Source organism: Pleurodeles waltl, unplaced genomic scaffold, assembly GCF_031143425.1.
Source record: "Pleurodeles waltl isolate 20211129_DDA unplaced genomic scaffold, aPleWal1.hap1.20221129 scaffold_37, whole genome shotgun sequence".
NCBI classification, from domain to species: domain Eukaryota; kingdom Metazoa; phylum Chordata; class Amphibia; order Caudata; family Salamandridae; genus Pleurodeles; species Pleurodeles waltl.
The window spans coordinates 7,009,615-7,080,750 of NW_027150076.1; the positions used below are offsets into that span (position 1 = coordinate 7,009,615).

The following is a 71,136-nucleotide window of genomic DNA, read 5'->3' on the forward strand; positions in this document are numbered from 1 at the left end:
TATTAGAGATTTTACTACTATGTAAAGACCTCGATGTGAATGAAAGTCACGAAAGAAACATTTTTGTTTGGAAAGGATGAATGAAGAGGATATTTTCTCCAATCTGTGAATAAACAGAATAATGCTTGTTTAATATGCATCACATTTTAAATTATGTTTTAGTTATATTGGTTAAAAAATTATTTCTTTATCTTAAAAATAATGATAAGTCAGATCATCTTGACGTACATGTCTCTCTGCAACTCCTGCAGCATCCGGTCCTGGAGGTGGCAAATGAAGGGGCATTTCTTCATTCTCCTCTTCTGAATCATCACTTCCTGCCTCTATGGGTCGACTCCTGTGCACAGCTAAATTGTGTAGGAAATGTCAGTCATTGTTTCCTGCCTCCAGGGTAGACTCCTGCACAAAGGCGAAGTTATGTAGCATCCATAAGTTATCACTTCTTGCCTCCATGTGTCGACTCCTACGCACAGCTAAGTTGTGTAGCATTGCATATTGAAGGAGGCTGGCACCATAGGAATCAATGGAGGATCTCCTTTAAAAATACATTTAAAATCATACAGTTGAATTACCAAGTTCTTCTTTTGCAGGTTTGACGAGATCATCAGTGGTCATACTGTGCCAGCTGGAGAAGTTTGGGCGGCTCCCGGCTCCGACAGGAGCAGCCGGAGAAAGTCTGAAGAGCTGATGCAGGGCCACTGCGAATGACCTCTTGGAAAAGCAATGTACTGGTAAGTTTAAAGATGGATACTTGGGGTCCCCTTGGAGTGTTGAGGTCGCAAGATGGTGGGGGCCCTTAGGGCACAGCAGATTCTTTGGTGCAGGGCACAGGGTGGGCAGGTGGGGAGTGAATCCATGAGCCAGGAACTGTGCACAAGGATGTTTTCAGGAACAGGAGGTAATTTGGTTCAAGGGCCGTTTGCAGGACAACATGGGCACTCTGGTGAGAGGTCCAGGATGTTCCTGAGGATCCTCGACTGAGGCTTCTTCCTGGGCCTTTTCCAGCCCGGGGGTTGTTTTTCTGGATGTCCAATGTTGTCTGACCGATACCAAGGGTATTGGCACGGTTTGGCTGCGGGAGGTCCCAGTGCCACCACACTGGCAGGGCTTGTTCATGCAGTTGTCAGGATGCAGATTGGTCCAGCCACAGAATCCGGTTTGGGAGTTAGCAGCTGGTCAATGAAATGACCCTCACTGCCTTGCGGGTTTCTTTGGGTTGTAGTAGAGGGAGTTCTCATGCAATTGGCAAAGCCTGGAGATCGTTCTGGGGTTTTTGTAGAGTTGTTCAGTTGTCTAGCAGCTCCTCAGCGAAATTGTCGAGTCCTGGGTGCAACAGGCAGGGTTTGGCACCTTTTCTTTGGTGCAGCAGGTCCACAGTCCTTGTGCTTTGGTTCTTCTTGGTGCTGGCCTTCTTTTTGTCTGTCAAATCTGAGTTCCTGGTCTAGGGATGCCCACTAAATCCTAAATTTAGGGGGCATTTTAGGGGGACCCCGGAAGTAAATGGGTCCTCTACCTTAGGATGGCTACACCCACTAAGTGACCACTTCCGGTGGGCAGAGGTCACATCCCTATACCTGGTTGGCTATTTTCTTTCCATCCAAGATGGAGGAAAATGAAATGGAGTGTCCACCTCGCACGCAATACCTTAGGGGTGATGCATGCTAGGTGGGGCCACTCTTCCTAGCCTTTGTGTATTTTCCCACCGTTGCTCCCGCCAAAAGTGGGGGTTTGCAACGGGGGTGGCCATCCGCCAGGTCAGTGCACATTCCTGAGGAAGGGGTGTTAGCACCTCCACCAGGAAGGGCATTTGTTTGCGCCGGATTTGCGTCGTTTTTTTTTACTCAAATCCGACGCAAAACGAACTCCATATTTATACTCTGGTGTTAGACGCGTCTAGCGTCAAAGTTCATGGAGTTTGCGTCATTTTTTTGCGTGGACACCTTCCTTGCGTTAATGATATGCAAGGTAGGCGTTCCCTACTAAAAAATGACTCCGAGGCATGTGCGTCGTATTTATACTCCCGGGCAAGAATGACGCCTGGGAGTGGGCGGGTCAAAAAAAATGACGTCCAGCCGCGTTTGCGTCATTTTTTAACGCCTGCTCAGGGCAGGCGTTAAGGGACCTGTGGGCTCGGAAGGAGCCCAGAGGTGCCCTCCCATGCCCCCAGGGACACCCCCTGCCACCCTTGCCCACCCCAGGAGGACACCCAAGGATGGAGGGACCCATCCCAGGGAACTTAAGGTAAGTTCAGGTAAGTATTTAAAAAAAAAAAAAAATTGTGGCATAGGGGGGCCTGATTTGTGCCCCCCTACATGCCACTATGCCCAATGACCATGCCCAGGGGACATAAGTCGCCTGGGCATGGCCATTGGGCAAGGGGGCATGACTCCTGTCTTTGCTAAGACAGGAGTCATTTCAATGGGGGTTGGGAGTCAACAAAAACGGCGCAATTCGGGTTGAGGCGAAAATTTTGCCTCAGCCTGACTTGCCCCATTTTTTGACGCCCAAGCTCCATATTCCCCTACGCCGACGCTGCCTGGTGTAAGTCATTCTTTTTGACGCACACCAGGCAACTCTGCCGGCTAACGCCGGCTAACGTCATTGAATAAATACGGCACCCGCATGGCGCTTCAGAATGGCGTTAGCCAGCGTTACATTTTTTGACGCATAACTGCGTTGGCGCAGTTCTGCGTCGAAAAGTATAAATATGGCCCTGGATGTCTGGTGGTGGCAGGCTGGATAGAACCAGTCAGCAACTATGCCAGGGTGGTTAGCCTTTGCAGGGGGCACCGGTAGGGTGACCCCTGGGTACATTTTATAATAAATCCACCACTAGCACCACTGGGGATTTATCATGCTGAGCTGTTTGATACCAAACAACCCAGGGTTCAGAGTGGCCATCATGTAGCTGTGAAACTCGTACTGACCAGTGCCCAGCATATGCATTTAAAATGGCTGCTCTTTTCACCGACTATGTCCCAGGTTTGGCTAGGACACAGTGGGGGCATATTGCTCAAGCAGCTATGCTCTCACATGCCAAAGGAAGCATATAAACATTAAAGAGGGTGGGGCTTAAAGAAGATCCCTGAGGAACCCCACAATTTAGAGGCAGGGTATCTGATCTGTGGTCACCCTCAAATACATGGAAGGTTAAATTGCTGAAGGATGACTGTAGCCACAGCAGTGCTTGGCCAATCACACCAGTCTATCCAAAATGACCTCATGTTTGACCGTGTCAAAAGACGCACTGAGGTCAAGGAGGATGATGACCACATGATGGCTTCACTGAAAATTCGGTTGTACTAATACATGCACCCAGAGGGCAGCTTAGAGGTGCCCCCTGAAAAACTTACTGTTTGCCTGTGTGCTAGCTGACTAGTTTCAACTAGTCTGCCACCAAAAGACAGGTTTCTGACCCCAAAGGGTGAGAGTCTCTGCTGTCGGGTGGTCAAGCACAAAGCCTTCCCTCAGAAGGAAAATCCAACACCATCGCCCGACCCCAACTATCACCACTTACCCCTGAGGTGAGGTGTCTCATGTGGACACAAAATTTCAAAGTCTGCCATACTTGGAGATAGCAGAACTTTGGGACAGGGTTATGCCCAGTCCCCACAGGAAGTAGTCATATAGGGGGTGTAGTGACCCCAGGGGTATGTGGCCCATTGGCTCCTATCCTACACTACCCTAAACACTACTGAATTCAGTATTTAGGGGAGCCCTTGGCACCAGGAAATCAGATCCTGCTGACCTGAAGAAGAAGGACACTCCAGAGATGCAAAAGACAAGAAATGAAGACCAATGACTGACTCGGCCCAGCCCTGTCAGCCTACATGCTGACTTTGACATTTGCGAGAAAGACGCCTTGTCCTCCAGCAGCTGAAGCCTTCAAAAGCCAGAAGGACTGCAAACCTTCACCCCAGCACAAGGAACTCCTGTGGAGAAGCAGAGCTCAGGACACCTCTCCACCCATCTGCCCCAGACTGAGGGGAAGAGGACCAAGGGTGTCTCCACGTTTCCGAGCTTTGTGAGACTTGAGCCTACTTGTTGGCTTGATTGGACTGGACCCCTAGTACATGGCTGCAGCCTTTTTCTGCAGGCCCCATCTACACGACTGCTTCAGGGACAGAAACCTGATGTCTAAGAACACCCCGCACCTGGCAGTCCCGGCCCGAGGAGAAAAGGACCAAAGGTGTCCCCACGTCCCCAGACACCTCAAGATTTTAACCCTCTCGTTGGTTCACTTGGACTGGACCCCTAGTCCCTGCTTGAAGTGCCTTTCTGACCGGACCGATCCCCATGGTCTTCAACGGGGCACCCAAAGCTGAACTATACCTCTGAACACGGCTGCCCCAGTGCTGCATAAGATGACCTTCAGCCCAGGACCCTGCCCCATACACACGCTAAGTCTGGAAGATTGGTCCTGTCAGTCACAGCTGAGTCCCTGTTTGCCATATTTGTTTTTCCTCCATAGGATAACATTGCAGCTTCAGAAAATTACAGTGCCAACTTTTCAAAACTGTAATAACATTTACTGCAAAATGTACTTACCAGATTATATTGATTCTGGTGCCTAGGCATATATAAAGATACTTTTTAGTTTGGTAAATTGGTGTGGATCTCGTTATTGAGTTGTGTGTCATTTATTGACTGTCTGCCTACTGCACATGGCTAACACTCCTCCTGCCCAAAAACAGATATGATAAATATGCACTTTGATAAACTAAGCAAACGCTGCAATTTTAACTAAAAAAGATGTACCTTTAGCATCTGCAGCAGTAACATGAGACCTGCAAAACTCCTAGTCTGTATCCAAAGTTCAACAACTCCTGCATACTCAGTCCCAGACACATGCTGCTGATCTATTGCATACTATATTTCATGCTTCAGAAACAAAATGTATTGTCCATGTTTTTAAAACTGCTGGACCTGGTCTGCTGACTTGGTTTAAAACTATTTTTGGATTAATTCCCTCTTTCTCAGTTCTTTACTTTTCAGTCTGTTTGGTAAAATATCAGTTACACTTTTGTAGTTGAATGTGAAATTCTTATTTTTTACCTAATGAAGAAATAAAATTAACATAAATGATCAACATAAATGATCTGCAAAACTTGTGTTCTGGTACAAAAATTGCTTTAAATAGGTTTTATTGACTTTACTCTGGAAGAACCAGCTAAATTGCCCTATCGATGTCTGGAAAGTAATTCCACCAATAAGTGTGCATCAGGCAGCCAGTAGTGCAATGCAATTACCCATCATTAAAGATGTGATGTACTATTCCAGACTTGTGCTGCCACACGTGGTGACACTAACTAGCATAACACCACCAACAGTTTCACCATACTCAGATGCAATCAGCATTGATCTGCAACTATTCCAGCAAGTACCGTTACATCTTTGGTCCCATCTTTGCCATCTTGTTCATACATTGCCTTCAAATCTTGTTTTTTTATTAGATCATGGCTGCATCATTATCAACAGAACAAGCAAATCTCTATTCTCCTATTACTTTCAAACGTTTGTCAGTTTGAAAAGCTTCCATATGTTCTCATGATGGTACAAATTTATTTGTTGGGTCAAATTATGTTTTTTGATGTTTGCACTGAGCTGCATAGTCTACTTATGAAAAAAATGTTTTCATGGTTTTTATCATTGGAAAAAGTTTTATATAAATGATTGTCCTGAGCACAAAATGATTAATAAATAGAGTATTTAAGTTTAGGACACAAAAAAGTATGGAACACTGCCTTCATTCACCTATTAAGGTACGTGGGTGAGAGGAAGTCCACCCAAGAAACTCAAATAAGGTCTTGGGGGTGCTAGGTCTAGCTTAGATGGATGAATCGAGGGGTTCGTTCATAAATGGAGATTTACTATTGCCACTGGTCTGTTTATTTTTATAGTTACAACAATACACATTTTATGCATTAGAATCGAACTTTGATTTTAATAAAAGGGTAAAAGTATATTTACATTGTGTATACTCTTGAGTGTGTTTATTCTTGATGAAAAGTTTGGGAACTCATTAATAATAACAAATACTCCTGTGAGTTTCACAGGACTGATCATTGCCCAGGACACGCCATCCTTATAATGTGTGTGTGGGTTCATGTGTTGTAGCCCACCTGGTTGTCTATTATCATGTTGCTATGTTTACTCAGTCTGGTTGCCAGAGGGTCTGGAGACCTGCACAGCCTACAGCTCAGGGCCAATTCTGGATAAATCCAGAAAATGTATCATTGGTACATTGCACATGGGGCCAGATCTTTCAGTAATCCTGGATAACACAAACAAAATGTTTTACCAATTCTTGCTAATAACATACAAGGCCATAGCAGTATTTGTTTCTTCCCTCAGTTCAGACAAGAGATCCTTCACTGCTGCGGGCTGGCCAGTCAGTTGAATAGTAAAACGTATTCCCTACTTCGGTGCCAGTGAAGTTGAATCTGATTTTGAATTAGTTATATAATGGCACAACATATCACATAAGCGGTAAACTTTAGGGCACCAGTAACACAACTCCTTATGGAAAGGGGCCACAGGAGGGGAGGTAATGTTTGCTGTAAGTGCTGCTTTTCATTTTGAAATATGTTTTTCATGTCTACACTTCGATACTGTAGATCCGAACACTGCAAATGTTTGTACATACGGAGCGCTGCTTTCCCGCCTAATTAGGAATCTTGTTGCGACTTAAAAATCCCATTGGTTTAACAAGGGCGCCAAGCATGATTTTGTGAACAACTACTTCATGTATTACAGAAAATGAGAATGGCAACCTTAAGTAAATAAAGGGGCTTTCTGGTTTACTGTTCACATGGTCTCTCTTCTAATGTCAGTATGTTGCCTTGGTCTGTGTTGCCAGATAGTCTTGAGAATCTATAGCTCGGAATGTATTGTATCTAAATCTAGAAAACGTATCAATATGAAGGAGGCGTCATATATTAAGTGATCAGTCTGTAGCTTGGTTATATTAGCTCTGGGATGGAGGTGTCACCCTTTCCCTGCTGCTTTAAAAGGATAATGTAAAGGCAACATAAACTGTATGTGACTCCCCCCATCCTTTAGCCCTGAGGGAAGACCTCCCTCTCCCTCCTTCCCTTCATCTCACTCTGTATCATGACCACTACGGTGTTTTCCAGATAGGTTTCTGCGATACAATTTCAGCTCAAATAGATGCACTCACATATCAGTCCTATGTCTATGGTGCTCCAGGTGCGCAGCCAGTACACTTCTCGATTTCAGTAAAGTTTTCCACTGTACTACTACATTGTTTCTATGGACTGGAACTGAAGACTCCTGACAATACCCAACCCAGGAAACCGGCGAAATGTCCAAGGCTACGGTCTCTGTGCTACACACAGGAAGCACTTGCCCCTCCCCTGCTTTTTGTTTCTTGTGCTTCACACACGGGGCTGCTGCCCCGCATTTTACATGGTTTTCCTGTTCATTTTGCCTCTTTCTTCTTTTCCCACAGGGAATATGTTACACTGCATAATTTTCCATGTTAAAGGTTATGTATGGGGAAAATGCAGTGCAATTCCAAACATTCTGCCCTTGGAAGACCCGGGCTAGCGTGCTCTGATCACTGGGTGCCACTCAGGGCAGCTGTTTATGCTCTAACATTTTCCTTTAGCAGCCACTACTCAATCAACCAACACCATGGAGTCAATGTCACTTCCACTGCGCCAGCCTGCAGAAGTGCACGCAACGAGCTCTCTGCACATTCACAAACAAGGCAACTAGCCGCACTCCACAAACTACTCTTGTGCAAGGCCGGTCTTTTGCACGTGTGCACAACCTTATATACTGGTGACCCCTTGGCACTGGAATAGCAGAATCACACCTTCCACTTACACTACTATCCTGTCCCTCCAGGATGTGGCTGGAGTCAGATACAAGGAGACGCTACATGAGATAGTTTACTCTGTACCACAATGACCTAAAGGATTCACTGCATCCTCAACAAACGTTTATGAGAACCAATTGGCTTTGTATGAGAGTCTGAAATGTTCTAAAATGACAAATTAAAACCAGTGAGCAATATTCTTAATACTTCAAATCAAACACAGCAAACACAGCTACCGTTTACAATGTAACAATTAAATGACGAAACAACAAATGAAAATAACACATCTAACCATAGTGGTTCACAATACATTAGGCAATACAACAATGGAAATGTAAAATGTGGACATGGACATAATCCCTGACACAATCTGCAACAAAATCCTCACTTGCATTAGTACAGTAAAGAAAATACTTGAAGTGGCCACTGATCCCTATATGCAACAAAATCTATACTGTGTAAACAGGATACGCTCTAAATGTGCCAATGCAGCAGGAACAATCGTGCCGCCCGCTGACTTGCTGTTGACTATAATACAGTATCATAGCTTCAGTTGAGGACCCTAATTTCTGGCAGCTTTCACTTAGTGCCCTACGTGTCTCTGCATTGCCCACACCTGTGCTACCATTACTACATAGTTCATTCTTGGAGATCAACGTGTCACTGCAGATCCGGGGCTAGCTACGAGCCACAGCAAGCTCCCCACACGTGCCCAATGTGGGTGGTGACTTTGGCACTGGAGTCTGAGTGCCACCAGAGCAGCCTCGCACAAAGCCTCACACCAGGTATGTGTATGTCCCTTGTTTCATGATCATCGATGAGTACGGGTGGACCTTGTGTGTGGGCAGGTGCGGGGATGAAGGAGAAACACAACATTCACATTATGCTCCATGACTGCATGCACAGTGCAGCTGCTTCCATCTAATGGTTTGGAGACAAGCCTCGCTCACTGATGCCACAGGGTCCAGAGTATTCAGCCTATATTGGGCAACCAATAAACTCAGTGAAGGGAAAGGTCCCAGGGACACAGGTGTTAAACTTCATAAGTGGTCTCTGGAAACATTAACAGTGCAAATTATACTTGTAACGCTTGCAAAACTCTAAAATCACAGTGGTAGTGCTCACTACACACTAGAATGCCTCACATCTGAGCGACTGGTGGTGGAAGAGCTTCAGAGTAGCATAAGTTTCTCCCCATCCCTTCCCGGGATAGAGAAAACAGGCACTCTGAACGTACTGATGGGTTTTAAGTATATTCAGTCTTTTCACCACATGAAAGCGGCAGGCAAACTGGTTTACTAGCAAAGGTAGAGTGTATAAAATAAGATTCTTGGGGACAGCTCCCTGCAGGAGTGTCCTTAGTCTAATTGTCAATCTCACTCCTCAAACAAGAACAGGACCACGACTGATCTCACAAAACACATCACAGGATGCAATGAAATAAGCTTTGTAGTGTCTTTAGCTGACAGTCTGCTCTGTTTTGTAATATATTGTAATGCTTTTCTCAACAGAATAAACCTTCTCAAAGCTGCATGAATAGCGTAACATTTTAAGCAGTTGAAATTTCAGAATAATTAGGTTCATGCCACCTTTGTATGTTGTTAGAATCTGCACAGCCATGTATTCTGTTCTGATCTATCAGCCTGGAAGAATTGTACAGACGTTTTGCACAACTGGTTTGAAGATGCTGATTGGAAGCAGATGTCCCTATTTTTAGTGATGAATCGAGTTTTTATTTTTCATCCTCAGGTGTTTTTTGATTCTTATTTCTTCTACAAGTTTATTTTTTTCAATTGTCCAGGTTTTCAGTACTTTTGTTGTTGAGTCCTAGAAGTCATGTCCCTCAAGATATTTTGGTCCACACTTGGCAACATGTCGTCACCACTGGATACATTTCATGTTCGTCTAAAAAGTTAAATTTGCAGTGAAGCAATACTTCGTGAAATTCAATGCTTAGTGAAGTGAAGCTGAAGGGCCCACATTCTGTTTGGAGATGCTGCAAATTTGGGAGTTTGCCCTTAAATTTAAAGCTCTTCAGACATTCAGGGGAAAGTGAGGACCTCAGCCTTGATGTTCTCTTAGATGTTGCAGATCTCATTTCAGCTGTAGAATCTTAGATGCCTTTTGGCAGTGCTTTGAGAAGGCTTTTGTGTGTTTTACTTGATGTTGCTGTTACTTGATGTTGCTGAGGAGTCACTTTTTCTATAGAGCTCTCTTCATATCCTGTACACAGTCATTGCGTTCTCATGTGTGTATTTTTTGGGGCTGTACAAGAATTGACTTTCCACTAAAGCACTCGCTGCCAACAGTGCAGTGATTAAGGTCTCTCTTCTGTGTGTCTGGTTTGATGGCGTACAAGGGTTCCCTTAAGAGTAAAGGTCTTGCCACACACACTGCAGCTATAAGGCCTCTCTCCTGTGTGTATGAGTTGATGGAGTATTAGGGTTGCTTTACGAGTAAAGCTCTTGGTACACACATTACAGCTATAAGGATTCTCTCCTGCGTGTAGTCTTTGGTGCTCTATAAGAGTTCTCTTTCGATTGAAGCTCTTCTCACACACAGTACAGCTATACGGCTTCTCTCCTGTGTGTATTCTTTGGTGGTCTACAAGATTTCTCTTTCGATTAAAGCTTTTCTCACACACAGTACAGCTATAAGGCTTCTCTCCTGTGTGTATTCGTTCGTGGTCTACAAGAATTCTCTTTCGATTGAAGCTCTTCTCACACACAGTACAGCTATAAGGCTTCTCGCCTGTGTGTATTCTTTCGTGGTCCATAAGAATTCTCTTTCGATTGAAGCTCTTCTCACACACAGCACAGCTATAAGGCCTCTCTCCTGTGTGCATGCTTTGGTGGTCTACTAGATTTCCCTTTCGATTGAAGCTCTTCTCACACACAGTACAGCTATAAGGCTTCTCTCCTGTGTGCATTCTTTGATGCTGTACCAAGTGTGATTTTCCAGGAAAGCTCTTCACACACTCCTTGCAGTGATACAGTCTCCCTCTAGTGTGTATTCTTTGATGGTTTTGAAGATCTACCTTGTGCATAAAGCTTTTCTCAAAGATATTACAAGGAGTTTTTTCTTGACATATAAGAGTCTCCTTGTCAGCAAACCACGTTTCATGCTCAGTGCAGGGATATTGTCTTAATCCTGTGTGTGTTTCTTCATGCGGTAAAAGGTGCGTCTTTCCAGCAAATGTCGTCTGACATTCAGCAAAGGGACACGCTCCTAGGCCGGTGTGTATCCTATGGTGTTTTCTTTCGTTAATTTTGTGAGCAAAATTCTTCCTTCCTTCAGACACTTTATGTTTCTCTTTACTATTCATACTTTCTGTCTGCGGCTTCTGTGCTGAGGAATGAAAAGAACACAAATTACACATGGGAAATATTTCTTGAAAAAAATGTGTTGTTATAATATGTGAAAGGTGGACAGTTATATCTAGGGAAGTAGGAAAATGTGACTACGTGTAACCAATAGTTTGCTGCTATTGGTATTGTAGACCACATGTGGTGCACTATCCCCATGTCACGTTTTGGGTTATAAATAATAGAACATGTTTAGTTCAAAGACTGAGCTTCGATTTGGAGAACAATGCATAATCCCATAGCTGAAATGCATAACACATTAGCACGCAGACTCCAACTTAAATTATTGCTTTTTTCTCCATCAGAGTAGGTTTGTCTGCTTATATGTATGTGTAAAATAATAAATAAACTGCTTAATTAAACTGAGAAAACTATACACTAACATGGATGTAGTGGCTTAAAAGACAGACACGTTACTCTTGATTAGACAATATTAAAATCTCAACTGGACACAATGGGTGCTCTAGTTATATATGTAGTAATATGTTATTTTTATAGTACAAACGTAGCCTAAAAGCTGCAGACCGCTGTACAGGGACAAAGACAAAGACAAGAATACATTTTTAAAGAGGTGAGCCCTCAACTCTTTTTTAAACTGGGACAGTGTTGGGGCAGCCTTGATGACTATGGGGATGCTGTTCTAGACGAAGGGCCAATACTGTAGATGGAAAAGGCCTGCTAACTTGTTTTTAATTAGTTTGCAATCTAAGGGTGTTCTCTAACCTCGCATTCATAATACTCAAAACTATGAGCTGATATTAAGGAGAATAAGAATGACGAATAACTTCATTGAAGGAATGACTGATAGACTGACCAAACATGAGGAATAGATAAAGGCTAAAAGAGGAGGAAATTCCTAATGGTAAAGTAAGACTACGGCACTGGAAGAGTCTTAACCTTTGGAATACGATATGGTGAAGTAAGGAGAGAGGTTAAAATAATATCAACACAAAGACAACAGGAACTTCTGACAGTGGAGTCAAGCTCAGAACGAGAATCAAACTAAGATGACTTCTCTGGCACCTCCGATAAAAAAAAAAAAAATACCTAGGACTTCTTTTTAGCCGTGTACAGGTTACTGAAAAAAGGATGGACAATGGAAAATCAGAAAAGAGGAAAAACAAGAGCAAGGCAACAAATGTACCGAATCTCCTGAAACATGGCTTATATTTCTCCTCCAGTGGGGACTTCAGTTACAGTCCCTGTGGAATTTACTTACTTCTGTTTCTAAGGAAATTAAAGCTATCTACGGCCCATTGTAGGAAGTTGGCTCTGTATGTACTATTTCAAAGTAAGAAATAGCATGCACAGAGTCCAAGGGTTCCCCTTAGAGGTAAGATAATGGCAAAAAGAGATAATTCTAATGCTCTATTTTGTGGTAGTGTGGTCGAGCAGTAGGCTTATCAGAGGGTAGTGTTAAGCATTTGTTGCACACACACAGGCAATAAAGGGGGAACACACACTGAAAGACAATTCCAGGCCAATAGTTTTTATATAGAAAAATATATTTTCTTAGTTTATTTTAAGAACCACAGGTTCAAGATTTACAAACAATACTTTCAATGAAAGGTATTTCACTTAGGAACTTTGAATTAGCAAAATAGCATATACAGTTTTCACACAAATGGCAATAAGCTACTTTAAAACTAGACAGTGCAATTTTCAACAGTTCCTGGGGGAGGTAAGTGTTTGTTAGTTTTACAGGTAAGTAAACCACCTACAGGGTTCAAAGTTGGGTCCAAGGTAGCCCAGCTTTGGCAACCCCAAAGTTACCACACCAGCAGCTCAGGGCCGGTCGGGTTCAGAGGTCAAAGTGGTGCCCAAAACACATAGGCTTCAATGGAGAAGGGGGTGCCCCGGTTCCAGTCTGCCAGCAGGTAAGTACCCGCGTCTTCGGAGGGCAGACCAGGGGGGTTTTGTAGGGCACCGGGGGGGACACAAGTCAGCACAAAAAGTACACCCTCAGCGGCACGGGGGCGGCCGGGTGCAGTGTGCAAACAGGCGTCGGGTTTGCAATGGAGTTCAATGGGAGACCAAGGGGTCTCTTCAGCGATGCAGGCAGGCAAGGGGGGCTCCTCGGGGTAGCCACCACCTGGGCAAGGGAGAGGGCCACCTGGGGGTCGCTCCTGCACTGGAGGTCGGATCCTTCAGGCCCTGGGGGCTGCGGGTGCAGTGTCCTTACCAGGCGTCGGGTCTTTGAACCAGGCAGTCGCGGTCAGGGGGGGCCTCTGGATTCTCTCTGCAGGAGTCGCTGTGGGGGGTCAGGGGGGCCAACTCTGGCTACTCACGGGCTCGCAGTTGCCGGGGAGTCCTCCCTGTAGTGTTTGTTCTCCACAAGTCGAGCCGGGGGCGTTGGGTGCAGAGTGCAAAGTCTCACGCTTCCGGCGGGAAACGTGTGTTGTTTCAAAGTTGCTTCTTTGGTGCAAAGATGCTTCTTTCTTGGAGCAGAACTGCTGTCGGGAGTTGTTGGTCCTTGTAGATGCAGGGTACGCTGGACCCTGTGGAACGCGTCGCTGGAGCAGTTCTTTTGAAGTAGGAAGACAGGCCGGTAGAGCTGGGGCCAAAGCAGTTGGTGTCTCCGTCTTCTCTGCAGGTTTTTCAGCTCAGCAGTCCTTCTTTGTCTTAGGTTGCAGGAATCTATCTTGCTGGGTTCTGGGAGCCTCTAAATACTTGATTTAGGGGTGTGTTTAGGTCTGGGGGGTTAGTAGCCAATGGCTACTAGCCCTGAGGGTGGCTACACCCTGTTTGTGCCTCCTCCCTGATGGGAGGGGGGCACATCCCTAATCCTATTGGGGGAATCCTCCATCTGCAAGATGGAGGATTTCTAAAAGTCAGAGTCACCTCAGCTTAAGACACCTTAGGGGCTGTCCTGACTGGCCAGTGACTCCTCCTTGTTTTTCTCATTATCTCCTCCGGCCTTGCCACCAAAAGTGGGGCCGTGGCCGGAGGGGGCAGGCAACTCCACTAGCTGGAGTGCCCTGGGGTGCTGTAACAAAGGGGGTGAGCCTTTGAGGCTCACCGCCAGGTGTTACAGTTCCTGCAGGGGGAGATGAGAAGCACCTCCACCCAGTACAGGCTTTGTTACTAGCCAAAGAGTGACAAAGGCACTCTCCCCATGTGGCCAGCAGCATGTCTGGTGTGTGGCAGGCTGCTAAAACTAGTCAGCCCACACTGGTAGTCGGTTAAGGTTTCAGGGGGCATCTCTAAAATGCCCTCTGGGGTGTATGTTACAATAAAATGTACACTGGCATCACTGTGCATTTATTGTGCTGAGAAGTTTGATACCAAACTTCAGTTTTCACTGTAGCCATTATGGTGCTGTGGAGTTCGTGCATGACAGACTCCCAGACCATATACTCTTATGGCTACCCTGCACTTACAATGTCTAAGGTTTTGCTTAGACACTGTAGGGACATAGTGTTCATGCACATATGCCCTCACCTATGGTATAGTGCACCCTGCCTTAGGGCTGTAAGGCCTGCTAGAGGGGTGACTTATCTATACCTATAGGCAGTGTGAGTTTGGCATGGCACCCTGAGGGGAGTGCCATGTCGACTTAGTCATTTTATCCCCACTAGCACACACAAGCTGGCAAGCAGTATGTCTGTGCTGAGTGAGGGGTCCCCAGGGTGGCATAAGATATGCTGCAGCCCTTAGACACCTTCCCTGGCATCAGGGCCCTTGGTACCAGGAGTACCAGTTACAAGGGACTTACCTGGATGCCAGGGTGTGCCAATTGCGGAAACAAAAGTACAGGTTAGGGAAAGAACACTGGTGCTGGGGCCTGGTTAGCAGGCCTCAGCACGCTTTCAAATCATAACTTGGCATCAGCAAAGGCAAAAAGTCAGGGGGTAACCATGCCAAGGAGGCATTTCCTTACACCCATATAATCAGACCTAAGCCAGTGAAGATGGGAACAGGTGAGTCCAATCCCAAAAAACATAAAACGTGCTTAAGTGACATTGATAACATAATAACATTGATTGGTCTAGATATGGAAAACGTATGTGCAACGGATGCGCGGGAAGCCTTGCTAGAACTGTGGCTACAGATCGATCAGGCAAGTCTCAGTGGCTTCAAAAAGAAATCTACATATAATTCCTCACTGCCTCAGGACAACTGGGACGTCTTGAGTGACTTGGTCACCAAATACTTGTTCAAATTCCTCACAGTAAAGGAAAGAAGGGACAAATCAGATCTAACTTGAGTAAGGAATGAAGGGAGGCCATTAACACATTACACTATGACAACATCATTATTGTAAAGCTGTCCAATAAGGGGGGAAATGCAGTTTTAATGATTTAATGATTGATTGCAATTATGATCAAGAGGCTTTTCGACAATTGTTTAATAACGATTGCTATAAAGTGTGTGATGTTGACAAATGTTAACCTGATCAGACAATACCATGACTATCTGTGGAAGTGGCAAAATCAAGGTTTGATCAATTATGATGGATTTTTATTTCTGGAAAACACTTCCTCTCTACTGTACCATGTTTTACCCTCTACTGAAAATATATAAGAGCCCTACTAGACCGCCAGGGAGGCCAATAGTGTACTCCAACAACAGCTTACTGTTACTTCGTTCTGATTCTTGTGGGGTGCTCCCATTGTATCGTAGAGATAGTAGAGATTTTTCTTTGTACTATATCCAATACACACACAAGATTTAAGAGCATGCAAACACGCTTTCGGCCTGATTTCCAATGCCTTTGGTATGTTCCTGTTTGTAATTAGTTTTAGGGAGAATTTTACATGCCTACAACACCTTTCGTTTGTCAAAATTGTTTTGATATATGGAATATATGTTTCCATATTTATTATAAAGTAGCATAAAATACCAAGATAAAAAAATAGAGATCTAGCAATGATATCTTTATTTAGAAAATACTTTATCATTTGTCAACAGTGATCTACAATATCCAGGATATTCACTTAATTTTCAAATACACACAATATGATGCCAAATACTCATTTTTTATAAATATTGTGTCAATATACTTTTGTTCCCAATCCAGTTGAGGAATAGAATCAGGAAAAGTAGGTAATAAAAAAGCAAGTAAGCATGTCACTTATTGTCTAATCATACCTCAAGGAAGGCGATTATACAATGGCGTCTTAATTCCAGGTTCATAACTAACGACTTTACAATTACTTAAACTGAGCTCAAACAATTTGAAACTCTGAAACTTAATAAAGAATTAGTAAAAGCCTCAAGAAAGCCCCAGACTTGCGTGCAAAAGCAGGGGGTGAAGCATGTGTTGGTTACACCTTGCTTAAAAGCTGACAATATTCTGAATAATAATTATCACATTTCAGGATACTAGAACTGGATTGGAAACAAATGTACATTATATCAGGATATGTCACAAAATGAATATTTAGCATCAAATTGTCTGTATTTGAAAACAAAGTGGATACTCTGAATATTTGAAATCACTGTCAACGGATAATAAAATATTTTCTAAACAAAGATATCATTGGTGGATCTCTGTACATTTTTTATCTAGTTTGTCACTGTACACTTTTTGCAATAGACCAACATGACTATACACTTATGATTATGACCATGATATGCGTTTGCCTAAACAACAATATTTTCATATTTAGAGATAAATATTGCAGATAAACCTCAGGAACAGCAATGGGCACCTGCTTCCCTCCAGCTATGCACATTTATTCATGGTCTGGTGGGAGGAGCATGTGGTCTGGACATCACAAAATGAAGACATGACAAACGATGTACCAATTGTGATCAGGTATATAGATAATCTTTTTGTGCTGTGGGATGGAAGTAGGGAAATGGTTGAAAGATTCATCCAGAGATTGACAAAAAAGATCTCAACCTAAAATTCTCTTGTGAGATCAGTAATAAATCTATAAATTACTTAGATATCCCCACTGAAGGAGAGAAGGGCACATTGGTCCCAAGCCTACAAAGAAAGAAAGAAAACTAAGGGGAAGTGCATCCTCAGAAACTGATAGACAGTATGCCCTCTAGTGAAATGTGAAGGGCCCGTAAAAACTGTGATACCCGAGAAGCATATGAGAAGGAATTAAAAAACATGATTCAAACATTTAGAGAAGAGCATACTCCAATAAAGCCCTACAAAACCAAAAACCAAAAACAGGGATAAACTAGAGTTTAAATCAAACGCAGCCAAGGAGGGACCTGACAATACAATAATGTTCATCACTATATACAATATGAGTTCCACAGAAGCAAAAAACAATTGGAGAATGTTAAAAGCTGATCAGATGGTTGGGCACGATATTACTTTGCATCCCTCCATCACTTATCATAAAGTACCATCCCTCGAAAAACCAACAAGTCCATAGCTATATGGGCAAGTCCAGTGAGAGAAAGTGGCCATTTAACATAAAGGGTTTCAGAAAGTGTGGAAAATGTTAGGCTTGCAAATCAACTGTCAACACATAAGGGGCCATTCAGCCTAATGGGAAGGAAAAGCTTATTATCAATCAATTCACAACCTGTAGCAAAAACTTCTGTCTATATGTGTTAGGATGTACATCTGCAAGTGATGGAGCACATGACAGCCATCAAACACCCTGGACCAAAATTTCTCGGTGGCTAGACATTTTGAGGAATGCTATGATAGGAATGTGGACTCACTTAGGCCCATATTTATACTTTTTGATGCAAACCAGCGCCGGCGCCATTCCTACGTGCCATGCGGGGAAAATGCTGGGAAAATGAGGGTTGTGCGTCAAAAAATGGTGCAAGTCAGGTTTGAGGCAAAAATCAGGCCTCAAACCGGACTTGTGCCATTTTTTGACACGCAACCCCCACTGAAATGACTCCTGTCTTAGCAAAGACAGGAGTCATGCCCCGTTGCCCAGTGGCCATGCCCAGGGGACATAATGTCCCCTGGGCATGGTCATTGGGCACAGTGGCATGTAGGGGGGCCCAAATTAGGCCCCCCTATGCCACTTTAAAATTTTTTTTAAAAATACTTACCTCAACTTACCTGTACTTACCTAGGATGGGTCCCCCCATCCATGGGTGTCCTCCAGGGGTGGGCGAGGGTGGCAGGGGGTGACCACAGGTCCCTTAACGCCTGCCCTGACCCAGGCGTTAAAAAACAGCACACATCAGGCTGTGCGCCGTTTTTTTAAGGCCCGCCCTCTCCTTTATACTCCAAACAGTGTATAAATATGCCCCTTAGTTTCTTTGGCCTTGACAGGATACAACCTGATATCAGAGAAGGTGACTGAGAGAATAAATTAAGGCAATTTGAATCAAGATATATTTTAGAGCTGGGTACCAATGAACCCATGGGCCCGAATAAAGATGAGGAATTACACATACATATATGATGGATACTGATGTTGAAAGTACACTTGTGTGTAAATGAGCAGGGATCTGCATACTTTCCCACCACTGATACACTCTAGTACACATGTTAAAAAACAGCTTTCCCTTACAAGTTTAATAATATATATATTTTTACATATCTCATTTTGCTTAAAGTAAGAAGGGGGATGGATACCTGCACAAAGCAGGATTGATAATTGTCAACATGAAAGCACTAGCGATTTGTCTTAAAATCAGTGATGTTGGATTTTTTAAATAGGGCCCACTGGGGCAGTATACATTTATACGATTGAGGAATAGAGCACACTATGGCCTTGAAACCGAATATACCAGAGTATATGACTTAGTATAAATATTATCTATACAAGGGACAGTACAGTATTGACAGAAACCATATGCCCACTGGTGCAGTCTCTCTGATATTACAGTATTCCAGCTTGCATTGTATTATTATACCCACACTGTCAAGTTCCAAGAGATATATTCATAGATGGGGTTCTACTCTTAATCATAGGAACAGAGAATTGAGTAATATAATATGAAACTTACCTGGCATTGTCCTCAATCTAATGGCAATGCAGAAAGAAGAACATTCAAATCGGCCCTAAGAGGCTAACCACCAAATGACCTAGAGCACCAACTGCACCACTCTGGTAGACCGCATTGATGCCCTCATCAACAGAAGCAAATAAATTGTTGCCATTGTGAAAGATTTCACCTCACCATCTGCCGCCTCCATCACCCTCTTGCAGGACATCCGCAACAATCTCTCTCAATTCATCAGTAACACAATCACCACCATTTGAAGCAACTTCAACCCACAACCGAAATCAACACACCTCGCCAACTTCTCCCGATCTTATCCAAAGAACCAATGTTAACCACATGACCCATCATTACCAAAGAAGAAACTGCTGACAGAAATCCATCCACTCATAGGCCCCGTCGGACCCCTACTCCCGCCACGCCTACTCTAGAGGACTGCAGCCTATCAGTGCTATAGTCACACCCATTCAGAATGCCTCCACTTCTTCCCAGATGCTTGGAAACACGAAACTGTCCTCCCATTGCTGTAAAAAACACTAAGCTGACCCTTCAACGTTCGCCAACTACAGACCGATGTCCTTGCTACCAATTCTGGCCACGATTTTTCAGAAAATCCACAAAAGACACCTCACTAAATACCTCAACAACCATTAATTGCTTGACACCACTCAGTTTGGTTTAAGACCCAACCACAGCATGGAAACTGCCCTCATCCCTGCCATGGATGACATTCACATGGCACTTGTAAGACCCGTGGTTAGTCTCCATTTCAGATTTCTGTTTTAACTTGACTTCTTTTTCTGACGCAGATTTTTACATGTTTTCCATTTACACGAGTATGTGCTGCATACACATTTATTCTTGCTAGCCATTGTCTCCCTGTAGTCTGCACATTTATTGCAGGGACATACAATCAGAATGTGATGTCCTTGTTTCTTTCTGTGTTCATTAGGAGACACCTGGTTTACACTAGACAAACCTGCTCTGAGAGGAACACTTCCTGATGGGATTATCATGGAACCACTCATAGCTGTGAATGAGTTACAGTCAGGCCTTCACCCTACAAAGGAAGATAGCCTGCACACTAATTGGGTTCCTGACACCTAGAGATCAAGGTGTGGGGGTGAGACTATCCCCATAGATCTTGAAGAGGTTACTCCCGCTATGCTCGCATTAGTAACAGATAAGAGTTTTTTCTTTTGTTTGTTTAAGATACAGTGGTCCTGTGAACCACTGCCTTCTCCTAAACAACATTTTTGTTACATTCACAAATGTTACCATTTATGAATGCTTTACCACTACACTTCAGTAGTGGGTAAATTATGTTTTGTGACTGGAATTCAGTCGCAAAATGTTATTGCATACCATTCCAATTTGGTATTTGGAAGGTACACCCATTCCAAATACCGAATCAGTATTTGGTTGCAAACGAAAACTGCGATTTGGTAACATGCTAAGGAACTGCAGTTTGATACATACCAAAATGCTTTTTTGCTGTTGCGAATAAGAAGATTTTGTTTGCAACTAGAAAAAATCTTGATACATGTGGCCCCAACAGCTGTCTAAAGTTGAGTGCAGACGACATTGAAATTGTGATGTCTGGTCAACATAGCTAGGATTGACACCTACCACCCATGCCAAGTACCTCGGGACCATTATCGACAGCAAACTTGACATGAGTGCCCAAGTTAATGCTATCCATGCCTCTTCCTTCCATTCCATGAAGATGCTGAGGAAAATTATCAAATGATGCCCAATCAGCACCCAGAAAACTGTCATGCATGCGCTGGTCACAAGCAAGTTGGCCTATGAAAACACCCTCTATGCCGTGGTCAACAAAAAACTCACCAAAAGGCTGCAAAAATTCAGACCCCGGCAGCCAGAATCACTCTCGATGTCCCATCCCACATTCACATCACACCACCCCTGAAAGAGCTCCACTGGTTCCCCATTCACAAACAAGCACGATTCAAAGTCCTCACCCACACTTTCAAAGAATTTACAAAGAGAACAAGGCTAAGGCACAGGAATACCGCACTCACCACATTAGTGGGTTATTGTTACTCTAAATATTGTGGTGCTCGAGTCTTGAGGACCAGACTTCTTTGTCTTAAGACCCGGAGAAAACCCCATAAATTTAAACCAATATGATCCAGCACCCAAATCTAATTGGTAATTTACACTAGATACACAAATATCATTCAAAAATCAAAATCAAAATGCACAGACTCCCAAAGTTTTCATCATACAGATCATTTCTTGGTTTATAATTTTTCATTTAAAATCTTTATTTTCTTCTTTGACTTTACTATTGCCTACGAATTTCGTCCATGAGGACTTCTTCAGGGCTACAAAACACATCATATAAACACATTTCAAAATCATATACATGAAAAAATATATACATCCAAATAAAAAATCCTTATCCAAGAGACACATAAAGTGACAACAGAGCTACATACATATGCACTTAACAATTGTATAATAACATCTAATATCACCTTCTTTCTAGATGAAAAATAATTTCATCAGATCACAAATAATAACCTTCGCCCATGAATATACTTTAAGCTTCAATTCACTGTACAAAATATATACTATCAAATAACATTGTGAGGCATAGTTGTATGAAACGCTCCAAATGGGTCGCACATAATTCTATATGTCCCATCAGAACTAACAGGGATTTTGAATTTAATCATTAAAGCAGTTCTAGTCACTTTCATATAGGAGGGGATGCAAGGATCAGCTATCAATCAATCAATCAATCAATCAATCAATCAATCAGGTACTTGAAAAGCGCGGCTTATCACCCATGGGGTCTGAAGGCGCTGTTGTGGGAGTGCTGATCACTTGAAGAGTAAGGTCTCGAGATCCTTCCTGAATTGCTTCAGCGATGCTGCCTGTCTGAGGTTGAGAGGGAGTGTGTTCCATGTCCGGGCTGGGAGGTAAGAGAAGGATTTGCCTCCGGCTGTGCTCTTCCTGATTCTGGGGATGGTGGCGAAGGCAAGTTGGGAGGAACAGAGTTGCCTGGCGGGGGTGTAGAAGGTCAGGCAGTGGTTGAGGTAGTCTGGCCCGATGTTGTGAAGTGTCTTGTAGGTGTGTGTCAGTAGCTTGAAAGTGATGTGTTTGTTAACCGGAGTCCCTGAGGTGGGCAGAGATGTGGCTGTGGCGGGGGATATCCAGGATGAGTCTGTCTGCTGCGCACTGGATTCTCTGTAGTCTTGCTTGTAGTGTCTTTGTGATGATGGCGTAGAGTGCGTTGGCGTAATCCAGACTGCTGCTGACAAAGGCGTGAGCGACCATCCTTCTTATCTCAGTGGGTAGCCACTTGAAAATCTTCCGAAGGAGAGAAAGAGTGAGGAAGCATGACGATGAGACAGAGTTGACTTGTTTGGTCATGGAAAGTGTGGAGTACAGGATGATGCCCAGGTTGAATGCGTGGTCGTGGGGGTAGGGTTGTTTCCTAGGGTGATAGGCCACCAGGAGTCATCCCAGGCAGAGGGGGTCGGGCCAAGTACGAGGATCTCTGTCTTGTCCGTATTGAGTTTGAGGCCGCTGGTTTCCATCCAGACGGCGATTGCTCTTATTCCTTTGTGGAAATTTCTCTTGGCTGCTGATGGGTCGTCAGTCAAGCAGAGGATCAGTTGGGTATCGTCAGCGTAGGAGACAATGTTTAGCGCGGGCTGTCTAACAATGAGTGGAGTCATGTAGATGTTGAAGAAGGTCGGGCTTAGTGAGGATCCATGGGGTACTCCACAGCAAGTTTCTTTGGGTGCCGAGGTGAACGATGGGAGTCTGACGCTCTGGGTTCTTCCAAAAGGAAGGATCAAATCCATTCCAGTGCTTTGCCGCGGATGTTGGCATCATGGAGTCTGGTGCAAAGGGTGGGGAGGGAGACTGTGTCGAATGTGGCGGAGAGGTTGAGGAGGATGAGGGCGCTGTGTCTCTGTGGTCCAGTATGGCACAGATGTCATCGGTGGCTGCAAGGATGGCTGTTTCGGTTGTGATCAGGTATATAGATAATCTTTTTGTGCTGTGGGATGGAAGTAGGGAAATGGTTGAAAGATTCATCCAGAGATTGACAAAAAAGATCTCAACCTAAAATTCTCTTGTGAGATCAGTAATAAATCTATAAATTACTTAGATATCCCCACTGAAGGAGAGAAGGGCACATTGGTCCCAAGCCTACAAAGAAAGAAAGAAAACTAAGGGGAAGTGCATCCTCAGAAACTGATAGACAGTATGCCCTCTAGTGAAATGTGAAGGGCCCGTAAAAACTGTGATACCCGAGAAGCATATGAGAAGGAATTAAAAAACATGATTCAAACATTTAGAGAAGAGCATACTCCAATAAAGCCCTACAAAACCAAAAACCAAAAACAGGGATAAACTAGAGTTTAAATCAAACGCAGCCAAGGAGGGACCTGACAATACAATAATGTTCATCACTATATACAATATGAGTTCCACAGAAGCAAAAAACAATTGGAGAATGTTAAAAGCTGATCAGATGGTTGGGCACGATATTACTTTGCATCCCTCCATCACTTATCATAAAGTACCATCCCTCGAAAAACCAACAAGTCCATAGCTATATGGGCAAGTCCAGTGAGAGAAAGTGGCCATTTAACATAAAGGGTTTCAGAAAGTGTGGAAAATGTTAGGCTTGCAAATCAACTGTCAACACATAAGGGGCCATTCAGCCTAATGGGAAGGAAAAGCTTATTATCAATCAATTCACAACCTGTAGCAAAAACTTCTGTCTATATGTGTTAGGATGTACATCTGCAAGTGATGGAGCACATGACAGCCATCAAACACCCTGGACCAAAATTTCTCGGTGGCTAGACATTTTGAGGAATGCTATGATAGGAATGTGGACTCACTTAGGCCCATATTTATACTTTTTGATGCAAACCAGCGCCGGCGCCATTCCTACGTGCCATGCGGGGAAAATGCTGGGAAAATGGGGGTTGTGCGTCAAAAAATGGTGCAAGTCAGGTTTGAGGCAAAAATCAGGCCTCAAACCGGACTTGTGCCATTTTTTGACACGCAACCCCCACTGAAATGACTCCTGTCTTAGCAAAGACAGGAGTCATGCCCCGTTGCCCAGTGGCCATGCCCAGGGGACATAATGTCCCCTGGGCATGGTCATTGGGCACAGTGGCATGTAGGGGGGCCCAAATTAGGCCCCCCTATGCCACTTTAAAAATTTTTTTAAAAATACTTACCTCAACTTACCTGTACTTACCTAGGATGGGTCCCCCCATCCATGGGTGTCCTCCAGGGGTGGGCGAGGGTGGCAGGGGGTGACCACAGGTCCCTTAACGCCTGCCCTGACCCAGGCGTTAAAAAACAGCACACATCAGGCTGTGCGCCGTTTTTTTAAGGCCCGCCCTCTCCTTTATACTCCAAACAGTGTATAAATATGCCCCTTAGTTTCTTTGGCCTTGACAGGATACAACCTGATATCAGAGAAGGTGACTGAGAGAATAAATTAAGGCAATTTGAATCAAGATATATTTTAGAGCTGGGTACCAATGAACCCATGGGCCCGAATAAAGATGAGGAATTACACATACATATATGATGGATACTGATGTTGAAAGTACACTTGTGTGTAAATGAGCAGGGATCTGCATACTTTCCCACCACTGATACACTCTAGTACACATGTTAAAAAACAGCTTTCCCTTACAAGTTTAATAATATATATATTTTTACATATCTCATTTTGCTTAAAGTAAGAAGGGGGATGGATACCTGCACAAAGCAGGATTGATAATTGTCAACATGAAAGCACTAGCGATTTGTCTTAAAATCAGTGATGTTGGATTTTTTAAATAGGGCCCACTGGGGCAGTATACATTTATACGATTGAGGAATAGAGCACACTATGGCCTTGAAACCGAATATACCAGAGTATATGACTTAGTATAAATATTATCTATACAAGGGACAGTACAGTATTGACAGAAACCATATGCCCACTGGTGCAGTCTCTCTGATATTACAGTATTCCAGCTTGCATTGTATTATTATACCCACACTGTCAAGTTCCAAGAGATATATTCATAGATGGGGTTCTACTCTTAATCATAGGAACAGAGAATTGAGTAATATAATATGAAACTTACCTGGCATTGTCCTCAATCTAATGGCAATGCAGAAAGAAGAACATTCAAATCGGCCCTAAGAGGCTAACCACCAAATGACCTAGAGCACCAACTGCACCACTCTGGTAGACCGCATTGATGCCCTCATCAACAGAAGCAAATAAATTGTTGCCATTGTGAAAGATTTCACCTCACCATCTGCCGCCTCCATCACCCTCTTGCAGGACATCCGCAACAATCTCTCTCAATTCATCAGTAACACAATCACCACCATTTGAAGCAACTTCAACCCACAACCGAAATCAACACACCTCGCCAACTTCTCCCGATCTTATCCAAAGAACCAATGTTAACCACATGACCCATCATTACCAAAGAAGAAACTGCTGACAGAAATCCATCCACTCATAGGCCCCGTCGGACCCCTACTCCCGCCACGCCTACTCTAGAGGACTGCAGCCTATCAGTGCTATAGTCACACCCATTCAGAATGCCTCCACTTCTTCCCAGATGCTTGGAAACACGAAACTGTCCTCCCATTGCTGTAAAAAACACTAAGCTGACCCTTCAACGTTCGCCAACTACAGACCGATGTCCTTGCTACCAATTCTGGCCACGATTTTTCAGAAAATCCACAAAAGACACCTCACTAAATACCTCAACAACCATTAATTGCTTGACACCACTCAGTTTGGTTTAAGACCCAACCACAGCATGGAAACTGCCCTCATCCCTGCCATGGATGACATTCACATGGCACTTGTAAGACCCGTGGTTAGTCTCCATTTCAGATTTCTGTTTTAACTTGACTTCTTTTTCTGACGCAGATTTTTACATGTTTTCCATTTACACGAGTATGTGCTGCATACACATTTATTCTTGCTAGCCATTGTCTCCCTGTAGTCTGCACATTTATTGCAGGGACATACAATCAGAATGTGATGTCCTTGTTTCTTTCTGTGTTCATTAGGAGACACCTGGTTTACACTAGACAAACCTGCTCTGAGAGGAACACTTCCTGATGGGATTATCATGGAACCACTCATAGCTGTGAATGAGTTACAGTCAGGCCTTCACCCTACAAAGGAAGATAGCCTGCACACTAATTGGGTTCCTGACACCTAGAGATCAAGGTGTGGGGGTGAGACTATCCCCATAGATCTTGAAGAGGTTACTCCCGCTATGCTCGCATTAGTAACAGATAAGAGTTTTTTCTTTTGTTTGTTTAAGATACAGTGGTCCTGTGAACCACTGCCTTCTCCTAAACAACATTTTTGTTACATTCACAAATGTTACCATTTATGAATGCTTTACCACTACACTTCAGTAGTGGGTAAATTATGTTTTGTGACTGGAATTCAGTCGCAAAATGTTATTGCATACCATTCCAATTTGGTATTTGGAAGGTACACCCATTCCAAATACCGAATCAGTATTTGGTTGCAAACGAAAACTGCGATTTGGTAACATGCTAAGGAACTGCAGTTTGATACATACCAAAATGCTTTTTTGCTGTTGCGAATAAGAAGATTTTGTTTGCAACTAGAAAAAATCTTGATACATGTGGCCCCAACAGCTGTCTAAAGTTGAGTGCAGACGACATTGAAATTGTGATGTCTGGTCAACATAGCTAGGATTGACACCTACCACCCATGCCAAGTACCTCGGGACCATTATCGACAGCAAACTTGACATGAGTGCCCAAGTTAATGCTATCCATGCCTCTTCCTTCCATTCCATGAAGATGCTGAGGAAAATTATCAAATGATGCCCAATCAGCACCCAGAAAACTGTCATGCATGCGCTGGTCACAAGCAAGTTGGCCTATGAAAACACCCTCTATGCCGTGGTCAACAAAAAACTCACCAAAAGGCTGCAAAAATTCAGACCCCGGCAGCCAGAATCACTCTCGATGTCCCATCCCACATTCACATCACACCACCCCTGAAAGAGCTCCACTGGTTCCCCATTCACAAACAAGCACGATTCAAAGTCCTCACCCACACTTTCAAAGAATTTACAAAGAGAACAAGGCTAAGGCACAGGAATACCGCACTCACCACATTAGTGGGTTATTGTTACTCTAAATATTGTGGTGCTCGAGTCTTGAGGACCAGACTTCTTTGTCTTAAGACCCGGAGAAAACCCCATAAATTTAAACCAATATGATCCAGCACCCAAATCTAATTGGTAATTTACACTAGATACACAAATATCATTCAAAAATCAAAATCAAAATGCACAGACTCCCAAAGTTTTCATCATACAGATCATTTCTTGGTTTATAATTTTTCATTTAAAATCTTTATTTTCTTCTTTGACTTTACTATTGCCTACGAATTTCGTCCATGAGGACTTCTTCAGGGCTACAAAACACATCATATAAACACATTTCAAAATCATATACATGAAAAAATATATACATCCAAATAAAAAATCCTTATCCAAGAGACACATAAAGTGACAACAGAGCTACATACATATGCACTTAACAATTGTATAATAACATCTAATATCACCTTCTTTCTAGATGAAAAATAATTTCATCAGATCACAAATAATAACCTTCGCCCATGAATATACTTTAAGCTTCAATTCACTGTACAAAATATATACTATCAAATAACATTGTGAGGCATAGTTGTATGAAACGCTCCAAATGGGTCGCACATAATTCTATATGTCCCATCAGAACTAACAGGGATTTTGAATTTAATCATTAAAGCAGTTCTAGTCACTTTCATATAGGAGGGGATGCAAGGATCAGCTATCAATCAATCAATCAATCAATCAATCAATCAATCAGGTACTTGAAAAGCGCGGCTTATCACCCATGGGGTCTGAAGGCGCTGTTGTGGGAGTGCTGATCACTTGAAGAGTAAGGTCTCGAGATCCTTCCTGAATTGCTTCAGCGATGCTGCCTGTCTGAGGTTGAGAGGGAGTGTGTTCCATGTCCGGGCTGGGAGGTAAGAGAAGGATTTGCCTCCGGCTGTGCTCTTCCTGATTCTGGGGATGGTGGCGAAGGCAAGTTGGGAGGAACAGAGTTGCCTGGCGGGGGTGTAGAAGGTCAGGCAGTGGTTGAGGTAGTCTGGCCCGATGTTGTGAAGTGTCTTGTAGGTGTGTGTCAGTAGCTTGAAAGTGATGTGTTTGTTAACCGGAGTCCCTGAGGTGGGCAGAGATGTGGCTGTGGCGGGGGATATCCAGGATGAGTCTGTCTGCTGCGCACTGGATTCTCTGTAGTCTTGCTTGTAGTGTCTTTGTGATGATGGCGTAGAGTGCGTTGGCGTAATCCAGACTGCTGCTGACAAAGGCGTGAGCGACCATCCTTCTTATCTCAGTGGGTAGCCACTTGAAAATCTTCCGAAGGAGAGAAAGAGTGAGGAAGCATGACGATGAGACAGAGTTGACTTGTTTGGTCATGGAAAGTGTGGAGTACAGGATGATGCCCAGGTTGAATGCGTGGTCGTGGGGGTAGGGTTGTTTCCTAGGGTGATAGGCCACCAGGAGTCATCCCAGGCAGAGGGGGTCGGGCCAAGTACGAGGATCTCTGTCTTGTCCGTATTGAGTTTGAGGCCGCTGGTTTCCATCCAGACGGCGATTGCTCTTATTCCTTTGTGGAAATTTCTCTTGGCTGCTGATGGGTCGTCAGTCAAGCAGAGGATCAGTTGGGTATCGTCAGCGTAGGAGACAATGTTTAGCGCGGGCTGTCTAACAATGAGTGGAGTCATGTAGATGTTGAAGAAGGTCGGGCTTAGTGAGGATCCATGGGGTACTCCACAGCAAGTTTCTTTGGGTGCCGAGGTGAACGATGGGAGTCTGACGCTCTGGGTTCTTCCAAAAGGAAGGATCAAATCCATTCCAGTGCTTTGCCGCGGATGTTGGCATCATGGAGTCTGGTGCAAAGGGTGGGGAGGGAGACTGTGTCGAATGTGGCGGAGAGGTTGAGGAGGATGAGGGCGCTGTGTCTCTGTGGTCCAGTATGGCACAGATGTCATCGGTGGCTGCAAGGATGGCTGTTTCGGTGCTGCGATTGCTCCTGAATCTGGACTGGGAGGGGTCTGGGATATGATTCGACTCGAGGAACTCTGAGAGTTGTATGCTGATGGCCTTTTCTGTTACCTTGGCTGGGAAGGGGAGCAGAGAGATGGGTGTGTAACTCTTCATCTCCTTTGGGTCGGTGGAGGGTTTCTTTAGGAGCGGGTTTATCTCTGCATGCTTCCAGTCGGATGGGAAGGTGGTGGTTTTGATGGAACGGTTTATAGTTCAGCAGAGCTCTGGTGCGATGGTGGCACTGGCCAAATTGAAGATGTGATGTGGGCACGGGTCAGAGGGTGCTCATGAATGGATGGAGTTTGTGAGTTTCTGGGTGTTTTCTGTGGAAATAGGGGTCCAATGGTTCAGGGTCTGGTGCGGCTTGGGGGCCATGGTGATGCTGGTGGGTGGTGGTGGCGGGTTTTGGTTCCAAAATACTGTATGTCCTGGATTTTCCAGTGGAAAAATAAGGCAAGGTTTTTTAAGAGGTCTTGAAAGAGGGTTTGGGGGGGTCTGTTACGGGGTTCATGAATTGCTTGACTATGGTGAATAGCTCCTTGCTGTTGTGTGCGTTCTTGAATGGCAGCTTTCTTGGAGGCTAGTCATTCATAAAGTTAATTCTTGGCCTGAATACGGCTGAAGAAGTTTACAAGCTGTGTTAATATGAAATCAGTGAGCGCACAGTAAGCACTATTAGCACCTAAAAAAAGAAGTAAATCAAAGTGGTGCACAAAACAAAATTACAATGTACTGAACACAGCTAATTGTATATATCTAAAGGCAATGTCCTCGCAGTGAGTCCTACAAGTCATATTTATATGAAATCAGTGGGCACGCTAACAAACACAAATACGACCCTGTGCAAATCTGGACATTACGAAAACTCGCCCAAGATCAAGGCTGTCACAGTTAAGCACAAATGAAGTGTCTAAGAGTTGCAATACACTTCACTTGTATCCCTAGTTACCCAAATGGCAGGTGCCCCCTGCACTGCAGTCATTATTAAAGACAACAGGATATAAACCCTGTGATTCACCAGTGATCGTGTGAAGGAGCTTGCTCATAATTATGCACAAACAGAAGTGCTATGAGATGAAACACCTCATTACAGAATGAAAGCAGCTACAATAAATGTCATGAAGATTTCATATCGTTTTCCAAGATGATGTTTTGGTTTACGGTAAAGGTGACAATGAGCAAATGCATAGACTTACAATTCCTTGAAAGACTTCGTGAAATAAATGTATGACTGGTGGCCACCATTTTGAATATGCGGTATTTCACCATGGCTGAGCCTGCTGAGAGCGGCTCAAGTGCTTGTACCCAAAGATCATGAATAACAACCTGCATTTATGTCATTTACGAATTGTATACAAAAGGTAGTGAAACTGGTGCTATGATTTCTGAGCCACTTCACAATCTTTTGAAGAAGAATGTTCAGTATATCTGGGGTCGGGAACAGAAAGGGGCATTTCCTGAGATTAAGAAAATACTGTTCAAGGCACCACTTCTTAATCCATATGTACCCGGCCAGGGGTTATTCATCACTGTTGATGCTCGTAGTATCCACATTGCCACTATAGTCATTCAAAAAGGAAATAAGGAATGTGCCATTGCTTTTGCGTCATGTACGTTGAGAAAACAAGAACATCAGTACTCTGTCATTGAGCATCGGATGTTGGAAGTAGGTGACTGAAACGTTTAAGTCGTATGTTTGTCGGACCAACTTCAGAATACAAACTGATCATAAACCCTCTGTCCCTCTTTTGAATGGTAACAGTGTGTACAGCCGCAAAGCTGCTGCCAGGAAGATGAGGTTCAGTTTGAGGCTTTTGGAACATTATTTTGAGGTTGAGCACACTGAGGAGCAAAGAACAACAAGCATTTTCAATGCAACGGGTCTCGCATTTGCTCGAGTTAGAACTATTAGCCTTGTAAAGAGAAAAAAAACGCAGCGCGATCGCACTATGTAAAATCCAGCACAATCGCGCTGCATGGAAAATAAACAGATAAAGTAGTCCGGACCCCAGGCTGAAAACATCGAGCCTCGTATGTTTTTAGTAGCTTACCGGTGCTGTGGAGGTGGGCTAAACACTGGGAAAGGCATGACCTATGCATGCCTTTCACAAATGAAAGCAAGCAGATTTTAAAAGGCAAGCCCACGAACCAATGTAAGTGATGACGTAACATGGGCGTGGTTTGAAGCCCAAAGAGAGATTACAGAATAGACAGAGCGCTTTGCCCTAGCCCATAAAAATGCTGATTACTTGCCTCGATTGTCTTGAAAGCAGGAACATGAGAAAAATGTTGGTGTGTGTGTGAACATTTGGAATGGATTGTAGAAAATATGTGTTGCTCATGTAAAGAGTGTGTGTGTGTGTGAACAAGAGTGAAAGACATTGGATGAAGACCCTATTTTTTTTTAAGTGACTGATTTCATCAGGAAAGGAGTGATTGATTTCATCAGGAAAAGATGGCCAAGGGAAAAACAATTTGTTGTGTGAATTGTAGACCTATAGCAAAGTCCAGGCTATGAGAGTTGAGCCATGAAGGACATTTAGGTAAGATATCTATCAAGAAAAAATTGATGATGCAATACTAGTAGCCTGCCAAGGACAGAGATGTGGAAAGATTCATCAGAGAAAGACTACCAGATAATTGCAAAATGATAGAAGACTGATATCCAGAGCTCTGCACAAGACAGAAGTGGGTTCCTGTGCATCAGAAATTTGCTGTTGTGCTTGTGGACTACATGTCAAAGTGGACAGAAGTGAGGTTTGTGTCTGCCAGAGAGGGGTTTCTGTGTGATATGGTATTGGATAATGGTGTAGAACTTGTCTTGGGGAAAATTGAGATTTGGGTTGAACTAATATTAAGCATAAATGTGCTAGTCTCTAACCCACAGAGTAATGGACTGTGAGGAAGTAGCCTTTTTCTAGAATGGCTACCCCCATTTGTGGCCTGTTTGTCACTGTGTTTGAGTGTGTCACTGGGATTGAGCTAACCAGGACCCCAGTGCTTATGGTTTTTGGCCTGTTTTGGCAGAGTGTTTAACTGTGTCACTGGGATCCTGCTAACCAGGACCCCAGTGCTTATGCTCTCTCTCTTCCCAAATTTGTCACTACATACTGGTAACCCAGTATTTCATCCCAAATTGGCATACTGGTGCCCCCTTATAAGCCCCTAGTAAATGGTACTTAGGTACCGAGGGCACTGGGGTTCCATGGGATCCCTATGTGCTGCAGCATTACTTTTGCCACCCCTACAGAGCCTGTTGGAAATGGCCCTTTTTGCAGGGTTATCCCCAAACTTTTTGCCTTCCTCTTCCTAGTTCTTCAGGTCTGTTTTTGCTGGTTTATTGTCTCTGCGCACTTTCCCATTGCCAATCAGTGCTAAAGTGCATGTGCTCCCAAGGTAAATTGTACTGTTGATTTGTTTATCCATGATTGCCATATTTGATTTACTGGTAAGTCCCAAGTAAAGTGCACTGGAGGTGCCCAGGGCCGGTAAATCAAATGCTACTAGTGGGCCTGCAGCGCTAGTTGTGCCACCCACATTAGTAGCCCTGTAAACATGGCTCAGACCTGCCACTGCAGTGTCTGTGTGTGCAGTTTTAAACTGCCAACTCGACTTGGCAAGTGTACCCACTTGCCAGGCCTAAACATTCCCTTTTACTACATGTCAGGCACCCTTAAGGTAGACCCTAGGTAGCCCCAGGGGCAGGGTGCAGTGTATGTTTAAGATAGGACATCTACTAGTGTGTTTTATATGTCCTAACAGTGAAATACTGCCAAATTCGGTTTTCACTGTGCAAGGCCTATCTCTCTCATAGGTTTACATGGCGGCTGCCTTTAAATATCCTTTAAGTGCAGATTCCCTTTGAGAGCAGATAAAAATGTGGAGTTTAAGGTCTCTGAACTCACAATTTAAAAATACATCTTTTAGTGAAGTTGGTTTTTAAATTGTCTGTTTGAAAATGCCACTTTTAGAAGCAGGCATTTTCTTACTTAAACCATTCTGTGACTGTTTGTGGGTTGTCTGTCTGGGTCAGTTTCACAGTTGGGCTGTTTTGCACCTCTCTAGACAGTGACACAAAAGGGAACGGGGTGTAGCCTGCATATCCTGATGAGCCATCTGAGCTAGAGGGGAGGGAGGAGTGGTCGTTCACACCTGAAAGGACTGTGTCTGCCCTCACACAATGCAGTCTCTGACCCCCTAGTGTCTGTTGGGGCCTGGCCTGGACAAGGAAGGATCTGGCAAAAACCTGAGACTTTGCTTTGAAGTTTGCCAGCTTTAAAAGCAGAAAGGGGTATAAGAAGAAGACCCAAAACTCCAGACTTTAAGAATCTTTCTGGAATCAAGAGGAACCTTTGCCCAGGAGAAGAGCTGAAGACCTGGAGGAGGAGTACTGTCCCTTTGCTGTGTTGCTTTGCTGGACTGGCCTGCAGTTGCTGCTTCCGCCTGACAAGAGTGCAAAGGGTGAACTTTGCTGTGTTCTGCTTGAGGAAGTTCTCCAAAGGCTTGGAGTAGAGCTTGCCTCCTGTTGGAAGTCTCAAGGATATCAAAGACTCCAGTTTCCTCTGCCTACAACACTGGGAACTGTGTGTTTTGTGCTGTTAAAGGAGAAAAACCACTGCAATGCCGTCAGTGATGCCGCTGGCCTGTACCGTGACCTGCTGACTCTGCACGGAGCCTCACTGCCCCTCTTCGCACCGCAACCCTGGTCTCACCGGCACCGTCATCGGATGACTTCACTGAGCCCCTGTGCGCACCACGACCTGTGGGCCCCGCACTCCGGCATCACCAGCTCAAACTGCAGTCTGGGCTTCCCTGACAGCACTGCTCCTGGTGACACTGGCACCGCTGCCTGCACTGTGGATACCACTCATGAGGTACACAAAGCACAGCCCCGTCCCACACCGCTGGCTTCGGCTTAACGACGACAGCGCTTCAGGAACGATGGCGCTGCTGCCTGCACCGTGACCTGGTGACATCGCACGTCGCACCCCTCGCTTCGCACAGCAGCCCTGGTTTCACCGACGCCGCTGGACACCATCACTGCGCCGCTGCCTAGACCGTGACCTGTGGGCACCACACGTCGCATTGTCCCACTTCACACCACAGCCCCGACGCCATAAACTCCAGCTCTCCTGACTTCATCAATTCGGAGTTCGATACACATGCATGTGACTTCAAGGGTCCGATGACCCCCACACCGAACCCGGAACCGTCACCGCAACGCCTGTGACACCGCTCTCCGGAGCTCACAGTGAGGATCACGACGCCCAGCAATTCTAAAGGTACTGTTTTGTTGGTCTTCCCGACACCGTAGCTGGCCCGCAACGCTGTGGCTGGCCTAAACTGTTGGTTTTGTTGATCACAATGTCGTGATAGCCCCAGGTGGAGCTATTGACTTCAAGGAACTGTATTTTTAAGATAAGTCTTACAAAATTCATATCCTTAGCACTGTATTTTGGATTTTTATTGTTTTGGTCTTGGCTTACACAGATAAATATGGGCTATGTTTCTAAAACTGGTGTGATGTCCTTCTGTAGTGTTTTCACTTTATTACTGTGTGTTATGTGCATGTGCTTTACACATTGCTTCTGAGATAAGCCTGACTGCTTGTGTCAAGCTACCAAGTGGGTGAGCAGGGGTTCTCTGAGCATATATCTCACTTATCCTGACTAGAATAAGAGTCAGGGTGCAAACCGACTGCCAACTAGAGACCCCATTTCTAGCAGAGCCCATGCAAAGGCTTCTATAGGACTGCAATTGCAGCCTGTGTGAAATGGTGTAGGCACCCTTTCACAGCCATTTTCACTGCACCAGGTCACTTATCAGTCACCTATATGCCAGGCCTTCAGACTCTGAAGGCTGGGTGCAAAGTACATGTGTGTGAGGGCACCGCTGCACTAGCAGAGGTGCCCATACGTCATCCAGAACCATTTTCCCAGATTTTGTGAGTGCAGGGACGCCATTTTACGCAATACTTTTACCATTGATATTGGTGACTTAGTGGGAGGAAAACCTGACGGAAGCGTAAAAGGAGGCATAACGGCAGACATATCTGGCCCTTATAAAGGGGCCATATTAGATAAAATAAAAGTAAGCAAATATACCACCTAATCCTGTAAACTGCAACACAACTAACCCGGCTTGACATTAAGACCACAATGTACAGTGTACATAACCCTACAGACCACAGCACCACAGACCCTATCTAATACTGAAATCCCCTTGAATTTATAAGTTGTCCTATATGATACAGTATGTTGTAATACAACCGACCCTCTCTGACCTGCAGGTACCCCAGTTCTATGAACATGTCCCTACAAACTACAGAAAGACGGACAATGTTTTAGAAAATATTCTAGGTGCTGTGGATCTTGCCCTATCCATTTCATCACTACAGACCACAACTGACACTGTCTTCCTCCCCTCCTAAACAGCAGACCCTGACTGACACACAAATCCCCTTATATCCTGTACACTAAAGCTTCACACAGACCAAGCCCATTTTTTTACATTTTAGTATTGCACTAGCACGAAAACTGGGCACTGTTTCTGCTACTCTCAGTGATTAACACCTCACTTGCATCTGACACTTAGGGAACGATGTGTTGGATGGTGATTGGATTGTAATCCCAGATTCTGCCACTAATTCCTCAGAGTTCCTGAGCCCGGAATTACAAAGTCCAGCTGGAGTTGTCATTGGTGGCTGGAGTATTGTTTCGTCAGGATACACTTGCTCCACCCTACTTGATCAGGTGAAGTCTTTTAGAGATGAGCTACGAAGGACATTTCTGCATGACATCTACCAAGAAAAGATTGATGATGCAATATTGGCAGACTGCCAAGGACAGGGATGTGGATAGGGCTGTTAGAGAGTGGACATGTTTTTGCAAAACGATAAAAGACTGCTCTCTGTAGTTCTGTCTGTGGGTTGTCCTGTCAGATATTGAGACAAAGACGCCATTGATTATTTTTTGGGGTCCTTTTGCTTTTTGTGCATCAGAACTTTGCCTTTGTGGTTGTAGACTACATGTCAAAGTGGTAAGAAGTAAGGATTGTACGTGAACCAAGCACTCAAAGTGTCATCACCTTTCTTACTGACATTTTTGCCACAGGGTTTTTGTGCGTGAGCTGGTATCGGATAATGGCGTGCAGTTTGTCTTGACGGAGACAAATGAGTTTTTGGATGGTTCTGGTATCAAGTCATACGGTATGTTACATAACAGACCCTCTCTGACCTGCAGGCCCCCCTGTTCTTTCCACATGTACCGACGCACTACAGAAAACAGACCACGTCTTATTGAAAGCTCTGGGGTGCCGTGGACCTTGCCCTATTCCTTCCATCACTACAGATTACGCCTGGTTTACAGATCACTTGTTTTCTTCTCACTGCCGTCCTCACCTCCTAAGCGTCAGACCCTGACAGACCCACACATCCTCTTTGATTCTGTACACACAAACATCACACAGACCCTGACCAATCTTTAAAGTGCTTCAGTTTCCACCAGCAAAGAAAAAGGGCAATGTTTCTACTACTCTCAGTGAATAACACCTCACTTGCACCTGACACTTAGGGGACAATGAGTACTGTGGTGCTTGGATTGAAATCACAGGTTCTGCCACTAATTCCTCAGGGTTCCTGAGCCCGGAATGTGGACTATCCTGCATGGACCACAATTCAGGCCATTCTTTGTATGCAGAGTCCCAATGCTCAGCCTACTTCTGAATGAGAAGGAGAAACTCCTGTGCATAAATAGAGGAGATACCGGGCACATAACTCCTTTTGGTGTACTCAAGCCCCCACCTCGAAATATACCACACAACACAACTATGATTTGGCCCCCTGCAAGTCTTACTAAAAATCTGGAAACATCCACTTTGCAGATGCTGTATGTTACGTTATTTCAGAGCTAGACAATTTTAGTCGAGGTTCTGGATGTTTATTCATTATAAAGCAAATACCTGGGATGGATTTGAACAGCAATACATCTGATTCTGTGTTTCCTCTCTCCAATGGGTCTGTTGCGATAGCTCCATCTGTAACAGCAGTATTTTGTACCAGGAATGAGGAGGATACAGATGGGACCTGCGCATCAGTACATGTCAGTTGTAGGTCTGAGTTCTCATCTCGGTCTTCAGGATGCAGTGGTTCTTGCTCGTAGTCCTCATCTTGGTCCACAGGATGCAGTGGTTCTTGCTCGTAGTTCTCATCTCGGTCCTCAGGATGTAGTGGTTCTTGCTCGTAGTTCTCATCTCGGTCCTCAGGATGTAGTGGTTCTTGCTCGTAGTTCACATCGCAGTTCTCAGGATGCAGTGGTTCCAGCTTGTAGTGATGATCTGCATTTTGTGCCTCAGGGTGCATCAGTTCCGTCTTGCAGTTCTGATGTTGCTCTTGTGCATCAGAGAGCACCTGCTGCAGGCAAGCACTGTGTTGTAGGTTCTGCTCCTCTTGAAATGTTGGTTGTCTGCAGTGGTATTGCTGTGGTCCCTCACCATCAAACCACAACAACTCTTTTTTTATGCATTCATCTGATTCCTTCTTATCTGGTAGCATTGGTTGTCTACAGTGGTTTTGCCTTGGCTTGTGTCCTTCGTGAAATGGAGGCTGCAGATAGAAGTTCTGTTGTGGGTCCCAACTATCTGCATACAATTGTTCTTTCTTCATGCGTTCCTCTGGTTCTAGTTGCATGCACTGGTCCTGCTGTGATTCATCATCAAATGCTGGTGAATGAAGGTTTGGCTCACCTGGGATGACTTGAACATCCAGAGGAGGGCCCCTGGAGATAGTACAGTCCTGCTGTAGTCCATGGCCATCCTGAGACATAGGTTGGAGGCTCTGGCTCTTCTGTGGTTCACGCCAGTGTGGAGATGTAGGCTGGAGGCACTGGTTCAGCTCCCTTGCTCTGACTGAAAGATTGATTGGAGGGGATCTACTGAAAGAACAATCTCTAACAGTCACCGGACTGACCATCCCCAAAGACACACCACCATTTTTCAGGTGATAGTGACCCTTTTCTATCCAGATTTGCTTCATAAGCCCAGCGACTCTAGATGGTACATCCTCTAAGGTATTCTGCAAGTTATCCAGTTTGGCATCCAACTGCTGTAACATTGACAAAAGGATCACGTTGGGCTGGTTCCCCGATAGCAGCTCCAGCTCATGGTCCCGCCCAGCATTATTTTGGGATCCTGAAGCAGACACATTATGGATAGGTGAAACTGGCAGTGCGGCTCTTACAAGTTCAGGTGAACACTCTACTTTTCTATTTTTTCCTGGAGCCTCTCTTTTCTCCATTCTGATATTCAAGTGTCTGTGAAGGAAGGAAAAGAGAAAAGAAAACACATTTTCACAGGAGAATTAACCTAAAATACTCCTTCCTGTCTCACCAACCCCCTGTGTTCTCCATTTAAGCTTTAAGTAAAAATAATAATTCATTATTTTAACACCCTATGCCGCCCTTTTCAAATTGCTAAAATCCAAATTAATGAACTATGCTATCGGACTGCAGAACTCTTTGGTAGCAGTCCCGTTTACCCCCACGACCAACCTCCCCCTCTGCCTCTGGGAGCTCTATCAGCAGTGGTCTAACTACCAGCTTAAAGCACTGGTCGCTAAAACAAAACAGCTAGTCGATGTCAAGAGCTGGGTAAGATCTACCCTTCACCCTACTCGAGGTGAGGATGCCTTGGAGGGAATCCACCCTACTCGATGTCAGGCTGCCCTCGAGGAACATTACAAGCATAACAAAGAAGCTTGTATCACCTGAAGGTGTCTGTACAAATAAGACTCATCATGTGCAGGTTGTGAAGTTCTGCGCAGACTACTTCTGGCGGTACCAGTATAAAGGAGTTACTCGGCTGCACATCTAAATCCTGGTCATTGCTGCCCATCCAAAATATAGTTATAATCCATTCATGTGAGCACTATCCTTCCCTAAAGGAACCACCCTATCCTCAGCCGTAATGCTTTTATATGTCCTTATGACCCTAACACTATAATTTAACAAACTTCCCTTGCTGGGTCTTGAGGGATAATGGATTTAAATTCAAAGAAAAAATACAAGTTTGCCTCTCAGGAATTGGATCACCTAGGTCATGTAATCTCTGCTAAAGGGGTCTGCCCCAAAGATGATTTGATTAAAGCCATAGAAGAAATACTTAGACTCCTGAAGAAATGCAGATCTTGCTCTGAGTTTGCATATTAATTTTCTTGTGCCATATGACCCCAGCTGAGGAAAGGTGTAGACTACGTGTGGGGTAACGAATGTGAGAAATAATTTGAAGATGTTAAGTAGTGTCTTGTGAATGCTCACAGTTTGCATAGTTTTGCCACAGGATTGCCCCATTGTGTTGCTACAGATGCCAGTGCAAGGGCCACGGAGTGGAACTAAAACAGGCCCATGAATAAAAAGAAGCCATGAGTATTGCAGTGCAGGACTGTTATAAGCAAAATCAACAATACATTGTCAGTGCAGAACAGTGTTGTTTTTAGAGGTTTGTGATTAGTGCTGCTTGAGAGCTTGAGGGAAGTCTTATTGAATAAGTGCACATAAGGCATCTCGGGATGTGCAAGACAAAAGTACGGTTGAGGAGCAGTTATTTGTTGTAGGGTATGGGTCTTCAGACTGGGTGCAAAGGGAGGGAGTGTTTAGGGTGTAGTAAGAGAGATAAGAGTAGGAAGGTTCGAATTCCCCATCGGTGTGCAGAGAGAAATCCACTGGCCCCTGGCATCAAAATATGTTGGCCCTTTGCTATTTGGTACGATTCCCATTTATCTCCTTGTGTTAGTGGATAAGCATTCTAGGGGCTTGAAAGGGATATTGTGAATAGGGTCACCATGTGAACTGTGATCATGTTTCCAGAGGAAGCTCTCGTAAGGAGAGTAATCAGAAGGTTATTTTGGCTGAGAATGGCTTTCAGTTGACCTCCAAGGTTATGGAAACTGTTCTTAAAAGAGATTCGGAACAGGGTGGAGCTTACAGATTCACACTGCATGCTACAACTGGGGCAATACCTTTTGAACTTTTTAGGAAGAGAAGGCCCTATAGGGTAGTTTGTCCATTAATGGCAGTTATGAAAGTGGCTCAGGCAGAGTAAAGTTATTAAATGCATGTTTGAGAAGAGAAGCAAGGAAATGAGGAGTATGATGTCCACAAAGCAGTGTCTAGGACCTGCCATGTATTCTGCTTTGGGATATGTTGGTCTGGGTTGGGTGGAGGTCTGTGATATCGGTTTGTGTGCTGCTCTGTTGGGTGATGGCTAGAGACACTTGTCTTTTTAATAAACTGGAGTTATGGCCAGAGCGAGGAGTATTCAGGGATGGAACACTGCAAAGCACGGTCGCATCTTAATGAGGTCAAGGGTGCTTGGCAGCCCTGGCACTGTCTGGGCTGCACAGGCCTGGAGTGTAGGTCTGTGACTAATGAGCGTGGCTGAGCTGCAGATTATGGCTCCAGCCGGGAGTGCCCGGGTCTAGGAGACAGAACCAGATGGGCACAGAAGCATCATACCGAGGACTGAGCCACTGACTGCCCAGGACTTGCTGATGGCTCGAGTCCGAGTCTATAACTGAGTAACCGGAGTTAGTTAAGTGCACAACAGCTGACAGCGCCGATCAATGTGCCCCGGGCCCCCCTCCCTTGAAGTGCGCCCCCCGGGCCCTCCTCCGTTCCCTGCACCGGCCCTCCGCCCCGGGCCCTCCTAACACCCACCTCCCTCTTCTCTTAAAACCACCGCCGAACCCTCTGTGGGGAACTGATGCACGGTTCACTTCCGGGTGACCGCTGGCAGTCAGCACTAGCACCGGATGTTCAAAAGCTCCCCTCAGAGCTGTCAGGAAATCACTTCCTGGGCATTTGTGGCAGCGACAGCACCAATTTCAGACGCTGATAACCGAATTTCCAACTCGTGAGTATAATATCCCGGTTAGTGGAGGCAGCGACGGAGTCAGCAGAAGCAGCGAACACAAGGCAGCTCCTCGCAGGCCTGTCAGTAGAATCACCCACAGGTCAGCAGGGGCAGAGTCAGCACAAGCAGCGGATACACAGAAGCACCTCGCAGGCCTGTCCGTAGTATCACTTCCGTGTCAGCGAGGGCAGCGTCAGCACCTGTCCGGCCCCACCCTTCTGCAGAGGAGCAGGTTCTGCAATGAGGACACCCAGAAGGGTTTGTTATCAAACATTTTTTAATTAAGTTTCTTTAAAGCCTGATTATATTGTCTCGGGAGCTGCTAAAGCACTCAGCCTACTTTATGAGGAGGGTTTAAGTGTTGTGGCAACAATCTTGGCTGCCTCATGGGGCACAGAGTGTGGCTGGGCTCTTCCCCTGGGAGGGCGCAGGGAGCCTTGTGTCCCAGCGGATGCTGCATCTGAGGGGTGAGTTTTCAGAGTATTGCTGCTGGAGTCACAAAGGCCGCTCCCTTGACGCGAGTGGTGCATCAGGTCTGAACTAACAACTCCCCAGCTTCTAGAGCTGGAGGCCGGAGCCAGGAGCAGCAGCAGCCGTTGTGTGGTCGGGAAGAGGTGCTATGCCTCCCCCTTTCGTGGTGATTCCCGGGCCTCGTGTGAGTTACCAATCAGGCTTTCGTTGTTCTCTTGTGCCTGTGTCAGGGCCTGCTTCACCGAGGGGCCACACTGGATGGAGTTCCCAGGGTGGTATTTGAGGGTGCCAGGGGTGGGCGCATGCCCTATCACGGCTTACCACTGCAACTGCCCCAGGACACCTCCACGTACACCGCGTTAGAGCACACGTGGTGTAAGCCCATGATGACCCCCTTCCAGCAGCAGCAATTCGTGTGGCTGGGTCTCCCCTTCACGATTCCCTTCCGCTGAGGACGCCTGCGGCGCTCTCTTGTGTGACTGCGGCGGGGCGGGCGCTGGGGGTGTCACCAGAGGGGGTGCTTCGGATCTCACAGGTGTGGAACATGCGGCGCTCTCTTGTGTGACTGCGGCGGGGCGGGCGCTGGGGGTGTCACCAGAGGGGGGGCTTCGGATCTCACAGGTGTGGAACATGCGGCGCTCTCTTGTGTGACTGCGGCGGGGCGGGCGCTGCGAGTGTCACCAGAGGGGGGGCTTCGGATCTCACAGGTGTGGAACATGCGGCGCTCTCTTGTGTGACTGCGGCGGGGCGGGCGCTGGGGGTGTCACCAGAGGGGGGGCTTCGGATCTCACAGGTGTGGAACATGCGGCGCTCTCTTGTGTGACTGCGGCGGGGCGGGCGCTGCGGGTGTCACCAGAGGGGGTGCTTCGGATCTCACAGGTGTGGAACATGCGGCGCTCTCTTGTGTGACTGCGGCGGGGCGGGCGCTGCGGGTGTCACCAGAGGGGGGGCTTCGGATCTCACAGGTGTGGAACATGCGGCGCTCTCTTGTGTGACTGCGGCGGGGCGGGCGCTGCGGGTGTCACCAGAGGGGGTGCTTCGGATCTCACAGGTGTGGAACATGCGGCGCTCTCTTGTGTGACTGCGGCGGGGCGGGCGCTGGGGGTGTCACCAGAGGGGGTGCTTCGGATCTCACAGGTGTGGAACATGCGGCGCTCTCTTGTGTGACTGCGGCGGGGCGGGCGCTGCGGGTGTCACCAGAGGGGGGGCTTCGGATCTCACAGGTGTGGAACATGCGGCGCTCTCTTCTGTGACTGCGGCGGGGCGGGCGCTGGGGGTGTCACCAGAGGGGGGGCTTCGGATCTCACAGGTGTGGAACATGCGGCGCTCTCTTGTGTGACTGCGGCGGGGCGGGCGCTGGGGGTGTCACCAGAGGGGGGGCTTCGGATCTCACAGGTGTGGAAGATGCGGCGCTCTCTTGTGTGACTGCGGCGGGGCGGGCGCTGGGGGTGTCACCAGAGGGGGGGCTTCGGATCTCACAGGTGTGGAAGATGCGGCGCTCTCTTGTGTGACTGCGGCGGGGCGGGCGCTGGGGGTGTCACCAGAGGGGGGGCTTCGGATCTCACAGGTGTGGAAGATGCGGCGCTCTCTTCTGTGACTGCGGCGGGGCGGGCGCTGGGGGTGTCACCAGAGGGGGGGCTTCGGATCTCACAGGTGTGAAAGATGCAGCGCTCTCTTCTGTGACTGCGGCGGGGCGGGCGCTGCGAGTGTCACCAGAGGGGGGGCTTCGGATCTCACAGGTGTGCAAGATGCGGCGCTCTCTTCTGTGACTGCGGCGGGGCGGGCGCTGGGGGTGTCACCAGAGGGGGGGCTTCGGATCTCAGAGGTGTGCAAGATGCAGCGCTCTCTTGTGTGACTGCGGCGGGGCGGGCGCTGGGGGTGTCACCAGAGGGGGGGCTTCGGATCTCACAGGTGTGGAAGATGCGGCGCTCTCTTGTGTGACTGCGGCGGGGCGGGCGCTGGGGGTGTCACCAGAGGGGGGGCTTCGGATCTCACAGGTGTGGAACATGCGGCGCTCTCTTGTGTGACTGCGGCGGGGCGGGCGCTGCGAGTGTCACCAGAGGGGGGGCTTCGGATCTCACAGGTGTGGAACATGCGGCGCTCTCTTGTGTGACTGCGGCGGGGCGGGCGCTGCGAGTGTCACCAGAGGGGGGGCTTCGGATCTCACAGGTGTGGAACATGCGGCGCTCTCTTCTGTGACTGCGGCGGGGCGGGCGCTGCGGGTGTCACCAGAGGGGGGGCTTCGGATCTCACAGGTGTGCAAGATGCAGCGCTCTCTTCTGTGACTGCGGCGGGGCGGGCGCTGGGGGTGTCACCAGAGGGGGGGCTTCGGATCTCACAGGTGTGGAACATGCGGCGCTCTCTTCTGTGACTGCGGCGGGGCGGGCGCTGCGAGTGTCACCAGAGGGGGGGCTTCGGATCTCACAGGTGTGGAACATGCGGCGCTCTCTTCTGTGACTGCGGCGGGGCGGGCGCTGGGGGTGTCACCAGAGGGGGGGCTTCGGATCTCACAGGTGTGGAACATGCGGCGCTCTCTTCTGTGACTGCGGCGGGGCGGGCGCTGGGGGTGTCACCAGAGGGGGGGCTTCGGATCTCACAGGTGTGGAACATGCGGCGCTCTCTTCTGTGACTGCGGCGGGGCGGGCGCTGGGGGTGTCACCAGAGGGGGGGCTTCGGATCTCACAGGTGTGGAAGATGCAGCGCTCTCTTCTGTGACTGCGGCGGGGCGGGCGCTGCGAGTGTCACCAGAGGGGGGGCTTCGGATCTCACAGGTGTGGAAGATGCAGCGCTCTCTTCTGTGACTGCGGCGGGGCGGGCGCTGCGAGTGTCACCAGAGGGGGGGCTTCGGATCTCACAGGTGTGCAAGATGCGGCGCTCTCTTGTGTGACTGCGGCGGGGCGGGCGCTGGGGGTGTCACCAGAGGGGGGGCTTCGGATCTCACAGGTGTGCAAGATGCAGCGCTCTCTTCTGTGACTGCGGCGGGGCGGGCGCTGCGAGTGTCACCAGAGGGGGGGCTTCGGATCTCACAGGTGTGCAAGATGCAGCGCTCTCTTCTGTGACTGCGGCGGGGCGGGCGCTGGGGGTGTCACCAGAGGGGGTGCTTCGGATCTCACAGGTGTGCAAGATGCGGCGCTCTCTTCTGTGACTGCGGCGGGGCGGGCGCTGGGGGTGTCACCAGAGGGGGGGCTTCGGATCTCACAGGTGTGGAAGATGCGGCGCTCTCTTGTGTGACTGCGGCGGGGCGGGCGCTGGGGGTGTCACCAGAGGGGGGGCTTCGGATCTCACAGGTGTGGAAGATGCAGCGCTCTCTTCTGTGACTGCGGCGGGGCGGGCGCTGCGAGTGTCACCAGAGGGGGGGCTTCGGATCTCACAGGTGTGCAAGATGCGGCGCTCTCTTCTGTGACTGCGGCGGGGCGGGCGCTGCGAGTGTCACCAGAGGGGGGGCTTCGGATCTCACAGGTGTGGAAGATGCAGCGCTCTCTTCTGTGACTGCGGCGGGGCGGGCGCTGCGAGTGTCACCAGAGGGGGGGCTTCGGATCTCACAGGTGTGGAAGATGCGGCGCTCTCTTGTGTGACTGCGGCGGGGCGGGCGCTGGGGGTGTCACCAGAGGGGGGGCTTCGGATCTCACAGGTGTGGAACATGCGGCGCTCTCTTCTGTGACTGCGGCGGGCGCTGGGAGTGTCACCAGAGGGGGGGCTTCGGATCTCACAGGTGTGGAAGATGCAGCGCTCTCTTCTGTGACTGCGGCGGGGCGGGCGCTGCGAGTGTCACCAGAGGGGGGGCTTCGGATCTCACAGGTGTGCAAGATGCGGCGCTCTCTTCTGTGACTGCGGCGGGGCGGGCGCTGGGGGTGTCACCAGAGGGGGTGCTTCGGATCTCACAGGTGTGGAAGATGCGGCGCTCTCTTCTGTGACTGCGGCGGGGCGGGCGCTGGGGGTGTCACCAGAGGGGGGGCTTCGGATCTCACAGGTGTGCAAGATGCAGCGCTCTCTTCTGTGACTACGGCGGGGCGGGCGCTGCGAGTGTCACCAGAGGGGGGGCTTCGGATCTCACAGGTGTGCAAGATGCAGCGCTCTCTTCTGTGACTGCGGCGGGGCGGGCGCTGGGGGTGTCACCAGAGGGGGGGCTTCGGATCTCACAGGTGTGCAAGATGCGGCGCTCTCTTCTGTGACTGCGGCGGGGCGGGCGCTGGGGGTGTCACCAGAGGGGGGGCTTCGGATCTCACAGGTGTGGAACATGCGGCGCTCTCTTCTGTGACTGCGGCGGGGCGGGCGCTGGGGGTGTCACCAGAGGGGGTGCTTCGGATCTCACAGGTGTGCAAGATGCAGCGCTCTCTTCTGTGACTGCGGCGGGGCGGGCGCTGGGGGTGTCACCAGAGGGGGTGCTTCGGATCTCACAGGTGTGGAAGATGCGGGGCTCTCTTCTGTGACTGCGGCGGGGCGGGCGCTGCGAGTGTCACCAGAGGGGGGGCTTCGGATCTCACAGGTGTGGAACATGCGGCGCTCTCTTCTGTGACTGCGGCGGGGCGGGCGCTGCGAGTGTCACCAGAGGGGGGGCTTCGGATCTCACAGGTGTGGAACATGCGGCGCTCTCTTCTGTGACTGCGGCGGGGCGGGCGCTGGGGGTGTCACCAGAGGGGGTGCTTCGGATCTCACAGGTGTGGAACATGCGGCGCTCTCTTCTGTGACTGCGGCGGGGCGGGCGCTGCGAGTGTCACCAGAGGGGGTGCTTCGGATCTCACAGGTGTGGAACATGCAGCGCTCTCTTCTGTGACTGCGGCGGGGCGGGCGCTGCGGGTGTCACCAGAGGGGGTGCTTCGGATCTCACAGGTGTGCAAGATGCAGCGCTCTCTTCTGTGACTGCGGCGGGGCGGGCGCTGGGGGTGTCACCAGAGGGGGGGCTTCGGATCTCACAGGTGTGGAACATGCGGCGCTCTCTTCTGTGACTGCGGCGGGGCGGGCGCTGCGAGTGTCACCAGAGGGGGGGCTTCGGATCTCACAGGTGTGGAACATGCGGCGCTCTCTTCTGTGACTGCGGCGGGGCGGGCGCTGGGGGTGTCACCAGAGGGGGGGCTTCGGATCTCACAGGTGTGGAACATGCGGCGCTCTCTTCTGTGACTGCGGCGGGGCGGGCGCTGGGGGTGTCACCAGAGGGGGGGCTTCGGATCTCACAGGTGTGGAACATGCGGCGCTCTCTTCTGTGACTGCGGCGGGGCGGGCGCTGGGGGTGTCACCAGAGGGGGGGCTTCGGATCTCACAGGTGTGGAACATGCGGCGCTCTCTTGTGTGACTGCGGCGGGGCGGGCGCTGGGGGTGTCACCAGAGGGGGGGCTTCGGATCTCACAGGTGTGCAAGATGCAGCGCTCTCTTCTGTGACTGCGGCGGGGCGGGCGCTGGGGGTGTCACCAGAGGGGGTGCTTCGGATCTCACAGGTGTGGAAGATGCGGCGCTCTCTTCTGTGACTGCGGCGGGGCGGGCGCTGGGGGTGTCACCAGAGGGGGTGCTTCGGATCTCACAGGTGTGGAAGATGCGGCGCTCTCTTCTGTGACTGCGGCGGGGCGGGCGCTGCGAGTGTCACCAGAGGGGGTGCTTCGGATCTCACAGGTGTGGAAGATGCGGCGCTCTCTTGTGTGACTGCGGCGGGGCGGGCGCTGGGGTTGTCACCAGAGGGGGTGCTTCGGATCTCACAGGTGTGGAAGATGCGGCGCTCTCTTCTGTGACTGCGGCGGGGCGGGCGCTGGGAGTGTCACCAGAGGGGGGGCTTCGGATCTCACAGGTGTGGAACATGCGGCGCTCTCTTGTGTGACTGCGGCGGGGCGGGCGCTGGGGGTGTCACCAGAGGGGGGGCTTCGGATCTCTCAGGTGTGGAACATGCGGCGCTCTCTTGTGTGACTGCGGCGGGGCGGGCGCTGGGGGTGTCACCAGAGGGGGGGCTTCGGATCTCACAGGTGTGGAACATGCGGCGCTCTCTTCTGTGACTGCGGCGGGGCGGGCGCTGGGGATGTCACCAGAGGGGGGGCTTCGGATCTCACAGGTGTGGAACATGCGGCGCTCTCTTCTGTGACTGCGGCGGGGCGGGCGCTGGGGGTGTCACCAGAGGGGGGGCTTCGGATCTCACAGGTGTGGAACATGCGGCGCTCTCTTGTGTGACTGCGGCGGGGCGGGCGCTGCGAGTGTCACCAGAGGGGGGGCTTCGGATCTCACAGGTGTGGAACATGCGGCGCTCTCTTCTGTGACTGCGGCGGGGCGGGCGCTGCGGGTGTCACCAGAGGGGGTGCTTCGGATCTCACAGGTGTGGAACATGCGGCGCTCTCTTCTGTGACTGCGGCGGGGCGGGCGCTGGGGGTGTCACCAGAGGGGGTGCTTCGGATCTCACAGGTGTGGAACATGCGGCGCTCTCTTCTGTGACTGCGGCGGGGCGGGCGCTGGGGGTGTCACCAGAGGGGGTGCTTCGGATCTCACAGGTGTGGAACATGCGGCGCTCTCTTGTGTGACTGCGGCGGGGCGGGCGCTGCGAGTGTCACCAGAGGGGGTGCTTCGGATCTCACAGGTGTGGAACATGCGGCGCTCTCTTGTGTGACTGCGGCGGGGCGGGCGCTGGGGGTGTCACCAGAGGGGGTGCTTCGGATCTCACAGGTGTGGAACATGCGGCGCTCTCTTGTGTGACTGCGGCGGGGCGGGCGCTGCGAGTGTCACCAGAGGGGGTGCTTCGGATCTCACAGGTGTGGAACATGCGGCGCTCTCTTGTGTGACTGCGGCGGGGCGGGCGCTGCGAGTGTCACCAGAGGGGGTGCTTCGGATCTCACAGGTGTGGAACATGCGGCGCTCTCTTCTGTGACTGCGGCGGGGCGGGCGCTGCGAGTGTCACCAGAGGGGGTGCTTCGGATCTCACAGGTGTGGAACATGCGGCGCTCTCTTCTGTGACTGCGGCGGGGCGGGCGCTGCGAGTGTCACCAGAGGGGGTGCTTCGGATCTCACAGGTGTGGAACATGCGGCGCTCTCTTCTGTGACTGCGGCGGGGCGGGCGCTGGGGGTGTCACCAGAGGGGGTGCTTCGGATCTCACAGGTGTGGAACATGCGGCGCTCTCTTCTGTGACTGCGGCGGGGCGGGCGCTGGGGGTGTCACCAGAGGGGGTGCTTCGGATCTCACAGGTGTGGAACATGCGGCGCTCTCTTGTGTGACTGCGGCGGGGCGGGCGCTGCGAGTGTCACCAGAGGGGGTGCTTCGGATCTCACAGGTGTGGAACATGCAGCGCTCTCTTCTGTGACTGCGGCGGGGCGGGCGCTGGGGGTGTCACCAGAGGGGGTGCTTCGGATCTCACAGGTGTGGAACATGCGGCGCTCTCTTCTGTGACTGCGGCGGGGCGGGCGCTGGGGGTGTCACCAGAGGGGGGGCTTCGGATCTCACAGGTGTGCAAGATGCAGCGCTCTCTTCTGTGACTGCGGCGGGGCGGGCGCTGGGGGTGTCACCAGAGGGGGGGCTTCGGATCTCACAGGTGTGGAACATGCGGCGCTCTCTTCTGTGACTGCGGCGGGGCGGGCGCTGCGAGTGTCACCAGAGGGGGGGCTTCGGATCTCACAGGTGTGGAACATGCGGCGCTCTCTTCTGTGACTGCGGCGGGGCGGGCGCTGGGGGTGTCACCAGAGGGGGTGCTTCGGATCTCACAGGTGTGGAACATGCGGCGCTCTCTTCTGTGACTGCGGCGGGGCGGGCGCTGCGAGTGTCACCAGAGGGGGTGCTTCGGATCTCACAGGTGTGGAACATGCAGCGCTCTCTTCTGTGACTGCGGCGGGGCGGGCGCTGCGGGTGTCACCAGAGGGGGTGCTTCGGATCTCACAGGTGTGCAAGATGCAGCGCTCTCTTCTGTGACTGCGGCGGGGCGGGCGCTGGGGGTGTCACCAGAGGGGGGGCTTCGGATCTCACAGGTGTGGAACATGCGGCGCTCTCTTCTGTGACTGCGGCGGGGCGGGCGCTGCGAGTGTCACCAGAGGGGGGGCTTCGGATCTCACAGGTGTGGAACATGCGGCGCTCTCTTCTGTGACTGCGGCGGGGCGGGCGCTGGGGGTGTCACCAGAGGGGGGGCTTCGGATCTCACAGGTGTGGAACATGCGGCGCTCTCTTCTGTGACTGCGGCGGGGCGGGCGCTGGGGGTGTCACCAGAGGGGGGGCTTCGGATCTCACAGGTGTGGAACATGCGGCGCTCTCTTCTGTGACTGCGGCGGGGCGGGCGCTGGGGGTGTCACCAGAGGGGGGGCTTCGGATCTCACAGGTGTGGAACATGCGGCGCTCTCTTGTGTGACTGCGGCGGGGCGGGCGCTGGGGGTGTCACCAGAGGGGGGGCTTCGGATCTCACAGGTGTGCAAGATGCAGCGCTCTCTTCTGTGACTGCGGCGGGGCGGGCGCTGGGGGTGTCACCAGAGGGGGTGCTTCGGATCTCACAGGTGTGGAAGATGCGGCGCTCTCTTCTGTGACTGCGGCGGGGCGGGCGCTGGGGGTGTCACCAGAGGGGGTGCTTCGGATCTCACAGGTGTGGAAGATGCGGCGCTCTCTTCTGTGACTGCAGCGGGGCGGGCGCTGCGAGTGTCACCAGAGGGGGTGCTTCGGATCTCACAGGTGTGGAAGATGCGGCGCTCTCTTGTGTGACTGCGGCGGGGCGGGCGCTGGGGGTGTCACCAGAGGGGGGGCTTCGGATCTCACAGGTGTGGAAGATGCGGCGCTCTCTTCTGTGACTGCGGCGGGGCGGGCGCTGGGAGTGTCACCAGAGGGGGGGCTTCGGATCTCACAGGTGTGGAACATGCGGCGCTCTCTTGTGTGACTGCGGCGGGGCGGGCGCTGGGGGTGTCACCAGAGGGGGGGCTTCGGATCTCTCAGGTGTGGAACATGCGGCGCTCTCTTGTGTGACTGCGGCGGGGCGGGCGCTGGGGGTGTCACCAGAGGGGGGGCTTCGGATCTCACAGGTGTGGAACATGCGGCGCTCTCTTCTGTGACTGCGGCGGGGCGGGCGCTGGGGATGTCACCAGAGGGGGGGCTTCGGATCTCACAGGTGTGGAACATGCGGCGCTCTCTTCTGTGACTGCGGCGGGGCGGGCGCTGGGGGTGTCACCAGAGGGGGGGCTTCGGATCTCACAGGTGTGGAACATGCGGCGCTCTCTTGTGTGACTGCGGCGGGGCGGGCGCTGCGAGTGTCACCAGAGGGGGGGCTTCGGATCTCACAGGTGTGGAACATGCGGCGCTCTCTTGTGTGACTGCGGCGGGGCGGGCGCTGCGAGTGTCACCAGAGGGGGGGCTTCGGATCTCACAGGTGTGGAACATGCGGCGCTCTCTTCTGTGACTGCGGCGGGGCGGGCGCTGCGGGTGTCACCAGAGGGGGTGCTTCGGATCTCACAGGTGTGGAACATGCGGCGCTCTCTTCTGTGACTGCGGCGGGGCGGGCGCTGGGGGTGTCACCAGAGGGGGTGCTTCGTATCTCACAGGTGTGGAACATGCGGCGCTCTCTTGTGTGACTGCGGCGGGGCGGGCGCTGCGAGTGTCACCAGAGGGGGTGCTTCGGATCTCACAGGTGTGGAACATGCGGCGCTCTCTTCTGTGACTGCGGCGGGGCGGGCGCTGGGGGTGTCACCAGAGGGGGTGCTTCGGATCTCACAGGTGTGGAACATGCGGCGCTCTCTTCTGTGACTGCGGCGGGGCGGGCGCTGCGAGTGTCACCAGAGGGGGGGCTTCGGATCTCACAGGTGTGGAACATGCGGCGCTCTCTTCTGTGACTGCGGCGGGGCGGGCGCTGCGAGTGTCACCAGAGGGGGTGCTTCGGATCTCACAGGTGTGGAACATGCGGCGCTCTCTTCTGTGACTGCGGCGGGGCGGGCGCTGCGAGTGTCACCAGAGGGGGTGCTTCGGATCTCACAGGTGTGGAACATGCGGCGCTCTCTTCTGTGACTGCGGCGGGGCGGGCGCTGGGGGTGTCACCAGAGGGGGTGCTTCGGATCTCACAGGTGTGGAACATGCGGCGCTCTCTTCTGTGACTGCGGCGGGGCGGGCGCTGGGGGTGTCACCAGAGGGGGTGCTTCGGATCTCACAGGTGTGGAACATGCGGCGCTCTCTTGTGTGACTGCGGCGGGGCGGGCGCTGCGAGTGTCACCAGAGGGGGGGCTTCGGATCTCACAGGTGTGGAACATGCAGCGCTCTCTTCTGTGACTGCGGCGGGGCGGGCGCTGGGGGTGTCACCAGAGGGGGTGCTTCGGATCTCACAGGTGTGGAACATGCGGCGCTCTCTTCTGTGACTGCGGCGGGGCGGGCGCTGGGGGTGTCACCAGAGGGGGGGCTTCGGATCTCACAGGTGTGCAAGATGCAGCGCTCTCTTCTGTGACTGCGGCGGGGCGGGCGCTGGGGGTGTCACCAGAGGGGGGGCTTCGGATCTCACAGGTGTGGAACATGCGGCGCTCTCTTCTGTGACTGCGGCGGGGCGGGCGCTGCGAGTGTCACCAGAGGGGGGGCTTCGGATCTCACAGGTGTGGAACATGCAGCGCTCTCTTGTGTGACTGCGGCGGGGCGGGCGCTGCGAGTGTCACCAGAGGGGGGGCTTCGGATCTCACAGGTGTGGAACATGCGGCGCTCTCTTCTGTGACTGCGGCGGGGCGGGCGCTGCGGGTGTCACCAGAGGGGGTGCTTCGGATCTCACAGGTGTGGAACATGCGGCGCTCTCTTCTGTGACTGCGGCGGGGCGGGCGCTGGGGGTGTCACCAGAGGGGGTGCTTCGGATCTCACAGGTGTGGAACATGCAGCGCTCTCTTGTGTGACTGCGGCGGGGCGGGCGCTGCGAGTGTCACCAGAGGGGGGGCTTCGGATCTCACAGGTGTGGAACATGCGGCGCTCTCTTGTGTGACTGCGGCGGGGCGGGCGCTGCGAGTGTCACCAGAGGGGGGGCTTCGGATCTCACAGGTGTGGAACATGCGGCGCTCTCTTCTGTGACTGCGGCGGGGCGGGCGCTGCGAGTGTCACCAGAGGGGGGGCTTCGGATCTCACAGGTGTGGAACATGCGGCGCTCTCTTCTGTGACTGCGGCGGGGCGGGCGCTGGGGGTGTCACCAGAGGGGGTGCTTCGGATCTCACAGGTGTGGAACATGCGGCGCTCTCTTCTGTGACTGCGGCGGGGCGGGTGCTGGGGGTGTCACCAGAGGGGGTGCTTCGGATCTCACAGGTGTGGAACATGCGGCGCTCTCTTCTGTGACTGCGGCGGGGCGGGCGCTGGGGGTGTCACCAGAGGGGGTGCTTCTGATCTCACAGGTGTGGAACATGCGGCGCTCTCTTCTGTGACTGCGGCAGGGCGGGCGCTGGGGGTGTCACCAGAGGGGGGGCTTCGGATCTCACAGGTGTGCAAGATGCAGCGCTCTCTTCTGTGACTGCGGCGGGGCGGGCGCTGGGGGTGTCACCAGAGGGGGTGCTTCGGATCTCACAGGTGTGGAACATGCGGCGCTCTCTTCTGTGACTGCGGCGGGGCGGGCGCTGCGAGTGTCACCAGAGGGGGGGCTTCGGATCTCACAGGTGTGCAAGATGCAGCGCTCTCTTCTGTGACTGCGGCGGGGCGGGCGCTGCGAGTGTCACCAGAGGGGGGCTTCGGATCTCACAGGTGTGGAACATGCAGCGCTCTCTTCTGTGACTGCGGCGGGGCGGGCGCTGGGGGTGTCACCAGAGGGGGGGCTTCGGATCTCACAGGTGTGCAACATGCGGCGCTCTCTTCTGTGACTGCGGCGGGGCGGGCGCTGGGGGTGTCACCAGAGGGGGGGCTTCGGATCTCACAGGTGTGGAACATGCGGCGCTCTCTTCTGTGACTGCGGCGGGGCGGGCGCTGGGGGTGTCACCAGAGGGGGTGCTTCGGATCTCACAGGTGTGCAAGATGCAGCGCTCTCTTCTGTGACTGCGGCGGGGCGGGCGCTGGGGGTGTCACCAGAGGGGGTGCTTCGGATCTCACAGGTGTGGAAGATGCGGCGCTCTCTTCTGTGACTGCGGCGGGGCGGGCGCTGCGAGTGTCACCAGAGGGGGGGCTTCGGATCTCACAGGTGTGGAACATGCGGCGCTCTCTTCTGTGACTGCGGCGGGGCGGGCGCTGCGAGTGTCACCAGAGGGGGGGCTTCGGATCTCACAGGTGTGGAACATGCGGCGCTCTCTTCTGTGACTGCGGCGGGGCGGGCGCTGGGGGTGTCACCAGAGGGGGTGCTTCGGATCTCACAGGTGTGGAACATGGGGCGCTCTCTTCTGTGACTGCGGCGGGGCGGGCGCTGCGAGTGTCACCAGAGGGGGTGCTTCGGATCTCACAGGTGTGGAACATGCAGCGCTCTCTTCTGTGACTGCGGCGGGGCGGGCGCTGCGGGTGTCACCAGAGGGGGTGCTTCGGATCTCACAGGTGTGCAAGATGCAGCGCTCTCTTCTGTGACTGCGGCGGGGCGGGCGCTGGGGGTGTCACCAGAGGGGGGGCTTCGGATCTCACAGGTGTGGAACATGCGGCGCTCTCTTCTGTGACTGCGGCGGGGCGGGCGCTGCGAGTGTCACCAGAGGGGGGGCTTCGGATCTCACAGGTGAGGAACATGCGGCGCTCTCTTCTGTGACTGCGGCGGGGCGGGCGCTGGGGGTGTCACCAGAGGGGGGGCTTCGGATCTCACAGGTGTGGAACATGCGGCGCTCTCTTCTGTGACTGCGGCGGGGCGGGCGCTGGGGGTGTCACCAGAGGGGGGGCTTCGGATCTCACAGGTGTGGAACATGCGGCGCTCTCTTCTGTGACTGCGGCGGGGCGGGCGCTGGGGGTGTCACCAGAGGGGGGGCTTCGGATCTCACAGGTGTGGAACATGCGGCGCTCTCTTCTGTGACTGCGGCGGGGCGGGCGCTGGGGGTGTCACCAGAGGGGGGGCTTCGGATCTCACAGGTGTGGAACATGCGGCGCTCTCTTGTGTGACTGCGGCGGGGCGGGCGCTGGGGGTGTCACCAGAGGGGGGGCTTCGGATCTCACAGGTGTGGAAGATGCGGCGCTCTCTTCTGTGACTGCGGCGGGGCGGGCGCTGGGGGTGTCACCAGAGGGGGTGCTTCGGATCTCACAGGTGTGGAAGATGCGGCGCTCTCTTCTGTGACTGCGGCGGGGCGGGCGCTGCGAGTGTCACCAGAGGGGGTGCTTCGGATCTCACAGGTGTGGAAGATGCGGCGCTCTCTTGTGTGACTGCGGCGGGGCGGGCGCTGGGGGTGTCACCAGAGGGGGTGCTTCGGATCTCACAGGTGTGGAAGATGCGGCGCTCTCTTCTGTGACTGCGGCGGGGCGGGCGCTGGGAGTGTCACCAGAGGGGGGGCTTCGGATCTCACAGGTGTGGAACATGCGGCGCTCTCTTGTGTGACTGCGGCGGGGCGGGCGCTGGGGGTGTCACCAGAGGGGGGGCTTCGGATCTCTCAGGTGTGGAACATGCGGCGCTCTCTTGTGTGACTGCGGCGGGGCGGGCGCTGGGGGTGTCACCAGAGGGGGGGCTTCGGATCTCACAGGTGTGGAACATGCGGCGCTCTCTTCTGTGACTGCGGCGGGGCGGGCGCTGGGGATGTCACCAGAGGGGGGGCTTCGGATCTCACAGGTGTGGAACATGCGGCGCTCTCTTCTGTGACTGCGGCGGGGCGGGCGCTGGGGGTGTCACCAGAGGGGGGGCTTCGGATCTCACAGGTGTGGAACATGCGGCGCTCTCTTGTGTGACTGCGGCGGGGCGGGCGCTGCGAGTGTCACCAGAGGGGGGGCTTCGGATCTCACAGGTGTGGAACATGCGGCACTCTCTTCTGTGACTGCGGCGGGGCGGGCGCTGCGGGTGTCACCAGAGGGGGTGCTTCGGATCTCACAGGTGTGGAACATGCGGCGCTCTCTTCTGTGACTGCGGCGGGGCGGGCGCTGGGGGTGTCACCAGAGGGGGTGCTTCGGATCTCACAGGTGTGGAACATGCGGCGCTCTCTTGTGTGACTGCGGCGGGGCGGGCGCTGCGAGTGTCACCAGAGGGGGTGCTTCGGATCTCACAGGTGTGGAACATGCGGCGCTCTCTTCTGTGACTGCGGCGGGGCGGGCGCTGGGGGTGTCACCAGAGGGGGTGCTTCGGATCTCACAGGTGTGGAACATGCGGCGCTCTCTTCTGTGACTGCGGCGGGGCGGGCGCTGCGAGTGTCACCAGAGGGGGGGCTTCGGATCTCACAGGTGTGGAACATGCGGCGCTCTCTTCTGTGACTGCGGCGGGGCGGGCGCTGCGAGTGTCACCAGAGGGGGTGCTTCGGATCTCACAGGTGTGGAACATGCGGCGCTCTCTTCTGTGACTGCGGCGGGGCGGGCGCTGCGAGTGTCACCAGAGGGGGTGCTTCGGATCTCACAGGTGTGGAACATGCGGCGCTCTCTTCTGTGACTGCGGCGGGGCGGGCGCTGCGAGTGTCACCAGAGGGGGTGCTTCGGATCTCACAGGTGTGGAACATGCGGCGCTCTCTTCTGTGACTGCGGCGGGGCGGGCGCTGGTTGTGTCACCAGAGGGGGTGCTTCGGATCTCACAGGTGTGGAACATGCGGCGCTCTCTTCTGTGACTGCGGCGGGGCGGGCGCTGCGAGTGTCACCAGAGGGGGTGCTTCGGATCTCACAGGTGTGGAACATGCAGCGCTCTCTTCTGTGACTGCGGCGGGGCGGGCGCTGGGGGTGTCACCAGAGGGGGTGCTTCGGATCTCACAGGTGTGGAACATGCAGCGCTCTCTTCTGTGACTGCGGCGGGGCGGGCGCTGGGGGTGTCACCAGAGGGGGGGCTTCGGATCTCACAGGTGTGGAACATGCGGCGCTCTCTTCTGTGACTGCGGCGGGGCGGGCGCTGCGAGTGTCACCAGAGGGGGGGCTTCGGATCTCACAGGTGTGGAACATGCGGCGCTCTCTTCTGTGACTGCGGCGGGGCGGGCGCTGGGGGTGTCACCAGAGGGGGTGCTTCGGATCTCACAGGTGTGGAACATGCGGCGCTCTCTTCTGTGACTGCGGCGGGGCGGGCGCTGCGAGTGTCACCAGAGGGGGTGCTTCGGATCTCACAGGTGTGGAACATGCAGCGCTCTCTTCTGTGACTGCGGCGGGGCGGGCGCTGCGGGTGTCACCAGAGGGGGTGCTTCGGATCTCACAGGTGTGCAAGATGCAGCGCTCTCTTCTGTGACTGCGGCGGGGCGGGCGCTGGGGGTGTCACCAGAGGGGGGGCTTCGGATCTCACAGGTGTGGAACATGCGGCGCTCTCTTCTGTGACTGCGGCAGGGCGGGCGCTGCAAGTGTCACCAGAGGGGGGGCTTCGGATCTCACAGGTGTGGAACATGCGGCGCTCTCTTCTGTGACTGCGGCAGGGCGGGCGCTGGGGGTGTCACCAGAGGGGGGGCTTCGGATCTCACAGGTGTGGAACATGCGGCGCTCTCTTCTGTGACTGCGGCGGGGCGGGCGCTGGGGGTGTCACCAGAGGGGGGGCTTCGGATCTCACAGGTGTGGAACATGCGGCGCTCTCTTCTGTGACTGCGGCGGGGCGGGCGCTGGGGGTGTCACCAGAGGGGGGGCTTCGGATCTCACAGGTGTGGAACATGCGGCGCTCTCTTCTGTGACTGCGGCGGGGCGGGCGCTGGGGGTGTCACCAGAGGGGGGGCTTCGGATCTCACAGGTGTGGAACATGCGGCGCTCTCTTGTGTGACTGCGGCGGGGCGGGCGCTGGGGGTGTCACCAGAGGGGGGGCTTCGGATCTCACAGGTGTGCAAGATGCAGCGCTCTCTTCTGTGACTGCGGCGGGGCGGGCGCTGGGGGTGTCACCAGAGGGGGTGCTTCGGATCTCACAGGTGTGGAAGATGCGGCGCTCTCTTCTGTGACTGCGGCGGGGCGGGCGCTGGGGGTGTCACCAGAGGGGGTGCTTCGGATCTCACAGGTGTGGAAGATGCGGCGCTCTCTTCTGTGACTGCGGCGGGGCGGGCGCTGCGAGTGTCACCAGAGGGGGTGCTTCGGATCTCACAGGTGTGGAACATGCGGCGCTCTCTTGTGTGACTGCGGCGGGGCGGGCGCTGGGGGTGTCACCAGAGGGGGGGCTTCGGATCTCACAGGTGTGGAACATGCGGCGCTCTCTTCTGTGACTGCGGCGGGGCGGGCGCTGGGAGTGTCACCAGAGGGGGGGCTTCGGATCTCACAGGTGTGGAACATGCGGCGCTCTCTTGTGTGACTGCGGCGGGGCGGGCGCTGGGGGTGTCACCAGAGGGGGGGCTTCGGATCTCTCAGGTGTGGAACATGCGGTGCTCTCTTGTGTGACTGCGGCGGGGCGGGCGCTGGGGGTGTCACCAGAGGGGGGGCTTCGGATCTCACAGGTGTGGAACATGCGGCGCTCTCTTCTGTGACTGCGGCGGGGCGGGCGCTGGGGATGTCACCAGAGGGGGGGCTTCGGATCTCACAGGTGTGGAACATGCAGCGCTCTCTTCTGTGACTGCGGCGGGGCGGGCGCTGGGGGTGTCACCAGAGGGGGGGCTTCGGATCTCACAGGTGTGGAACATGCGGCGCTCTCTTGTGTGACTGCGGCGGGGCGGGCGCTGCGAGTGTCACCAGAGGGGGGGCTTCGGATCTCACAGGTGTGGAACATGCGGCGCTCTCTTCTGTGACTGCGGCGGGGCGGGCGCTGCGGGTGTCACCAGAGGGGGTGCTTCGGATCTCACAGGTGTGGAACATGCGGCGCTCTCTTCTGTGACTGCGGCGGGGCGGGCGCTGGGGGTGTCACCAGAGGGGGTGCTTCGGATCTCACAGGTGTGGAACATGCGGCGCTCTCTTGTGTGACTGCGGCGGGGCGGGCGCTGCGAGTGTCACCAGAGGGGGTGCTTCGGATCTCACAGGTGTGGAACATGCGGCGCTCTCTTCTGTGACTGCGGCGGGGCGGGCGCTGGGGGTGTCACCAGAGGGGGTGCTTCGGATCTCACAGGTGTGGAACATGCGGCGCTCTCTTCTGTGACTGCGGCGGGGCGGGCGCTGCGAGTGTCACCAGAGGGGGGGCTTCGGATCTCACAGGTGTGGAACATGCGGCGCTCTCTTCTGTGACTGCGGCGGGGCGGGCGCTGCGAGTGTCACCAGAGGGGGTGCTTCGGATCTCACAGGTGTGGAACATGCGGCGCTCTCTTCTGTGACTGCGGCGGGGCGGGCGCTGGGGGTGTCACCAGAGGGGGTGCTTCGGATCTCACAGGTGTGGAACATGCGGCGCTCTCTTCTGTGACTGCGGCGGGGCGGGCGCTGGGGGTGTCACCAGAGGGGGTGCTTCGGATCTCACAGGTGTGGAACATGCGGCGCTCTCTTGTGTGACTGCGGCGGGGCGGGCGCTGCGAGTGTCACCAGAGGGGGGGCTTCGGATCTCACAGGTGTGGAACATGCAGCGCTCTCTTCTGTGACTGCGGCGGGGCGGGCGCTGGGGGTGTCACCAGAGGGGGTGCTTCGGATCTCACAGGTGTGGAACATGCGGCGCTCTCTTCTGTGACTGCGGCGGGGCGGGCGCTGGGGGTGTCACCAGAGGGGGGGCTTCGGATCTCACAGGTGTGCAAGATGCAGCGCTCTCTTCTGTGACTGCGGCGGGGCGGGCGCTGGGGGTGTCACCAGAGGGGGGGCTTCGGATCTCACAGGTGTGGAACATGCGGCGCTCTCTTCTGTGACTGCGGCGGGGCGGGCGCTGCGAGTGTCACCAGAGGGGGGGCTTCGGATCTCACAGGTGTGGAACATGCAGCGCTCTCTTGTGTGACTGCGGCGGGGCGGGCGCTGCGAGTGTCACCAGAGGGGGGGGCTTCGGATCTCACAGGTGTGGAACATGCGGCGCTCTCTTCTGTGACTGCGGCGGGGCGGGCGCTGCGGGTGTCACCAGAGGGGGTGCTTCGGATCTCACAGGTGTGGAACATGCGGCGCTCTCTTCTGTGACTGCGGCGGGGCGGGCGCTGGGGGTGTCACCAGAGGGGGTGCTTCGGATCTCACAGGTGTGGAACATGCGGCGCTCTCTTGTGTGACTGCGGCGGGGCGGGCGCTGCGAGTGTCACCAGAGGGGGGGCTTCGGATCTCACAGGTGTGGAACATGCGGCGCTCTCTTGTGTGACTGCGGCGGGGCGGGCGCTGCGAGTGTCACCAGAGGGGGTGCTTCGGATCTCACAGGTGTGGAACATGCGGCGCTCTCTTCTGTGACTGCGGCGGGGCGGGCGCTGCGGGTGTCACCAGAGGGGGGGCTTCGGATCTCACAGGTGTGGAACATGCGGCGCTCTCTTCTGTGACTGCGGCGGGGCGGGCGCTGGGGGTGTCACCAGAGGGGGTGCTTCGGATCTCACAGGTGTGGAACATGCGGCGCTCTCTTCTGTGACTGCGGCGGGGCGGGTGCTGGGGGTGTCACCAGAGGGGGTGCTTCGGATCTCACAGGTGTGGAACATGCGGCGCTCTCTTCTGTGACTGCGGCGGGGCGGGCGCTGGGGGTGTCACCAGAGGGGGTGCTTCTGATCTCACAGGTGTGGAACATGCGGCGCTCTCTTCTGTGACTGCGGCGGGGCGGGCGCTGGGGGTGTCACCAGAGGGGGGGCTTCGGATCTCACAGGTGTGCAAGATGCAGCGCTCTCTTCTGTGACTGCGGCGGGGCGGGCGCTGGGGGTGTCACCAGAGGGGGTGCTTCGGATCTCACAGGTGTGGAACATGCGGCGCTCTCTTCTGTGACTGCGGCGGGGCGGGCGCTGCGAGTGTCACCAGAGGGGGGGCTTCGGATCTCACAGGTGTGCAAGATGCAGCGCTCTCTTCTGTGACTGCGGCGGGGCGGGCGCTGCGAGTGTCACCAGAGGGGGGCTTCGGATCTCACAGGTGTGGAACATGCAGCGCTCTCTTCTGTGACTGCGGCGGGGCGGGCGCTGGGGGTGTCACCAGAGGGGGGGCTTCGGATCTCACAGGTGTGGAACATGCGGCGCTCTCTTGTGTGACTGCGGCGGGGCGGGCGCTGCGAGTGTCACCAGAGGGGGGGCTTCGGATCTCACAGGTGTGGAACATGCGGCGCTCTCTTGTGTGACTGCGGCGGGGCGGGCGCTGCGAGTGTCACCAGAGGGGGGGCTTCGGATCTCACAGGTGTGGAACATGCGGCGCTCTCTTCTGTGACTGCGGCGGGGCGGGCGCTGCGAGTGTCACCAGAGGGGGGGCTTCGGATCTCACAGGTGTGGAAGATGCAGCGCTCTCTTGTGTGACTGCGGGTGGGCGGGCGCTGGGGGTGTCTCCAGAGGGGGGCTACGGATCTCACAGGTGTGGAACATGCGGCGCTCTCTTCTGTGACTGCGGCGGGGCGGGCGCTGCGAGTGTCACCAGAGGGGGGGCTTCGGATCTCACAGGTGTGGAACATGCGGCGCTCTCTTGTGTGACTGCGGCGGGGCGGGCGCTGCGAGTGTCACCAGAGGGGGGGCTTCGGATCTCACAGGTGTGGAACATGCGGCGCTCTCTTGTGTGACTGCGGCGGGGCGGGCGCTGCGAGTGTCACCAGAGGGGGGGCTTCGGATCTCACAGGTGTGGAACATGCAGCGCTCTCTTCTGTGACTGCGGCGGGGCGGGCGCTGGGGGTGTCACCAGAGGGGGTGCTTCGGATCTCACAGGTGTGGAACATGCGGCGCTCTCTTCTGTGACTGCGGCGGGGCGGGCGCTGCGAGTGTCACCAGAGGGGGGGCTTCGGATCTCACAGGTGTGGAAGATGCGGCGCTCTCTTCTGTGACTGCGGCGGGGCGGGCGCTGCGGGTGTCACCAGAGGGGGGGCTTCGGATCTCACAGGTGTGCAAGATGCAGCGCTCTCTTCTGTGACTGCGGCGGGGCGGGCGCTGGGGGTGTCACCAGAGGGGGGGCTTCGGATCTCACAGGTGTGGAACATGCGGCGCTCTCTTCTGTGACTGCGGCGGGGCGGGCGCTGGGGGTGTCACCAGAGGGGGGGCTTCGGATCTCACAGGTGTGGAACATGCGGCGCTCTCTTCTGTGACTGCGGCGGGGCGGGCGCTGGGAGTGTCACCAGAGGGGGGGCTTCGGATCTCACAGGTGTGGAACATGCGGCGCTCTCTTGTGTGACTGCGGCGGGGCGGGCGCTGGGGGTGTCACCAGAGGGGGGGCTTCGGATCTCACAGGTGTGGAACATGCGGCGCTCTCTTGTGTGACTGCGTCGGGGCGGGCGCTGGGGGTGTCACCAGAGGGGGGGCTTCGGATCTCACAGGTGTGGAACATGCGGCGCTCTCTTCTGTGACTGCGGCGGGGCGGGCGCTGCGAGTGTCACCAGAGGGGGGGCTTCGGATCTCACAGGTGTGCAAGATGCAGCGCTCTCTTCTGTGACTGCGGCGGGGCGGGCGCTGCGAGTGTCACCAGAGGGGGGCTTCGGATCTCACAGGTGTGGAACATGCAGCGCTCTCTTCTGTGACTGCGGCGGGGCGGGCGCTGGGGGTGTCACCAGAGGGGGGGCTTCGGATCTCACAGGTGTGGAACATGCGGCGCTCTCTTGTGTGACTGCGGCGGGGCGGGCGCTGCGAGTGTCACCAGAGGGGGGGCTTCGGATCTCACAGGTGTGGAACATGCGGCGCTCTCTTGTGTGACTGCGGCGGGGCGGGCGCTGCGAGTGTCACCAGAGGGGGGGCTTCGGATCTCACAGGTGTGGAACATGCGGCGCTCTCTTCTGTGACTGCGGCGGGGCGGGCGCTGCGAGTGTCACCAGAGGGGGGGCTTCGGATCTCACAGGTGTGGAAGATGCAGCGCTCTCTTGTGTGACTGCGGGTGGGCGGGCGCTGGGGGTGTCTCCAGAGGGGGGCTACGGATCTCACAGGTGTGGAACATGCGGCGCTCTCTTCTGTGACTGCGGCGGGGCGGGCGCTGCGAGTGTCACCAGAGGGGGGGCTTCGGATCTCACAGGTGTGGAACATGCGGCGCTCTCTTGTGTGACTGCGGCGGGGCGGGCGCTGCGAGTGTCACCAGAGGGGGGGCTTCGGATCTCACAGGTGTGGAACATGCAGCGCTCTCTTCTGTGACTGCGGCGGGGCGGGCGCTGGGGGTGTCACCAGAGGGGGTGCTTCGGATCTCACAGGTGTGGAACATGCGGCGCTCTCTTCTGTGACTGCGGCGGGGCGGGCGCTGCGAGTGTCACCAGAGGGGGGGCTTCGGATCTCACAGGTGTGGAAGATGCGGCGCTCTCTTCTGTGACTGCGGCGGGGCGGGCGCTGCGGGTGTCACCAGAGGGGGGGCTTCGGATCTCACAGGTGTGCAAGATGCAGCGCTCTCTTCTGTGACTGCGGCGGGGCGGGCGCTGGGGGTGTCACCAGAGGGGGGGCTTCGGATCTCACAGGTGTGGAACATGCGGCGCTCTCTTGTGTGACTGCGGCGGGGCGGGCGCTGGGGGTGTCACCAGAGGGGGGGCTTCGGATCTCACAGGTGTGGAACATGCGGCGCTCTCTTCTGTGACTGCGGCGGGGCGGGCACTGGGAGTGTCACCAGAGGGGGGGCTTCGGATCTCACAGGTGTGGAACATGCGGCGCTCTCTTGTGTGACTGCGGCGGGGCGGGCGCTGGGGGTGTCACCAGAGGGGGGGCTTCGGATCTCACAGGTGTGGAACATGCGGCGCTCTCTTGTGTGACTGCGTCGGGGCGGGCGCTGGGGGTGTCACCAGAGGGGGGGCTTCGGATCTCACAGGTGTGGAACATGCGGCGCTCTCTTCTGTGACTGCGGCGGGGCGGCGCTGGGGGTGTCACCAGAGGGGGGGCTTCGGATCTCACAGGTGTGGAACATGCAGCGCTCTCTTCTGTGACTGCGGCGGGGCGGGCGCTGGGGGTGTCACCAGAGGGGGGGCTTCGGATCTCACAGGTGTGGAACATGCGGCGCTCTCTTGTGTGACTGCGGCGGGGCGGGCGCTGCGAGTGTCACCAGAGGGGGGGCTTCGGATCTCACAGGTGTGGAACATGCGGCGCTCTCTTCTGTGACTGCGGCGGGGCGGGCGCTGCGGGTGTCACCAGAGGGGGTGCTTCGGATCTCACAGGTGTGGAACATGCGGCGCTCTCTTCTGTGACTGCGGCGGGGCGGGCGCTGCGGGTGTCACCAGAGGGGGTGCTTCGGATCTCACAGGTGTGGAACATGCGGCGCTCTCTTCTGTGACTGCGGCGGGGCGGGCGCTGGGGGTGTCACCAGAGGGGGTGCTTCGGATCTCACAGGTGTGGAACATGCGGCGCTCTCTTGTGTGACTGCGGCGGGGCGGGCGCTGCGAGTGTCACCAGAGGGGGGGCTTCGGATCTCACAGGTGTGGAACATGCGGCGCTCTCTTCTGTGACTGCGGCGGGGCGGGCGCTGGGGGTGTCACCAGAGGGGGGGCTTCGGATCTCACAGGTGTGGAACATGCGGCGCTCTCTTCTGTGACTGCGGCGGGGCGGGCGCTGCGAGTGTCACCAGAGGGGGGGCTTCGGATCTCACAGGTGTGGAACATGCGGCGCTCTCTTCTGTGACTGCGGCGGGGCGGGCGCTGCGAGTGTCACCAGAGGGGGTGCTTCGGATCTCACAGGTGTGGAACATGCGGCGCTCTCTTCTGTGACTGCGGCGGGGCGGGCGCTGCGAGTGTCACCAGAGGGGGGGCTTCAGATCTCACAGGTGTGGAACATGCGGCGCTCTCTTCTGTGACTGCGGCGGGGCGGGCGCTGGGGGTGTCACCAGAGGGGGTGCTTCGGATCTCACAGGTGTGGAACATGCGGCGCTCTCTTCTGTGACTGCGGCGGGGCGGGCGCTGGGGGTGTCACCAGAGGGGGTGCTTCGGATCTCACAGGTGTGGAACATGCGGCGCTCTCTTGTGTGACTGCGGCGGGGCGGGCGCTGCGAGTGTCACCAGAGGGGGGGCTTCGGATCTCACAGGTGTGGAACATGCAGCGCTCTCTTCTGTGACTGCGGCGGGGCGGGCGCTGGGGGTGTCACCAGAGGGGGTGCTTCGGATCTCACAGGTGTGGAACATGCGGCGCTCTCTTCTGTGACTGCGGCGGGGCGGGCGCTGGGGGTGTCACCAGAGGGGGGGCTTCGGATCTCACAGGTGTGCAAGATGCAGCGCTCTCTTCTGTGACTGCGGCGGGGCGGGCGCTGGGGGTGTCACCAGAGGGGGGGCTTCGGATCTCACAGGTGTGGAACATGCGGCGCTCTCTTCTGTGACTGCGGCGGGGCGGGCGCTGCGAGTGTCACCAGAGGGGGGGCTTCGGATCTCACAGGTGTGGAACATGCGGCGCTCTCTTGTGTGACTGCGGCGGGGCGGGCGCTGCGAGTGTCACCAGAGGGGGGGCTTCGGATCTCACAGGTGTGGAACATGCGGCGCTCTCTTCTGTGACTGCGGCGGGGCGGGCGCTGCGGGTGTCACCAGAGGGGGTGCTTCGGATCTCACAGGTGTGGAACATGCGGCGCTCTCTTCTGTGACTGCGGCGGGGCGGGCGCTGGGGGTGTCACCAGAGGGGGTGCTTCGGATCTCACAGGTGTGGAACATGCGGCGCTCTCTTGTGTGACTGCGGCGGGGCGGGCGCTGCGAGTGTCACCAGAGGGGGTGCTTCGGATCTCACAGGTGTGGAAGATGCAGCTCTCTTGTGTGACTGCGGCGGGGCGGGCGCTGGGGGTGTCACCAGAGGGGGGCTACGGATCTCACAGGTGTGGAACATGCGGCGCTCTCTTCTGTGACTGCGGCGGGGCGGGCGCTGCGAGTGTCACCAGAGGGGGGGCTTCGGATCTCACAGGTGTGGAACATGCGGCGCTCTCTTGTGTGACTGCGGCGGGGCGGGCGCTGCGAGTGTCACCAGAGGGGGGGCTTCGGATCTCACAGGTGTGGAACATGCGGCGCTCTCTTGTGTGACTGCGGCGGGGCGGGCGCTGCGAGTGTCACCAGAGGGGGGGCTTCGGATCTCACAGGTGTGGAACATGCAGCGCTCTCTTCTGTGACTGCGGCGGGGCGGGCGCTGGGGGTGTCACCAGAGGGGGTGCTTCGGATCTCACAGGTGTGGAACATGCGGCGCTCTCTTCTGTGACTGCGGCGGGGCGGGCGCTGCGAGTGTCACCAGAGGGGGTGCTTCGGATCTCACAGGTGTGGAAGATGCGGCGCTCTCTTCTGTGACTGCGGCGGGGCGGGCGCTGCGGGTGTCACCAGAGGGGGTGCTTCGGATCTCACAGGTGTGCAAGATGCAGCGCTCTCTTCTGTGACTGCGGCGGGGCGGGCGCTGGGGGTGTCACCAGAGGGGGGGCTTCGGATCTCACAGGTGTGGAACATGCGGCGCTCTCTTGTGTGACTGCGGCGGGGCGGGCGCTGGGGGTGTCACCAGAGGGGGGGCTTCGGATCTCACAGGTGTGTAACATGCGGCGCTCTCTTGTGTGACTGCGGCGGGGCGGGCGCTGGGAGTGTCACCAGAGGGGGGGCTTCGGATCTCACAGGTGTGTAACATGCGGCGCTCTCTTGTGTGACTGCGGCGGGGCGGGCGCTGGGGGTGTCACCAGAGGGGGGGCTTCGGATCTCACAGGTGTGGAACATGCGGCGCTCTCTTGTGTGACTGCGTCGGGGCGGGCGCTGGGGGTGTCACCAGAGGGGGGGCTTCGGATCTCACAGGTGTGGAACATGCGGCGCTCTCTTCTGTGACTGCGTCGGGGCGGCGCTGGGGGTGTCACCAGAGGGGGGGCTTCGGATCTCACAGGTGTGGAACATGCAGCGCTCTCTTCTGTGACTGCGGCGGGGCGGGCGCTGGGGGTGTCACCAGAGGGGGTGCTTCGGATCTCACAGGTGTGGAACATGCGGCGCTCTCTTGTGTGACTGCGGCGGGGCGGGCGCTGCGAGTGTCACCAGAGGGGGGGCTTCGGATCTCACAGGTGTGGAACATGCGGCGCTCTCTTCTGTGACTGCGGCGGGGCGGGCGCTGCGGGTGTCACCAGAGGGGGTGCTTCGGATCTCACAGGTGTGGAACATGCGGCGCTCTCTTCTGTGACTGCGGCGGGGCGGGCGCTGCGGGTGTCACCAGAGGGGGTGCTTCGGATCTCACAGGTGTGGAACATGCGGCGCTCTCTTCTGTGACTGCGGCGGGGCGGGCGCTGGGGGTGTCACCAGAGGGAGTGCTTCGGATCTCACAGGTGTGGAACATGCGGCGCTCTCTTCTGTGACTGCGGCGGGGCGGGCGCTGCGAGTGTCACCAGAGGGGGTGCTTCGGATCTCACAGGTGTGGAACATGCGGCGCTCTCTTCTGTGACTGCGGCGGGGCGGGCGCTGGGGGTGTCACCAGAGGGGGGGCTTCGGATCTCACAGGTGTGGAACATGCGGCGCTCTCTTCTGTGACTGCGGCGGGGCGGGCGCTGCGAGTGTCACCAGAGGGGGGGCTTCGGATCTCACAGGTGTGGAACATGCGGCGCTCTCTTCTGTGACTGCGGCGGGGCGGGCGCTGCGAGTGTCACCAGAGGGGGTGCTTCGGATCTCACAGGTGTGGAACATGCAGCGCTCTCTTCTGTGACTGCGGCGGGGCGGGCGCTGCGAGTGTCACCAGAGGGGGTGCTTCGGATCTCACAGGTGTGGAACATGCGGCGCTCTCTTCTGTGACTGCGGCGGGGCGGGCGCTGGGGGTGTCACCAGAGGGGGTGCTTCGGATCTCACAGGTGTGGAACATGCGGCGCTCTCTTCTGTGACTGCGGCGGGGCGGGCGCTGGGGGTGTCACCAGAGGGGGTGCTTCGGATCTCACAGGTGTGGAACATGCGGCGCTCTCTTGTGTGACTGCGGCGGGGCGGGCGCTGCGAGTGTCACCAGAGGGGGTGCTTCGGATCTCACAGGTGTGGAACATGCAGCGCTCTCTTCTGTGACTGCGGCGGGGTGGGCGCTGGGGGTGTCACCAGAGGGGGTGCTTCGGATCTCACAGGTGTGGAACATGCGGCGCTCTCTTCTGTGACTGCGGCGGGGCGGGCGCTGGGGGTGTCACCAGAGGGGGTGCTTCGGATCTCACAGGTGTGCAAGATGCAGCGCTCTCTTCTGTGACTGCGGCGGGGCGGGCGCTGGGGGTGTCACCAGAGGGGGTGCTTCGGATCTCACAGGTGTGGAACATGCAGCGCTCTCTTCTGTGACTGCGGCGGGGCGGGCGCTGCGAGTGTCACCAGAGGGGGGGCTTCGGATCTCACAGGTGTGGAACATGCGGCGCTCTCTTGTGTGACTGCGGCGGGGCGGGCGCTGCGAGTGTCACCAGAGGGGGGGCTTCGGATCTCACAGGTGTGGAACATGCGGCGCTCTCTTCTGTGACTGCGGCGGGGCGGGCGCTGCGGGTGTCACCAGAGGGGGTGCTTCGGATCTCACAGGTGTGGAACATGCGGCGCTCTCTTCTGTGACTGCGGCGGGGCGGGCGCTGGGGGTGTCACCAGAGGGGGTGCTTCGGATCTCACAGGTGTGGAACATGCGGCGCTCTCTTGTGTGACTGCGGCGGGGCGGGCGCTGCGAGTGTCACCAGAGGGGGTGCTTCGGATCTCACAGGTGTGGAACATGCGGCGCTCTCTTCTGTGACTGCGGCGGGGCGGGCGCTGCGAGTGTCACCAGAGGGGGTGCTTCGGATCTCACAGGTGTGGAACATGCGGCGCTCTCTTCTGTGACTGCGGCGGGGCGGGCGCTGCGAGTGTCACCAGAGGGGGGGCTTCGGATCTCACAGGTGTGGAACATGCGGCGCTCTCTTCTGTGACTGCGGCGGGGCGGGCGCTGGGGGTGTCACCAGAGGGGGTGCTTCGGATCTCACAGGTGTGGAACATGCGGCGCTCTCTTCTGTGACTGCGGCGGGGCGGGCGCTGGGGGTGTCACCAGAGGGGGTGCTTCGGATCTCACAGGTGTGGAACATGCGGCGCTCTCTTCTGTGACTGCGGCGGGGCGGGCGCTGGGGGTGTCACCAGAGGGGGTGCTTCGGATCTCACAGGTGTGGAACATGCGGCGCTCTCTTCTGTGACTGCGGCGGGGCGGGCGCTGGGGGTGTCACCAGAGGGGGGGCTTCGGATCTCACAGGTGTGCAAGATGCAGCGCTCTCTTCTGTGACTGCGGCGGGGCGGGCGCTGGGGGTGTCACCAGAGGGGGTGCTTCGAATCTCACAGGTGTGGAACATGCGGCGCTCTCTTCTGTGACTGCGGCGGGGCGGGCGCTGCGAGTGTCACCAGAGGGGGGGCTTCGGATCTCACAGGTGTGGAACATGCGGCGCTCTCTTGTGTGACTGCGGCGGGGCGGGCGCTGCGAGTGTCACCAGAGGGGGGGCTTCGGATCTCACAGGTGTGGAACATGCGGCGCTCTCTTCTGTGACTGCGGCGGGGCGGGCGCTGGGGGTGTCACCAGAGGGGGTGCTTCGGATCTCACAGGTGTGGAACATGCGGCGCTCTCTTCTGTGACTGCGGCGGGGCGGGCGCTGGGGGTGTCACCAGAGGGGGGGGCTTCGGATCTCACAGGTGTGGAACATGCGGCGCTCTCTTCTGTGACTGCGGCAGGGCGGGCGCTGGGGGTGTCACCAGAGGGGGGGCTTCGGATCTCACAGGTGTGCAAGATGCAGCGCTCTCTTCTGTGACTGCGGCGGGGCGGGCGCTGCGAGTGTCACCAGAGGGGGGGCTTCGGATCTCACAGGTGTGGAACATGCGGCGCTCTCTTGTGTGACTGCGGCGGGGCGGGCGCTGCGAGTGTCACCAGAGGGGGGGCTTCGGATCTCACAGGTGTGGAACATGCGGCGCTCTCTTCTGTGACTGCGGCGGGGCGGGCGCTGGGGGTGTCACCAGAGGGGGGGCTTCGGATCTCACAGGTGTGGAACATGCGGCGCTCTCTTCTGTGACTGCGGCGGGGCGGGCGCTGGGGGTGTCACCAGAGGGGGGGCTTCGGATCTCACAGGTGTGGAACATGCGGCGCTCTCTTGTGTGACTGCGGCGGGGCGGGCGCTGGGGGTGTCACCAGAGGGGGGGCTTCGGATCTCACAGGTGTGCAAGATGCAGCGCTCTCTTCTGTGACTGCGGCGGGGCGGGCGCTGGGGGTGTCACCAGAGGGGGTGCTTCGGATCTCACAGGTGTGGAACATGCGGCGCTCTCTTCTGTGACTGCGGCGGGGCGGGCGCTGGGGGTGTCACCAGAGGGGGTGCTTCGGATCTCACAGGTGTGCAAGATGCAGCGCTCTCTTCTGTGACTGCGGCGGGGCGGGCGCTGCGAGTGTCACCAGAGGGGGGGCTTCGGATCTCACAGGTGTGGAACATGCGGCGCTCTCTTCTGTGACTGCGGCGGGGCGGGCGCTGGGGGTGTCACCAGAGGGGGTGCTTCGGATCTCACAGGTGTGGAACATGCGGCGCTCTCTTCTGTGACTGCGGCGGGGCGGGCGCTGGGGGTGTCACCAGAGGGGGTGCTTCGGATCTCACAGGTGTGGAACATGCGGCGGTCTCTTGTGTGACTGCGGCGGGGCGGGCGCTGCGAGTGTCACCAGAGGGGGGGCTTCGGATCTCACAGGTGTGGAACATGCAGCGCTCTCTTCTGTGACTGCGGCGGGGCGGGCGCTGGGGGTGTCACCAGAGGGGGTGCTTCGGATCTCACAGGTGTGGAACATGCGGCACTCTCTTCTGTGACTGCGGCGGGGCGGGCGCTGGGGGTGTCACCAGAGGGGGGGCTTCGGATCTCACAGGTGTGCAAGATGCAGCGCTCTCTTCTGTGACTGCGGCGGGGCGGGCGCTGGGGGTGTCACCAGAGGGGGGGCTTCGGATCTCACAGGTGTGGAACATGCGGCGCTCTCTTCTGTGACTGCGGCGGGGCGGGCGCTGCGAGTGTCACCAGAGGGGGGGCTTCGGATCTCACAGGTGTGGAACATGCGGCGCTCTCTTGTGTGACTGCGGCGGGGCGGGCGCTGCGAGTGTCACCAGAGGGGGGGCTTCGGATCTCACAGGTGTGGAACATGCGGCGCTCTCTTCTGTGACTGCGGCGGGGCGGGCGCTGCGGGTGTCACCAGAGGGGGTGCTTCGGATCTCACAGGTGTGGAACATGCGGCGCTCTCTTCTGTGACTGCGGCGGGGCGGGCGCTGCGAGTGTCACCAGAGGGGGTGCTTCGGATCTCACAGGTGTGGAACATGCGGCGCTCTCTTCTGTGACTGCGGCGGGGCGGGCGCTGCGAGTGTCACCAGAGGGGGTGCTTCGGATCTCACAGGTGTGGAACATGCGGCGCTCTCTTCTGTGACTGCGGCGGGGCGGGCGCTGCGAGTGTCACCAGAGGGGGGGCTTCGGATCTCACAGGTGTGGAACATGCGGCGCTCTCTTCTGTGACTGCGGCGGGGCGGGCGCTGGGGGTGTCACCAGAGGGGGTGCTTCGGATCTCACAGGTGTGGAACATGCGGCGCTCTCTTCTGTGACTGCGGCGGGGCGGGCGCTGGGGGTGTCACCAGAGGGGGTGCTTCGGATCTCACAGGTGTGGAACATGCGGCGCTCTCTTCTGTGACTGCGGCGGGGCGGGCGCTGGGGGTGTCACCAGAGGGGGTGCTTCGGATCTC

The 71,136-nt window shown here is 54.0% G+C and overlaps 1 protein-coding gene across 1 annotated transcript; it reads right to left on the reverse strand.

Annotated features, from left to right (window-relative positions):
• Nucleotides 1-5,182: 5,182 nt before the first annotated feature.
• On the reverse strand, nucleotides 5,183-41,027 carry LOC138276116 (zinc finger protein 436-like). The gene is made up of 3 exons (XM_069219164.1): nucleotides 40,970-41,027; nucleotides 37,221-38,569; nucleotides 5,183-11,191 (listed from the first exon to the last, which is right to left on the reverse strand). The coding sequence occupies exons 2-3, from the start codon at nucleotides 38,551-38,553 to the stop codon at nucleotides 10,161-10,163; spliced, it is 2,364 nt and encodes a 787-aa protein (XP_069075265.1). The 5' UTR covers nucleotides 38,554-38,569; nucleotides 40,970-41,027; the 3' UTR covers nucleotides 5,183-10,160.
• Between the last annotated feature and the right edge of the window lie 30,109 nt (nucleotides 41,028-71,136).

Coding starts and splice junctions, on each gene's coding strand:
- LOC138276116 (XM_069219164.1), bottom strand. CDS start 38,553: ATGGAGAAAAGAGAGGCTCCAGGAAAAAATAGAAAAGTAGAGTGTTCA. Junction 11,192..37,220: donor GCTGTTCAAATCCATCCCAG/GTATTTGCTTTA, acceptor TTCATTCCTCAG/CACAGAAGCCGCAGACAGAA.